This window comes from Rhea pennata, chromosome 3 (assembly GCF_028389875.1).
Source record: "Rhea pennata isolate bPtePen1 chromosome 3, bPtePen1.pri, whole genome shotgun sequence".
Lineage (NCBI taxonomy): Eukaryota > Metazoa > Chordata > Aves > Rheiformes > Rheidae > Rhea > Rhea pennata.
In genome coordinates this window covers 54,306,157-54,378,245 of record NC_084665.1, presented here as the reverse complement: position 1 = coordinate 54,378,245, position 72,089 = coordinate 54,306,157, and the positions used below count along the sequence as shown (strand labels likewise).

Sequence of the window (72,089 nt, the reverse complement as noted above, 5' to 3'; positions counted from 1 at the left end):
GGATAAAGTGCTATTTCACTGAAGCATGTGGAAAACCTGAAAAGTGACATTTAAAAGAAACCACTTAGAAGATAGTATCAAAATTTACCACTGGATCTTAACCAGGAAATCAGAGAGCAAAACGTCCTCGTGAGATGTGAGAGTAGGATCAAATATTTAAAGCAAATAATTTCCATGTGTATTAGTATAGCTACAAAACTGTATTGTTGATCAATCCACAAGTTTCTGGACAAAAATCAACCATCCCACGGTGCCAGGGAGGAATGTCAGTGTACACAAATGTTACAGAAATAACATTGTACAGTGTCTCCTAGAACAATGGGAAAAATATGTTACAGAGATTTTCTTTTTCTCTGACACAGGTTGCAGATCATTCAAGAGGCAGGATGCCAGACTATATAGAAGGAAAAGTCATCAGTGGTAGTGTTTAATTGTGATCTATATGATTAATCATAAACCAAAGATTACAGCTTACCAGAGTCGTATGAACTCTGGTGCTCATAATCCAAATGTAATATACCTCTTGTAAACCCCACAGATACGTTTCCTCCATGTGTTAGAGAATGCACAAGTGTGGCTATTCAGCAAGGAAGGAAACAGTACATAGAGTGGCCTCTTCAGGGGTCTCAGACTCGCAGCTCTGCAGGCATACTGAGGCAGCTGAACAGCAGCCCCAGCCTGATCTCACGCCCACGTTGCTCCGGAGCCCAGAGGCTGTCTGCTGGGGACAGTACAGGGAGGGTGCTGCCATACCCACCTCATTTCCATTCATGTTTTCTACTCTGCATTGCTCAGCACAGCTGCCTTGTACTGGGATGACATTTTTGAAGAAAGAGATTGCAGGGTCAGTTCTGAAATTCTCGTCTGCTTATAGTTTCTATTTACAACACTAGTGCCACCCTGGCCTTCTGATGAGTGATGGGAAAGGGGTGACATGTCCAGGGTGCACCTAAGCAGTGATGGTCTCAAGGCTCTGGCCTGAGATTCTTTGCAGAGGTTGCTATGGTTGTCTGCTTGATGCTGCTGGTATACATGCTATGCTGTGCCCTCTATAGGCCCCCCCAGTTCAATAAGGATGTGAAGAAACAGGGTATGGTCCAGTGGAGCGTCCAGAGGCAGTAGGTACCTAGAGCAGGTGGCCCACAAGGAGAGGCTGACAGAGCCAAGTTTGTCATGTGCAGCTGAGGAGGGGAAGGGGAGGTCCCACAGCAGCCTACAGCTGCTTGAAGAGGAGCTACAAAGACAACAAACTGTTCTCAGTAGTACAGGATGATATAACTAAGGGCAACAACCACAGGTTGCAATTTGGGAGACTACTCTTCAACGTTAGGAAAAGCCTTCTCTCCAGGAGCCACTGCAGCACTGGAGCAGCTCCCCAGGGATGTAGCGCACTTCCTCCCCTTCTAGACCTTTGAGATGTTGCCAGACAAAGCCACAACAGACAAGGTCTGGTGTTTGTGATAGCACTGCTTCAAGGAGGGCTGGGTTAAGTAACCTTCAGAGGTCCCCTCCTACCAATATTTAAAGTTTTTGTGATATTCTCACCCCAAATGGAATTGGATTTCCAGTGAGTGCTCTTGTCAAAAGTCCCCCAGAGATAACTCATGGCTAACTCATAGGATGCTGTTGTGAGCCAGCAGAGACCCCAGTTTTGAGAGACATAAATTGTGCCCAATTTACTAGAATGCAATTTAGAGGGATACATAATCTGTTGTTTTCTAATTCTCTCCTTCTCCCCCCCATCCCCAATTTTCTGAGAGCAGTTGAAATAAGTCCTGATGCTTTAAAAGTTCCCTTAAAAAATTATGGTGGCTTTTCAGTGTTCAAGAATCTTTTGAGTAAGCCCAATCTGTTCCCATAATTCCCCCTAGTCCAGCTATCTAGATCCTCTTAGTTGGATCTAGAATCCAACTATTTTCTGCCTATACATCCCTGATGATGGTGCTTACCCCTCCCCAAGCAGGGAAAACACCGTGACTAGGATCTGAACGTGGATCTTTGACTGAAGCTGTAATGTAACCTTAGACTGTTGTCATACAGATACAACTCACTGCTCAAGCTGTAGCCATGTTAAGCACAGTGCCATATGCTAGTGAGAGCTGAGAAAAACAAGGACCAGTGGCTGGGCTAAAATGAGTGCTTAGCATGGTAGAGACTCAAAAGCAATAAACGAAATGGCAACAAAAGTTGCATAGATAGGATTAGAATTGTTCATACTGCTGCCAGAAAAATATTTTATATCCCCAGAAGGCTTGTTAAAGATGGGGGAAGTTTGATGTTGGCTGCAAATACTGTATTAACAGAGGGAAATGCATGTTCTATAAAAGAAAATTACTGTGCTACATGGATTTAATAAAAAGCTATTTGAAACACAGCGTACTATAGGGTATCATGGGCAGGGCAGAAGTGACTTTGAAAGAAGTGATACTGAAAAAATCCTAGCATATGCCCTCACTTTTAAGATAGTGATTCAAAATGGAAAAACAACAAACAAACTGAAATATAACTTTTCATGTAAGAGGCACACATGGAAGTTCCTGAAATACATTACTGCAGAAGCAGGTTATGCCATGTGAGGAGGAGGAAGAAAGGAGTCATTTCACAGTTTGAAACTCAAAAGTCTACATTGGGAATGCTTTCCCAGAACTCCAAAAATCTGTCCCACAGCCCATGCTGATGGGCTATGTGACTAGGGAACACAGAGTTTATGCTTCAAATAAACCCCAGATGCTCAACACATTGCATTTAAAGAAACAGTATGGAACAAGAAAAAATTCACCAGAATGTAGGAGCAGGTGCCTACATACAGACCAAGAACAGGAAAGCACAGCAACCTTTCTTTTTTTGAGCTATAAAAGTAACCACACTGTTTTTGTGGTGAAATACTTGAAACACCACTGTTAAGCATCTGCTGTAGAAGGGAAGCAAGCCTAGAAATGATTTTAAAAAAAACTAGTAGGAAAATAATAATAATAATAATAAACTATTACTTGTGCTGTACCAATCAGATTTCCTCAAAGATAAGAGCTTTTTCTTTAGGACAAATGAAGTGTCTCATTTTGTCTTGCACATGGAAAATACCATGGCAACTGCGAAGACTCTGGCATAAAGGCCCACTTTCAGAGGCAGGATGGAGAAGTGGGCTTGAAACCCTGAAAGGGGAAAAGAGAAGCAAGCATAGCCTTCCAGCTTCCTGGCCAAAGGAACCAATTGCTCAAACAATAGTAAAAAGGCAGAGAGCATCACTCATCCCATGTCTGTATCCCAAGGGCTAAGAGGAACAAGTCCTGATAAGTTAAATATGCTCCAGCCATGCAGTCCCAAGTGAGTGGGGAACAGGCCCCAAAATCCCCGAGAGAGGTAAAAGTCCAGACACAGCCTTTACTCATGAACAGTTAGAGATAACTCCTCACTCAGCTTGTGAATTTTGTCCAAATCAGCCTTCAGACACGTCAGATTCTCTTTACATAGGCACCCTTCACACCTAACTTTGTGAATCAACCTGCTGGAGAGAAGAGAAAGATCCTCTGTCACTGCAATGCCTGCACCTTCTTGGGACATCCTGCTGCATGTGCCAGTGGGCTCTGCTCAGTGGGGACAAACATCCACAGGAAATTCCCAGCAGGGCCTGCTGAGCTAGTAGTATACCCTCTCAGAGAAGGACCAAGCACAGCTGAAATGGTAAAATATTCAAGGGTAAGACAGAAGAACCCATTTAATGGCTGGAGAACCAAAGGTAGTGTATCACTCGCTAATGCTCACTGGTATATATTCAGCTCAGGCAGCTACCATCCCACAGCCATGGAGTAAGCTGGTAACTAGACAGAGCATAGCAGAAAGTAGAAATTAATGAAGTTCGCTTTCTTCAGAGCCTGCTGAAATCTGCATCTGCACGGCCAGAAATTAAAATGAGAAAGACAATGTCAGCTGTCTGGAAGCAGATCCAGTTTCAGCCAGCACTTCTAATCCCAGCTTGGCTGAAAACTGATTTACCAGTGAAATAGTCATTGCCAGCAGCAGAATGTGGGTGCTGGCCCTGGGAGCACATGCTGTGCAGGATGCGGGAATGCTGCTGGGGAAGGTGCTGGAGCCGAAGGCAATATCTAAAGAAGCCAGCAGAGTCTCCGAAACATCCTTCTTTCCAAAGCCAGTGCAGGTCTCCTCAGGGCAGGCTCAGGTCACTCTCCTTGGTATTGAACAGGAAAATTAGGCCACGGGGCAGTGGCAGTAAAAAGCCAAATGCTGTTATAGGAAGGAACTAGGTTATTGCTGGCAACTGGGAGCAAAAGAGTTTTGTAAGGAAGTAAACCCAAAATACAGTTTCAAAATGGCATGAAGAATTCAGGGAAAAGGGAAACTAGGAGCAAGGAAGCTAGGAAGTGACTGACAACGTCCCAGGCACATATTTTCACTTCAGTTCCAGGAGAAAAGCAGAAATGTGCTCCTTAAGGGCCCATTCAGACCTAGAAGTTACATTATGGTCTACCTATATTGCAGCCAACTGTAAACAATCTCTATCCATCTAAATTATTTTTTAGTAGTCACTGTGTCCAGCACATACTTCTCTAGGGAATCAACAGACAGTTAAAGGCAGCACGTGCAAAAACATGTACAAGGTAAGAAGTAGCAAACAGCATTGCACTATTCAATCTTCTTTCATAGAACTTGAAATTGAGCTTGAAAGTGCCGCACTCCAGGACCCTGCTGAAAGACATCCTGACTTTGAAGGTCAACTGTGCTGCTACGCAAATGTGTTCTGGCACCCAGCTGCTGGACCTTAACTTAAGATAGCTGGTGCACACTGTTAGGCCATACCCCTCTGCATAACTAGGCTTTCCCCTATGGGAAAAGAATAGAAAACTAAATCATGGCAGGACTTTTACATTCTCAGGCTTGATCACTGCTTATATGCTTTATAACATCACTAATTAGGTAAGCTAATAAAGCAGAGAATGGCATGGGGCAAACACATTTCTGGGCAGTGGAAGGAAAGGTGGTGCTCAGGTGGGAAGGCATGGCAAGGACATTGGAAAATGAGTTAAACCTTTCATTCCAGCAGGCACAATACTCATATTTGCTCAGAAAAAATTGCCAAGGAGACTAAAAGCTCTTCTGGCATTCAGGAAGGGTCTGAGACTGAAAAACAGCAGTGGTATTCATCTTTGGCCACAAAAGGACAAGGCTGTCCTGGCTTTGGCATGGTTTATTTCCCTCTTCTTAAAGGGATGACCGTCACTATACCCACATGGGGCCTTTTGGTGAAGAACGAGGAGGAGCACAAGCTATTGCCGGACAAGGAGTAAAGCAAAGAATGCTTTGAAGGGTATCTTTTTAATGTTTTTTACATTATTCTGCTGGCTGGACTGCAACATGAAGCATCTGCTTCTAGCTACAAAACTGCTCATGGAAAATACTCTGATGACTGTAAAGGCTCCCCTTCCCCCTCCCAAGGCCTCCCCCCAAAACCACACAAGTGTTGGCTTGCAGGCAACCACTGCTCAAGGCATTTTGACTGTAATAATTGGCAACAGATTTATAAGTGGAGTCCAATTATGGCCTAAAATCTATTATTTATGATTATAACAGAGTGATTTACAATGTAAACAAAAGACCTACTGAGTCACAAGACTTGTATTCGTGTGTGTTTCAGCTTGTCTCTCCTTTGCTATTTTTTGTTCTTTCACATTGTTGGGGGGGGGTTGTTTTTTGTTGTTTTTTTGCCAGAGAAGCTGCTTCCTCATAGCTCCACAGCAAGAGGGAAAAAGCACGCCAATAGGAAGCAATGACTTGTTTTGACTTGCATACTTAATTGTGTTTAATTTATGAGCTGTGGGCAGACAGTGGCTGCAACACATTCAAGTTTCTTTAGGCAGTAACACAAACTTTTTTTTAACACAAATTTTCAGTGCCTGAAAATTCTGAAATCTGAGTAACAAACTGTCACAGAGTATAGCCCAGCATCTGTATTGGCATAGCACCTGCTGTATAACTGATGAACCTCAGCTGCTGTTTATACTCAGTGCTTTTACTACATAAAGACAACCGAAGTATGAGAATACCAATGAAATCAGAATGGATTTCTCACTTTGAAGGTGTGCACTCTATGTCAAACAGCATAAACGATCTCTGTATCCACTTATCTTCTCTGAACTAGCGAGAAGCCTTAAAAGAAAAAGTACAAAAAACTAGACCCTGAGAGAAAGGAAGAGCTCTTGCTGTGAATAAAGGATGCTAGATGGGAAAATCACTACACAGAAATGCAAGGTGAATTACTACAATAGGAATTATGGCTCTTTCTGTATACTCAGACATGTATACTCACTATATACTGTGTACTCAGAAGGCAGATATTGTTGCAGACACTGTATCAGAATCATGGCATATATTATATCTGCCATAAATAAATATTCAATCTCCGCTGATTTGGAACATCTGGATATAAAAAAAAAATCTCTGTGAAAAGATTGAGTAGCTCTCTGGATCTTACTACTAACAATGTTGAAAAGGTAGATAAACCTTAAATTTGGTTCATGCCATGAGGACTCCAGCATTAATATCTTTCCACTCCAAACACACTTGACACAGGATGCTGCAGTTGGAAAAGTCTACTTGGGTTTTAGGGACAACTTTACAAGTTCACGGATCAAAAACACATCAAGAGCTATTAAGAACAAAGGCATTTCCTCCAAATTGTTGGAGGATAGAGAAGCATCATTTCACATTTGCTTCAGTCTTATCCCATTCCCAGGCTTCCAATGTCAGCAGTTTTAGGGCAGAGTTTGCTGAGCTAGATGAACCTCTGTTCTGACTCACTTGGTTGCTCTTATGTTCCTGAGATGCATTTTAGAGCAAGTTCGGGTCAATGTGGTTATTTGCTGCTATGATTCTTACACTGGTCATTGCTTTTCTTATCTTTTCAATTGTACATCTTCCATAAGTAAAATAGTGTTAACTGAGTGGAAAACACACTGACCAAGCTAACATGGAATTCTTGCAGCAAGTCACGGGAATTATTGAAAAGAGAAAGAAAAAAAAAGAGAAGCGTGACAAATGCACTGGCTGCTATCTCACCTCAGAGGATTTCCTGCATTACCCTTTCTCCCTCATTCACCATCAGCAGCCATTGGCCATTAAACAGAGCCAGGATCCAAGGAACAAACATGATTTAGTACTGCGCAGAGGCTAACATCAGCAACAGATGTCAGGTAAATGCTGCCAGTCTCCTCAGCTGCTGTTGTACCATGTACAGAGGGATCCCCCCTCACTTTGCTCCCTGATTCTGGGACTGAACTGCTGTGCTTAACTCCCATTGACCATGCATGCCTGGGGCCTTCTAGTTGCTTGTGGGCCTCCCTTGTGTGGCTCCCAGCAGGCCATCCTACCTATCATCAGAGAATTTCTACTCATGTCTAGCCCAGAGCTCTCCATATTGTAATTTTAGTTCATGTTTTGTCCTATCTAAGAAGGCAGTTTTCCCTTCCACTTCTGTTTTTTGCTTATTGGTAAATTGTTCCCATGCTGCCTTTAAGATCTTCCTTCTATGAAAAAGCATATCAGGTCTTATCTACAGAGTAGTTTGCAGCAGGGTAGCTATCAAGTCTGTTTTAATAATTTTGATTGAGCCAATGAAAGTTCATGCACAGATAACCAAGTACCATAAAACTCTATTTTGGCTTTCTTTAAACCACTTTTTCGTCAACACATTAAAACAAATCAAAACAAGCTACTCAAATCCTATTAGCCTGCACCTACACTGGCCCATCTAGCTATACCAGCTAAGAAATGTTACACAATGCTAATTAGTGCATGGCATTTGCATGTTAAACAGGCCTTCCTTATAGGACATTGGGGACACTTTGCTCAGTACCATGAAATTGTTGCTGCTGTAGAAGTGAATTACTTTTTGAGAGGACAGATGGAAGTGATGTACTGCTAGGTCCTGTGAGCTGTCAGGAGTGGTAACAAGCCCCTCTCTTGTCTTTGGGGGGCAAAACCCAGCAGTGTTGACACAGGACCAGTAAGTTCACATTCAAGCGATAGAGGAGATGAAGAGCCATCTCTTCTCTGGAAATGCTGCCTGGTGTAATAGGAAGCCTTCAAGGCATCCAGCCCAGAGTGGGATGAGCATTTTGTTCCACTGCACTAAGAAGAGCAAACTTAAGCTGGGAGTTTGGACTGTTTTGGAATACAAGTATAAATTATAAATAGGAATTATACCCAACACATACTTTGTACCTTGCAGTGACAAAATGTGCTTGAAATTGTACTTTCCATTTGTCTGTCTCTGGTTCCAACATAATGATTCAACCTTGCACACGACTCAGAGCTTTTACCTTGCAGGGGTTATTTTATATCCACATGCTTGCAGAGATGAGAAAGTCTTTTGGCTACAAGTCCATACTCAGGGTTTAAATCAAAATCGTATGGATAATATATTACAAGAACCATATTGGGAATTTTGAGCCTTCAAATAAGACAGTATTTAAAGCAGCTGACTTCTGTTAAAGGAGAGGGCAGCAGAAGTTGGTAAAGGCTCATGGTATCCCAAAGAAAGCTCCAAACTGAAGACAACACCTTCCACAATCCCAGTTTGATGTTAACCAGTTTCCTAACACTACAAGTAATACCTACCCCAGGGTCAATGCAATCAGCTTTCCTGGGTCAATCTCATTCATTCTACCTTTGTGCTTGAGAAAGGAAAGCATTAAAAACCTTCTGGGCTGAGCCTGAAGAGCAAGACTGTGCCAGTCCACATCTTTAAAAAAGAGAAAGTGGAATAGCAGCACGGTTTATATTGGCACTGCTGTGTGTAACTCACTCCTTGATATTCAAGGCTCCAGAGCAATAGTACAGCAATTGCAGTCAGGCTGCTGTGGAAGCGTTTTGTGATCCCATGGCAAAAGCACCAACAAGGGCCTGTGGTTTTACCCACTGACTGTGCCTCTCCATCCATGCCCTTGTCACCTGCTGGTGGGACTGCCTTGCTCTTCCCAGGGCGCACAGTTTGGGGCAGTCAGCGACCAAAGCTGAAGGAGGTTGAGCTCAGCCGCTGGGCAAGCCATGTTGCTGCCTCAGGGCACAGGAGAGATTTGTTCATGGAGCCATGCTGGCTGCCCATTGGGGCTCCAGCACTGCCTGCGAGTTTGGGAGGTGCCATTTGGGGCCCTCAGTGTTTCTTTCCACTTCAGAAGACAAAGCAAAATGCATGGGAACAGCTCCTCAGTGTGAACGGCAAAGTTACAACAGGTTTGTCTGTGGCAGAAGAGTCCTTCCGAGGCTGTTAACTCAGCTTTCTGATGGGTACTATTTTCCTGTGCCAGGCAGGGGGTGCTTCCATTGTGCACGCGGCAGCCCTCAGGATGTCATCTCATTGCTCCAAGGGCTTTGGGGGCTGCCAGCCCCAGTTCCTGCAGCGAAGTTAGACTGGCAGGGCTGGGGCTGTGCAAAGGCCATGCAAGGCCCCCTCCTTTGCCAGGGAGTGGGGCCACAGGTGATGCCGGCCTTTCCCGGACACGAGACCAGAGCACATGGCAGAGCACATAGCAAGCTGTCAGCGGCGCTGCACAGGGCCCCTGCCTGCCATCGGAGTGGGATAAGCAGAGACGGGGTGCTCACTGAGCGGGCCAGGCCCCTCTCCTCGGGCAGGGTTTCCAGGAGGAGCAGGGGCCATGGCTTGCTGCTCCTGCCAAGGCTGCTGTTTCCTCTTCGGGCTGCTCTTGGCTGCCTCCTTTGCAGCGGTACTTTCCACATCTGAAGGAACTTTTTGGAGAAGAGTGAAATTAGTAAAAATTAATATAATTGAACACATTTTGTTTTACCAGAGAGACTGTTTGTGGTTTGCAAATAGACACGAAATGATATAAAATATTTTATAATAGTACCCTATAGAGATGACTTGTCTGTAAAACATGAAACAAAATTGGCAGGAAATCACCACTTTGATTTAATAAAGAATAACATTAACTAATACCAAAAAAACAACCTAGTTAAGAAATAGAAAACTTTACAACCTCAGTTATTTGAAAAATATAGGGGCAGTCTGACTATAAAATTGAAAGGGATCACTAGGGTAATTTGCATTATTTGTTTTACTGTTATTCAGTATGAAGCCATAAATTCACTGATTTTGAATTTCCTTGACTGTATTATTCTTATGACTAATCCTGCTCAGAAAAATTAAGAGATAAACTGGCATCTTAAAAACACAGAAGGATTTGCAATTCTCATTTAGAAATATTTTTAGCTGAGCTGACCAAGCTTCAGAGTTTATGAAGCATATATCATTTCACTGTATAATCACGCATACATTCTTGACATACTCTATGGATCAAATCAGGCAACTAGAGGTATTGCCTAGGTCTAACCTAGGCTTTGCAAGCATATGAACAATTGTATTGCTAATCCTGTCTGTCTTTTAACTGAGATTTTTCAAGAACATCTGTGCACAGAAAAGGGGAAGTAAGTACTAGGATGCTAACCTAGAAGATAGTAATTTATTCACAACTATATTTTTGTACTGGTGTAGTCCACAGGAACCCCAGTAATGAACTCTACTGAATGAACTCTTGCATGGCTGGCACTGTACGAATGTGAAACAAATGCAAGGCTTGGAAACAGTCTCCTCTGTATATTGCATTGAGTGTCTGAAACAGATGAATGAAAAGGAAAGCAAAACCAGCTAAAGATGGTTTTAACCATTTTTAAGCATTGTAGCCTTCTGGGCAATAGCTTTTAAGAGTGGTTATGAAGCACCTCTAACCTCAACCAGCAAAGTCATTGTCTAACCTGAGTCCTGGGACTAATGCAATGCGTAAGAGCAAATGATTCAGACTTTCCCCTTAAATTCTAAAATGGTGTGTCATTGTTCTAAAAAGAAGAGACTCCAAATGCCAGCATATAAAGATGTAACATATTTTTTCCCTTAGACTAAACTAAGGAAAAAATTGGCTGGACTTTCCTGGAGTTAACAGCAAACAGGTCACATTTATCATCCTGCCACTTATGTTCAAGAACTAGCAATTTAATTGTTCCTAAATGGGTATGTTCTGAAACCATAGAAGGACTGAGGTTTATATACAATCTTATCTGCTAGAAATGACTAATATTAGAATAACACAGCATTATAATCTTGGCATTCTGGAAAACTGATGAGACCCCCAGTTTCAAACTGTACTGCTTAAATGCTGCTGGTAATTTCAGCTGTGTTTCAGCTGTATTACTATGTTTTATGCATATAGGTCTCAGACAAGTTACCCATCAAAGAAAAATTACTCAACAAATTCTCTGCTAGTCTTCTGAGTTGTTTTTTCCCCTCCCTAGACCAGAATTTCTTTAGAAAAAAAATGATTATTTTCTCTCCACAGCTATAAATTCCTCAGCCAGCTCCTCTGTTACAGTGCAGTCTGCTGGGCAAATTCCAGAATTATTTCTGAAGTTTTCTCAGACTTCCATATAAGATCAAAAATTCCACAGTCCTGTTCTGTGGCAGCATGACAATTGACCCTTACTGCTCGGTATACATTTTTGAAACACTCAGCTCCGCTGATGCTGAGATGTCAATTACACCAATCTGTAAATTAAGGACATAAAATACACACAGGACTTTAGGCCAGTGCTGTCAAAATAACTACATCTCTCCAGCAACCGCAATATTTTATTGCAAACCAACTTTCCCCAGAAACAATGAGAACAGGAAGTACCAAGCCATCCCCACATGTTCTAGCACAAATAATCTCCAAAGAAAGGGGTGTTGTGGGGCAAGAAGGCAGAAAAAAAAGAAAAAACAGTATTTGAGCACAAATACATAAAAGATACCAAACAAAGCAACACTCCTCCATTGAAGGCAAAGAAATTATTCCTAGGCTCAAAGTTAAGCACGTCCTGAAGTGCTTTGCAAAAACAGATGCATCATCCTTAGCACCGTGGTGTTCCTGGTGCTAAGGGCTTCCTCCTGATACCTGGTGTCACAGATGTAGCGTAGTTCACACACATCCCACTGGGGGCAAAGGAAGCATTTGTTCATGGCCTGTACATCTGTGTTCTGCTAAGAGTAAAGACAAATTGGCCAAGAATAATAGTGATTCTTTTGTTGCCATCTCAGTAGATGTTCTAATAGAGCAAATAGGAAAAAGAGAGCTCACCAGAGAAGGGAAAGGTCAGAAGGCTAATAAAATAAATGCAGCTATTGTACGTTCACTTGGCAATTCATAAGGGAGTGTGATTTTCTTTTCTTTTTTAACAGTGAGAAAATGCACTGATGAATCTAAAATTAAATTTCAGCTTTTTACATAAGGCTTGTTATTGAAAACCATGTGATTACAGAGTCAGATTTATATAGGCTACAGATTTAGCCTTACACATGTTAGTTTTCCCCTTAATATCATTTCTGGTTTTTGAGTTTTCCTTCCAAACTGTTCTGGCTATCAAAAAGAATCAGTGCAGTCTATGACAAAACATTGGCCAGAAAGGTAATTTTGCACTGAGAGCACTATATAGTTCATATAGGCCATAGCTGGCCAGATGCTGCCCTTACTTAGTATCTCCAGCTAAGCAATTCACTATTTTTAATCTTTAGACTCGTAAATGTTCCTTTGCTTACAGTCAAACACTTGCTGAAATGTTTGGCTGGACTGAGGCTTTGAGCTCTGATTTAGCAGAACACTTGATACATGGTTTATTCCTGACCATACTCCTCTCCAGCACAATATCTACACCATGGCTTTGCTGGAATCAGGAACCCTGTTGCTATTTATTTAAGAGTATATATATATATACCTGTACACATATACAACTATCCTGTGTATCTAAGAGTCACTTGGTACAAGCAGGGCTGGAATTTGATTCCGTTATAGTAGAAAAAACCACCACAGTGCTGGAAAACATGCCCCCATGGATAAGGAATTTTAATGGTGCTGCCTTTACTAGGAAGGTTGCATCTGCTCTCCCCTACCATCCTGCAAGGGTCGAGACTCTCAAAAGGTAAAGGTAGCCTGAGGCTATGAAAATGTAGGCACCTCAGGAGGATCTAAGTACCTGAGGTACCTGCTCTGCAACCAAGCAGAGCAAGTAACTTGGGCAACGCGTTCGCCTGGGCTGTCAGACTTTGGCTCTCTTCACAGCAAGTGGAGAGAAACAGTCCTCGCTCTGAAGTGAGGCAGCTGCTGTAGGGTATCTGAATACAGGCCATGGTATGAGGAACGAGCAGTTACCACTGTGGCAGAAGCTGGGGGAGAAAGCAGTTTGAAAGGCTGCTAAGTAACTTGTATGGCCACACTTAACAGTGCTGGATTGTTCCCAAGAAATAGCAAGAGAAAGTCACCTGTTGCTAATGAAATTTTCCTAGTTTTGCAAGAAAATACACTCAGACTAGATCCCTGCATTTTTATAATAACCAGCACACTTCCTATTGATTTAATCCTATACAAATGTCAGCTGGAACAGTAGCATCTGTAACTGGCCTAAAGGCCCACAGAAAAAGTCTAGTTTAAAACGCATGAGAAGAGCTGCATCCAGGCTTCTTGCACAGCAGCTTGATGGAAGTAAACAACTCCTCCAATGCTCTGTGGTGGAAAGAGGGAAGTGTTTTGATGGGATAAACTTCCCTTCAGAGGCTTAAAAGGGAAACCAGTAGCTGAATTACTCTTCATATTTGAAAAGAAGCTTTTTCCCTTTTTTCTTTCTCCCCCCCCCCCCTTGTTTTTTTTGGAGGGGGGGGGAAGGGGTTGCATTCCCTAGACAGTATATGTTCCTTGTTTTAAAAACTCTACCTTGGGATCTTTCACTTCATCCTCTGCTGAAATATGCTAAAATCGAAAAAAAACTCTTTTTGTGCTCTATTTAGTATGTTACATATCTATTAGTATATGCTTTGCATGTAGTAATATATCCTGCTCCAATTCTCTTATTTCATTCCTCTAAAAAATACTGGCTTGATATTCTGCAAAGAGCTAATGGGATGTTGTGGTAAGTAAGCAGGGGAGTATTAAGTGACAGCAGAGGATGCTTTTATTCTCTGTGCACAGAACTTGTGAAGTCAGTACAAGCAGGGCCTTAAGTACCAGGCTGAGGAGCACATGTATAAAGGGATTTGGAAAACTAGAGCAGGTTCATGGCAGGTTTAGCTAAAAGAAAACTCTCGCCTTTGTTTGGTGTTCACATCCATGCAACCAGTAACAGATCATACAGGATGTGCTACCAGGTAGCTCAGTTAAATAAACCCAAGCATAAGAGGATGAATTGGCTTGTGAGCACCTTAATTCAGTTTTTACTCTAGAGAAAAATCCACTGCTAGAACTTGTCTTCTTGGCAATCTAGCACTACAGCTCTCTAGGTTTCCTGTAAGGGTTTCATGGGAGCGTATCAAGTGTTTGTCTGAAAACAAGGCTGACCTTCTCTTCCAAGCTTCTTATTCTACAGAAAAAAAGAGAAATTACGTTATATCAGTGCCGTTTGTTTTCTGGATTAGTCGTTGCTGTTTATAGAACAGAGATTTGCTCAGCTTTTTGATGATGTCTTGTATTATTTGGGGAAGAAAAATCATTTCTCCCATATGCTTCAATGCAGAAGCTCAGAATAGCCACATACATTCTAATAATTCATGTGGAAGACAGGATTACACAAACTGATAAGATGGACACAACGATTTGATCCAAGTCCTCAACTTCTGCAGGATCCCCATCCAGGAAGAAAGGAAAAAAGTTTAAAGTAAAATGTGGGAATTGAAAAAAGAAATTAATATATATATCCACTGGCACCACTCATTTCATGTGACTCCTATGTAACCCAGGCCATGATATCATTGATTTTGTCTAAATAGGTGGTTAGATTCTCTACAACTGTAATTACATGTATATTCAGAATAAGAGTATTAACTTGCATGCTGATACAGCAGTATTCTACCACCATCACTCAACAGCACATTTACCTTTTGGAATACAATCATATACCCCTTTGTAAACACTGAATGTGAATTACTGTCCATATGTGCAAAAATACTTCATACCTGGCCAATATATTAATTACGCAATCTCAGAAGAATATGGGATGTACCAGACCTCTTAATGAGAGAACACATACTGCTATTTGAACTTCCTTTAAATCAACAGCCTTCAGAGCAAGAACTGCCTCAGATTTTTCAATGAGGTCTCATTACTACAGTGATATTTATGGCTGTGCCTTAGGGAGAGCAAGCAGCCTGAATAGCCTGTCCTATGCAAACCAAATAGTCTTCAGGCCCTACTTGTAATGAATGTTCTTTTAATATAAATTTCCATTTCATCTTATGCCAGGGGTTCAGGCAATGGCCTTCTAGACACTACTACAGCCCCTGCAGTAACTGCTTGGGCAAAATTTTTTGTTTTCTGTTAAGGAGGAGCATACATCCTATTTGCTCATAGCTTTTCTAATCCAGTGCTATTAATAACAGACCACTGTCATTTTGGATGTGGCCTCAAAGATCTCTTTCAGTTCTCAATGAAACCAGTGGGAGTGCTTCAGTCAGATCTATCACTAAAGAAGACCTGACTTAACCAGTCACTCCACATATAAAACTTTCCACTCTATGAGTAGGGACTGTCTGCATTGTTACCTGTTTCACTCACTAGCTTTGACTGACCTGAAAGTGAAAAAACAAAAACATTTCTCAAGATATTCAGGCCTTTTCCAAATACATAAGATGTCTTCAAAACCCAATAGCAATAGCAGAGTTTTTCAGGTCTCCATTGCTTGAGTCCTTTCTGAAGTATATCAATATTCTGTCTCTTGAAGAAATTAAAATTGAAGTTGCCTGAAGGACCTGTGAAGAATGAAATTTTTATCTGATATTCTGAATCCTGGTCTTTCACCAGTATTTACATAATTTATTGCATCATTATTCCTCATCAATACTCATAGTGTTGTGAATACTGAAGAAGGAACTCATTGATGGCATCAAAAAGTTCAGTTCTCCATGACATTTATACTTCTATTTGTTTGTGAGTATTCTCCTAAATGGCTGCCTAAATTCTGCCCAGTGCTATCAACAGAACAGCAATTAGGAAGGCTTTGCTTTCCTCCCTGCAGTCACGTCCTTACTACCATACCAAAGCACCTAAGCAAATACCTAAGGCAAGAATGCATTACACTTCTCACTGTGACTCCTGTAGAAGCCTTGTTCTGCTGGGGACGAAGGACAAGACCAGCAGCAAGAAATGCTGAGATCATTATGGAGATATTATTGAAACAGTCAACTTCTTACTTTATGTCACTCTTGACTATACCATGGAAGACTGATTTATCATAGATTGGTGCTAAATGTATTTGTTGCTTTGTTGGTGGTGATCTGGGATATGAAACTGCTATGAATCAGGAAAGGTGGATATTTGAATTTGGACTGTTGATATGTCAGACAATAAACCCCCAAAACAGCTGGCACGCAGTAATACACACCTTCAAATCAAGAGGCCCAGATTTGTATATGGCTGTTTTGGCTCAATTTTCATTCCAAGAAAACATGTTACAACTTCTACTTTCATTCCAGTTAAAAAAACAAAACAAAACAAAACAAAACACTCAACTTTCCATCCTTGAAACCTGCTCTGGCATAGGGATGCTACGCTCTGGCATGCTGTTTCTGCAAAGCTTTGTCGAAAGAGAGGCAGTCACTCAGCAGTGAGGAAGGGAAGGCTGGGAGAGCTGGGTTCATCAACCTCTTGGAAGGGTAGAGAGAAGATGAAGCAAGGCTTTTTTCAGATATGCACCGTACTACAAAAGACAATAGACACAAGTTGCAACAGTAGAAATTCCTATTAAATATAAGGAATAAAAATTTCATCGTGAAGGTAGTCAAACCCTGGCACAGGTATCCAGTGAGGTGGGGGAAATTTCCATCCTTGACCCTGGGCAACTTGATCTAGGTAGGCCTGCTTCAAACACTGGCTGGATCTCTGGTACCTCACAACTTAACCTATTCTCTAATTCTGCAAAGGACAGATCACTAGAAGGGTTTATAATCAACACAATATACCAGGTCTCAACATTGCATATCACTGTCTTCTAGTTTCATATTCCCAGGTGAGCATGACCACCTGGGCAGCAGAGCAGGGAAGCCATGATTCAAACTACAGGCCCTTCTGGGAGCGAGCATTTTCTTTGGTGAGAAGGAAGAACTACCTCTGGAGGACAACAGAGGGTGCATAGGTACCCTGCTGCCACTCAGTTTAATGTTAGTTTTTTCTAAATTGAGAGTGAAAGTTATTGTAGCAATAGGAAACTGTTGAGTCTAGGGCTTTGGTGTTAACCTGTATTTACTATTTTTCTTAAAAAAATATTAATGTTAGCAAGACCGAGGGATTTTGGATAATCCTTGACTGAAAGTGCAGGATTTGACAGATTAGGTCAATGGAGGCAATGGGTAGTTTCAGCAGGTGTTGGTCTGGGGGAAGCAAGTAACTTATTTATTGAATACAGGGTGTTGACCAGTTCAAAAGTAACTTCCTAATTAACCCAATCCACCAAATGGTTGGAACAAGAAAGATGTGGGGTTAAATTAACAGAATGATAACATGGTGAGTGTAGATGGTTCCCCTCAAGCAGTCAGGATACTTGTATTGGAAAAGAACTCAGAAATCTAGAGTTCCTCTTTTAGGCAAATAGCTCAGGCACTGAGCTGGAGGTGGTCATGTTTGTCAGTCTGCCTCAGCTAATGAACATTCAGTAAGTTATACAGTTGCAGGAATTGAGAATTCCCTACCTCCCAGATGCTTTTGACACAGTAGGTAGGGCACTCTGGTGGAAGGGGTACATTCAGGTCCATTTAAGCAGAGGAAGAATTCAATGCTAGTCTCTCTATTCAATGCTAGTCATCCTAAATGCCCCTCCAGTGAGCAGAGGCAAAGCTGCAGCACTAGCCTACTCCCCTCTAGTATGAATGGTGCTTTTATCTCACCCTTTTACAGTCATCCAGAAAATAACCAAGGGGGGGAAAGCAGAAGGTCTCATTTCAGTAAGGGGGAGGGGGAGGAACTCAAAACTTTTTTTTGCCTAAACTGTAGTTCAGTGACTAAAAAATGAAAATCATTCATAACCAAGCTGCTCTGGAAATGCCTGAAGTGAAGGACAGACAGCTTTCCTTTGTCCTGCTCTGTAATATACCCCCCCGCCTTCAATTTTGATGATATTTGTGGTGAATGTCCAGTGTTCTCCTAAGATCCAGAAGAGGTTAATGGAACCACACATGCAGAGGTAAGGTCATGAGCATATTTGCATACTCAGGTGCATACAGATACTATCCCTTCAGATTTGTCATCCCTAAGGATCTGTAATTCAACAGCATGGCTAGGATTTTTGGAAATAAGGTCCTGATCAGATTCTGCAAGAAACTCCAAGTAAACAACAGCCAGATTAGGACTTCGTTGTATCTATCATTGCCTCAACGCTGGCACCGACTCAAGGATCCAGCCCACATGATCTCTCTGCAGCTGACTCCAGTAGTAAGCAAGCATGCTCCAGGTTGCAGCATATGGCATCAGATCCTCAGGTAGCTAAGAACAGCTTTGCTCTTTTCTACCATACAAAACTATCTTACAGAAAGCTGTTTGTGATTTGCAGTAACAAATATGGTAGGAAAATCACAGCAGTGCTATGACACACCATCTCCTGATGCAAGAGACTTGGTCAAAGGAAAAGGGCTTAGATGGGACAGTCCTAGATCCCATCACAATCTAGCTCCTGGGATGCTTCACTGAGGCTACAGACACACACCTTGTCAAATGAAGGTGACACTGGAGCTCATGGGCAGATCAGCCCAGAATCAGTAGATGCAGATGCTACTTTCAAGGACCAGTTTCAGAGCTGAACAGTCAGCATCAGTCCACACCTGGATATGGCCCATAGTTTGTATAACAGACAGCCACATCTGGAAGTAACAAAAACATTTAGTTCCATTTAATATTATGTACTTTCTCCCATACAAAACACATCTTCAGATGTCACATACAATGTGCATTGTACAGTCCTACCACAGCTGGAGAGAATGCAATTAGAACAGCAAAGAATACTGGCAGATGGATAGTAACAACTACTTAACTGCTACAACTTATGTTTAAGATAAAAACAAAATCCAGGAACAACTCCAATTCCCAGTTAGATAATACAGTAAAGCAGCAGTTCCGGCTCTGAACCACTTTCAACTGACCTAGATCCTGAGAAAGCAAGGGAAAAACTGCCATAGGAGCTTTTGACCCTCAGACAGGCAAGTTCCAGTCCATTGTTCCCATTTTATTCAGTTATGAAAACAAACACTGAACACTATACTTAGAAATAATATTCTTGTATCCCCCAAAAATCTAGGTGAGAGCTTTAGATTTGTGATCCATATTCTTTTGTAAGGCAAGTAAATAAGCAGAAATTCATGAGTATTTCTTCTCTGTAAACATCAGTATGACTACTGTAATTAAGCTCAAGGTATTCTGAGAGCCTGAAATCTTAAGCAGAAGTAGGTAACCCAGATGGAAGAAAAGGGTACCATCATTTTTGACATACTTTAAGTCTCGAATTACTTGGCAGCTTGGGAAATGCACTTGCAGACACACAAAGGACCCAAGAAACCAGCTATTCTCAGCCAGAGGGAGAAGTTGGTCATATTTGTGAGCACTTTTTATGGAAGGAAGAAGTCAAAAAACAGTTAGTCTATTGATGTATCCTCTGAAAGCTTGTATCTCCTCTCCTCCCTACAGTCTCTTACTCAATAGAATTCTTCTCAAGGGATAGGAGTGGCTGGAAGTCTCCCCATTAAACATTTAGTCAATAGACAGATATATAAATAGACAGACAGATACATAGATAGCTTTCTTAAATGCTACTTTGGTGAGCCCAAAATGCATTGTTTGAAAGAGCCCTATTTGATTGACTTTGGGAGAAGTCTAAGGCTTGAAGCCCACTACAGCTGCTGCAACGGACAGGAAGGTCAGACTCCTCCAGATGCAATAAGGCCTGGGGACTCTCTGGTTTCCTGGAAATCTTGTCAAGTTTTTGATTCAGGCCAGTTTTGACAAAAGCCAAATTACATTTCCTGCAAACTGGAAGCATTTGCTTTTAGCTACCTCAGGTCAAAATTTCTAGGGCTATAATAAGAGTACTGCCTGTTCCTAACAAGACCAAATACTGCAAGGGTACAAATGAGCCTGTCTCAGAACTGTGGGATTATCTTCAAGTCATGACACTTGAATTAACAGATGGTTTTTTTCATTGTCTTCTGGTTTCCAGACCTCTGATGCATGTGTCCCACAGCTCTAATGATTTTCTTTGAAAAAGCAGCATGAAAACTTGCAACCTTTTCTTAAAAATAAGGAAAAACAGAAATTCCTGCACAAAGTAGTCTTCCAGTTCTGTCAGTGTTGCAAAACTCACTGATAAAAATACCAGAATTCCAATGCTATATGCTTCTAGATGGGGCTATTTAGAACTCAGCTCTATTGCCAATTGTATAAAGGAAAAAACCTTGGTTAAAAAAAAAAAAAGAAAAAAAAAACCCACTAAGTGGCATAGATATGGTTAATGTCTGCAGGCACTATCAAGGCAACAGATGGAAATGAAAACACCTACAAGAAACAAAAGCATTTCTAAGATAACTACAAAGGGGGTAGCCATCCATAAGGGACCTAGATGAAGGACTCTGTGCATGTGGAGAGAAAGGAGGTAGGCTTGGTTATTCATCAGAAAAAAAGGTGAGGAAAAATCAAAAAAAAAAAAAAAAAAAAAAAAAAAAAAAAAAACCTAAGGAATTGGAGTCTAACTGAAGATAGGTCTCAAATTTTCAGTTTGCTACCTCCTCTAGCATGGCAAAACCTCCCAGAAGAGTCAGATTCTCTATGTCTCCAATTTGCCTGCAAACACCTAGAGTTTCTCCAGAGTTCTATGAACACCTTCAAAACAGAACTTGAGAAATTGTGATTTCTTCTGCAAATTTATGCGTAATAAGAGCCTGTAACTATGGGACTGCCAGCCATTTCATGTAGCCTTAATGCCAAGAGTTCCCAAGTGCTGTATATAGGAAGCTGTTTCCACAGATTTGTCCATTAGACCGAAGAGATGCTTAAAAACATTGCAGTGGAACAGGTGAGAGCACTGCTTCAGTGGTATCACAGAGGCAGCTGGGAATACCAGTGGCTCTGCCAGGACCAAGATGGGACTCAGGGCAGTATGTTGGCTGAGTTGCCTCTTGCCAGTTCATCTGTTCACCTCTTTGGGTGAGAAGATCCAGGGTTTCCACTTGCTTCACATACAATAGAGGATTACAAAGTTGGAGTACCTCAGGTGCAGCACCAGTGCTCTGAAGCATCACAGTAGTAACTGTACACTCCTTCAGGTGCCTCAGGTAACCTGCCAAGTACTCTGAGCAGTCTTGCAGGGGATATTCCCAACCAGCTTTTTTGTGACTTAATGTTAGCAGTGTAACAGACTACATCCTCTTTGGTTAAACCTCTACCTTCCAGGCTTGAAAGACCATCCAGTGTGTCTCTGATATGATCACAAAGAGCCTGAAGAAGCAGCCCAGTGGGAACCCTGAAAGCTTCTTTATTTAAATTAGGAGCACCCTCATATAACCTCTACCAGGCAGGTAGAGGCTATAGCAAACCTGGTTATATCAAATACTACACTTGACTGTATATATTAAAATAAGTTGAATTTTCAACAACAGCATTGCCTCCTCCCAACATACTGTTTACTTGCAGGTAACTTTAGTGACAGAGATTACTCTTTTTATTTAGGGTGTGGAGGCAATAGTGCAAACAGTTCCCCACATGTGCAGTCATAGTACAAACTCCTTAATCTGCCTCTCCAAAATTCAGTTCCGAAATCCTGCGGACAACAGCATAAAGCAGATACACACCTCCATCTAGTGGGAAACATACGGCTCTGGTTCTCTGGAACAGGAGTGGCTTCAGTTCTGTAGTCAAACCCACACATCTACCATGGGCCCCAAAAGGAGCTTTGCTTTTTATATCAAAGGAGTAATAATGACAGCTATGATGGAATCTGAATGCATTACTTTTAATCCTTAAGCAGATAGTAGCATAAGAAAAGACAGATTAAGCCTATTAAATTATAAGAATTAGTTATCTGCTCAATATTAGACATAACTACAAACAGCAGTCTTTTGCCTTACATTCATGTAACGATATACTTTGGCAAAGTCAATGCGATAGGAATGTAAAATGTTAGAGAAACAGAACATCAACACTTTATACTGCCTTTGCTGTTCTAGAGAGGACTAAATTCCTGAATGAAAAATATAAAGCCAAGTAAGTCTTCTGCAAATAAAGTTATTACATCTGTATAAGCCTACCAGCTTATTTAGAGGAAGCCTGCATGGAAAGAGAAGTACTCATTTGTTCAAATTAGCTGAATCTACAGCATGTTCATTTCTTCTTGAGTCACTGCTAGTGTTGCTTGCAAACAGTTTGTCAGTTTTTTTTTTTTAATATATACTCTAAATAAAGCTGAAATAAATAATTGTGACATGAAAAGCAGAAGCCGGGGGGAAAAAAGCACCTTTTATCTAGTCCCATTTCTGACTCTCAGTATAGGCATCTATAGATTCTTCATTTCAACAGCAGGATAAAGGCGCCACCCTCCGGGCTTTCTGGGACTGGTCAATACCATTAAGATGTACTAATCGACATAAACAGTGACAGCAAAAAATCTGCAATAGCTTGGTTTGGCTGACCTTAAATTATTTTAATCTTCTCTAATTCAGAATGAAAGACACATATTCTGCATCTGTCATTAGCCTTTAAGTGTCTTTTTAGAGGTCAGAAAAAATAAAAATGTTTACTCACATTTTACAGTAGAATGTTGCCTAAGATCTGAGTGGATATATTTCCAAAAAGTTCCAGCTGTTAGAAGTTTTTTGTAGACTGCACACCTATACCTGTAATTAGACATAGCAGTTTTGCCTCCCATTAAGTATTTTTATGGGACCACCCATATGCACTTGCTTCTGATTCACAATACATAAGCATTTCCAGGAGGATTTTGGTTGGATATTGCACTTATTGTCCCATTTAAAAGTGATACCAAGTTCTTATTTTAGCCTAAAGTAACCACACCTACACACAATTTAGCTGCATATACACATGCAGCATCTTTACAAGCAACACATTTAAACAGAGACTGACAAAAGCTGAGCTGAAGGGGACTGTTGGGATGCAACTCTTATGCATCAGCTATTTGGCCCAGAAGACTTCTAACTTCAGTGCTTACTGAATCAAACCCATTGTCCCTGTCCAGTAGTTCAAGTCCTCAAGGACTTTCACACTCAGTGATGTGACATACCTTACACAGTTCAGGTTGGAGACAACCTTCCCTTCCATTTTCCATACACAGCTACTATTTTCATTATTAGGGTCATGCATTTCTAGATGGAAAAAAATTGTTTTAGTAGTTTATTTTTTAAATAACATGTCTTAGACTTGTCTATTCAGACAGGTCATCTGACATTGGCTGTGATTATTTACCCCACCTCTGCTCACACAGACCTGCCCCTCTCTACAAAGCAATTTTTGTAATGCAAAGTGCTAGGTCTGAACAGCAACAAAAGGTTCAAAGTTCACTTTCTAACACAGATTATTAACAAGCTTATGTACTTTTCACTGCACAGACAGTTGATAGTTTTGCTAACAGACATGCTAAAATTACAGGCACATACTCCAAATCTAGTTTTAAAAGAACCACTGGGACTTCTTCCAAGTTTCACAGAAGTTTGAAGTTAGGATAGTTTAATCAAACTCTAGCTTCATACACAATCCTTAGTCTTTTATAATGGTCCATTAAAACACATATTAAGTCATTTTCATTGCTTTGCTATTCTTGTATTTACTTTCAACATTTATTAAGTTTTTCTCTTCATATCCACAAACATTCATGTTTATATACAGCCTTGGACTTTCTATATTCGGTCTTATAGACAGAATACAAGCCATCAAGACAAACTCACCAGCTGACTCTAAAATGATGGGTGAAGCTTCCTAACCTGGTGCATAGCAGAGACGGAGGTGTCCCAGCATAGGCTGAGTCTCACCCTACAGGCTTTAAAGCTTCAGTGAGCACTGGGTCTGCTTGAGGAGCTCTCCAAGGTTTGCCTTGTTATGCCCTAAGTTCAATGCAAGCTTCCCTCCGTAGCTGAAGCAGTTCCTTCCGCTGAGCACCAGCATATGAGCATGCTAAATTGCTTCTCAGCAATTTAAGAGTGTGTAGTAGCTGCCAAGCAGATGCCCAATATATGCACTACAGCGCTCACCAACAAAGCTCTGCTGCAGTGTTCACTCATCTTTGAGGAAGACATCCTGCTGGGGTTTTGGCTCCCTTTTGCTCATGCTATTTCATCATATCATGTAGTCTTGAGTAAGGGGAAAAAGAAGATGCTGCTGATTCCTCCAGCTCCAGGAAGATTCCATAGTAAACACAAACTGCTCTAGCTGTACTTTGAAGGTACTTTTGGAAAGTAAAAAACAAAGGATTCTTTCCTTATCTCAAGTCCCTGTTCCTTCTCTAGAAAAAGTACCAGTGTTTCTCTCTCCATCTCATTCAACCCACTCAGAATTTCTGTATTTGAAGCCTGAGAACTGAAATCCAAGTATCTGCCTTTATCCATGCAGATAGCAACTCAACAGAAAAAACAAAAAACCCTGAACACCACAAAAGCATAATCCACATAAACCAATGTTTCCTAGAAATGCACAGGATTTATGAGCAATGATGAATATTGTTCTTTTCTTCATCCTGTAATTATTAATGGTATTCAATTCTGTAGCTAATTAACTTTAATTGCTAAAAAGGATTTGCCTCAATGGTCTCATAGCAGGAGTATTATGGGCTACATGATGTATTTTGCATAAATTTAAGGATTAGACTGCTTAGAAAGAAATGTATGAAAAACGGAAGTTGGAAGCATTAAGTTAGGAAAAAGGATTTCAAAACACATTAACTGATCACCTCAGTAGACTACTGCAACAAAGATTTAGCTGTGCTTAATAGTAAGTACCATGCAGGATGTACAACTCTTTCTGCCAGAAGCATCTATCGGGGAAAGAACGTACGTAATGTTAGTGTTTTACTCATGGGAATACAGGCCTCCTCTCTAAGAGGAAAAGCTGAGCATATTTTGTAATACAGAGAACTCTACACCAACTCCCCAAACTTTCAGAAGGTTCTGTAGACAGCATAAATACTGACCTGTCTAAAGTCTAAGCTTTTTTTTTTTTTTTTTTTTTTTTTTTTTTTTTTTTTTTTTTTTTTTTGAAAAATACTTAAGTCAAAAGCTTCCAATTGATTACCAGCAGGCTTACTTTTCTTCATCACTGCATATCTCAGCAGCAGACCAAGGATCTGAGGGCCCTGAAGAATCTAAGATTTAAACACAATACTGCTTTGAAGCAGACTTAAGCAGAAGCTCAAACTGTGTGTTTGAGATAAGAACTAGGCCTACAGAAAGATCACATACTAGAAAAAAGATACATTAAATTTGAAATAAATCATCTTACACAACTCACTTATTTGCAACATAGTTATCTGACTAGTTAAAGCTTTGGATAGAGAGCAAGAGATTACTACTGTAGTAGAAGCAGTTTTCCTGTATCACCTGATGAAAGGCATTTTTTTAAACACTTCTCCACTTAATCTGACCTAACTAGACTGCAATGCTGAAGCATGAAGCAGGTCTTTTCCTTGTTCCTCTCAGAATCCATCCTGAACTTAAAGTAGCATACTGAGTAAGCTCAAGAAAACTTATGTACAAGACATTATATTAGTCCAGTAGCAGCCAGTCTGAAATATTTAAGACAGGGATAGCAGAGGAAACAAAACTCACTTTCTTTTACTTTTCAAGTCCTATTCAGGTATGTTCCTTTGCACCAGATAGTTTTCCATTCTTGCCTTAAGCATTAAGTTTAACTTCTTATAACTGCTTCAGGAACAAAGCTATGTGGGGACAATTTATACTTGATGGATGCATCTAACCAGTCCCTAAAGTTAAAGCATGTTTTAGGATATGCTTTAACAACTAGCATGGAATAAGCACTGCATGCTACCATTAAGTTCCTATGTGGACCATTTAATCTGATCCAGTACTGCAATCTCTTGCTTGAAGTAACAATTCAGAAGTTAGTACATCAATGCAATAAAAGAAGATCTCATGTAGCAGATCGGGGGCGGGGGGGAGGGAGTCAAAACACAGATTCTTCTGATTACTGAAGATAGTCAAGCCTGTTCAGAAAGGACAACAATGCCCACCTTCCCTTATACTCATCTTAAGGTCTAGGAAAATTCCATAGCCTGTAAACAATTACAAAAGGCACTCTGCCAATCATCTTCAAAGCAAGTAAATAACTGGACCAATTATTACCAAAAATGAGCAAGTTTTAAACAGTTAAATAAGATTCTTCTTTTGAGTTTTATTTGTTTATAGCAACATTAAGTACATGTTTCTACTTAGATATTTAAGTGTAACAAGGAAATCCATTACCTCATTAATCTTGAGAAAGGTTATGTTTCTATATGCAGTGGAAAAGATTATTTGAAGTGTCTTTCTTTGTCACACAAGTTTAAAGCTTCAAAAAAATCTAAGTAAATACCTCCCTCAGAAATAGACAAGCACACATCTTGCTTGATTATGAAATGCTTTTGCTGGATGACCTAAGTGTTTTCTGCAGTAGAGCAATTCATTTGTAAGCCACAGACACTACTACAAGAGTGGTATTAAAGTAGAAGTGGTGCCATTTTAGTAGTCTGTGCAAGAATCCCACTCTACTTTTTGCACGATGCATATCTTGAAGATACATTTTCCCAGTTGATCACATTCCAGATGGCTTTCAAATAATCAGGTCGAACATTTTTATACTGAAGATAATAAGCATGTTCCCATACATCAATTCCTAGCAAAGGAATAAGACCTGTAAAAGAGGAGGATAAACTCTGTAAGTTTATGAAAACATTCTTTACATATAAAATATTATTTTCCATCCCTTAGTTGTACCAGATTTCTAAGTCTTTATCTGTAGGAGACAAAGAACTCTCCAGCACACAAGTGATCATTGTTACATTTAACAGAACTGCTTACTGTACAGCAACACACATATTTATGAATCAAGTCAACTGATTAAGATAAACACCTGAGTACTTCAGAACTATCTTGAAGACATGACTGAAACTAGATAAAGTCTCTTTTGAAACATTTATATCTTTCACAATTATGCAAGCATTTTCCTTAAACAATGCACCACAGAAGAGTCTCATGTTCTAACAGTTTGCTTCCAGTTAAGTGACCAACTACTTTCCTTGTTTTTGTGATAAACCTTTTTCTTACTGATTTTTTTTAAACTGGACATTTTCAAGGGGGTTAGGGATGCTGCAGATGTTGACAGTAGATATGAACAATAGATGGTATTCCTGAATAGTCTCTGTGAATTCCATAGAGCATGTTTTAAAGATACCTGCATTAGGATTTGAACAAGCAGCCTCCACAGACATGATTCTCTCTAGACATGAGATCTTGCCTCTGTGGAAAGTGTCTGGCCTGTCATCATCACTCCTATGTATCTATACATAAGTAAAAATACCTTTAAGAGGATATAGCCAGCATTACTCTGCTTAGCCATAAGAATTATCTCCATCCAAGGCTGATCTAACTGACAAAGGAAGCATGTTATAACCCTACCATTTTAAATTTAGCCCATTTGAAAACAAGTGTTATTATATATACCTCCTTCTCTCCTGTTACTTGGCCTATTCAAACATTTCTGTGAATAGCTTCTCTGCCAGAGGAAAAAATCTAAAGGTAAGAAGCTTAATCTTCCAAATACTCTTCACAGGTGAGCTACTCCAGTTACTCAGGAACAATTTGATAGAGTCTCAGATAAAACTACTGCCTAAAAGGGACAGCTTCCATAATATGCCTCATCTATTTTCCTTTTGACTAGACAGACTGTAAACCCTACTGCTCTCCACAGAGCTTCTAAGTCCTTTACAAATGCTGTTTTAAAAACTGCCACTGTTTTTCATTTTTGCTAGAATGATATTCAGACAGCTTTCAGCTCTACTTATCCAGTGATTTCTTCTCATTGGTTGTCTTAAAAAAAAAAAAAAAAAAAAAAGCCTTTTCAGATCAGATACCCTAGTGTCTGAAATCTACAGAGAGAGAAGCGGAGGGGAAGGTGAGAGACCTGACCTGTTGTTCCTTGTAGGGGGTCTTGATTTGCACAGGCTGCAATTTGTAGATGTCCCTGCTCTTTGTTATATCCAAGCCATCCCCAGCCTGATCCTTGAACACCAACTGATACAGCTGTCAGCTTCTCCTTGAAATTTGCAAAGGAACCAAAGTCACGCTTGATGGCTTCCATCAATTCTCCTTAAAAAAGAAATAATAATAATAATAATCAGGTGCTTAACATTCTTCTATTTTCTCCTGTCTCCAGAAGATGTACGGAAAGCTAGAAGTGTTTGGGATCTGATGGAAGAATTCTTTAGACAAGGAAGATGCATCACTAATTAACAGGTCTGTTTCAACCTGCTTGAGAGAGCAAGAAAACAGGAAATAATTTAGTGCAGTAGTCAAAAATGACATTGTCAAAGACACTGTGGTGCTATTGACAGGGCACTCCAGAGGTTACATTCTTCACCAAAAGACAAGGGAAAAACAAAGGAAGTCTAGCAAAAACAGTAAGAAAGCTAGTTTGATCTGCGTATTTAAAAGGGCAACACAAAATGGCTGTGATTTCTTTGTCTTAGTACAAAGAAATATTTGGATGTCCTTCACATCTGCATAAATGAATGTATACAAAGTCTTTCAGACTATTTCCTCTCTCCAACATCCTAGTGCACTTTTGGTTTTCAGATGCATGCATGTTTATCCTAGCAGCACAGTCTCCCTCAAGTCTGCTTAGCTGTTTAAGATTACAACGCAGTAATACTTCATACAGTGCCATGCCGAAGAACTCCTCATTCTTTATCCCTCCAACCCTCAGATAGAAGATTTTGAAAGTCAGGTTTCTTGGTGATAGCTGTCAGTGCATCTCAGAGAGGATTTAGCAGGTTTCCTTACAAAAATCTTGAGTGATTCAGTTCAAACTAAAAGATGGTATTTTAGGCTCATTGAGTTTTTTATTGACATAAAGGTTACGGATCGCTCAAAATAGAGCATAAAATCTTTGTTATATTTCATGTATATTACCATCTGAAGCAGAGAATCTATGCCAAAGTCAGTTTTGCTCATCCACATACTACCTCAGATTTTTCTGTTGCTGCTGGATTAGGCTGTAATGCAGCAGCAGAATTATTCTTCACCAAATTATTAGTACAGCTACGCTAATCAGGTTAAGAATAAGAATGAAAAGAGTTGTTCTTCTTACAGTAACAATCATGACACTTTGGGATGATTAACTATACCAAGCTTCACGAAAAAAATTGTTCCTGGGAAGTTCGACAAGAACATACAGAATCATAGAATCAGTAAGGTTGGAAGGGACCTCTGGAGATCATCTAGTCCAACCTCCCTGCTCAAGCAGGGTCACCTAGAGCATGGTAGACAGGGTTGCATCCAGGCGGGCCTTGAAGATCTCCAGAGAAGGAGACTCCACAACCTCTCTGGGCAACCTGGTCCAGTGCTCCATTGCTCTCACAGGGAAGAAATTCCCCCTCACGCTCAGGCAGAACTGCCTGTGCTTCACTTTCTGCCCACTGCCTCTTGTCCTGTCACATGGGACAACTGGAAGAGTTTGTCCCCGTCCCCTTGACACCCTCCTTTCAGGTACTTACACACATTGATAAGATCCCCCTCAGCCTTCTCTTCCCCAGGCTGAAGAGGCCCAGCTCTTGCAGCTGTTCCTCGTAGGGCAGGTGCTCCAGCCCTCTGATCATCTTTGTAGCCCTATGCTGGACTCTCTCCAGTAGCTCCTTGTCCTGGGGAGCCCAAAACTGGACACAGTAGTCGAGAGGAGGCCTCCCCAGGGCTGAGGAGAGGGGCAGGATCACCTCCCTCGACCTGCTGGCAACACTCTTCCCAGTGCACCCCAGGAGACCGTTGGCTTTCTTGGCCACAAGGGCACATTGCTGACTCATGGTCAACCTGTCATCCACCAGCACTCCCAGGTCCTTCTCTGCAGAGCTGCTCTCCAGAAGGTCAGCCTCCAGCTTGTACTTGTGCCTAGGGCTACTTTTCCCTAGGTGCAGGACTCTGCACTTGCCCTTGATGAACCTCAGGAGGTTCCTCTCTGCCCAGCTCTCCAGCCTGTCTAGGTCTCTCTGAATGGCAGCATGGCCTTCTGATGCACATGTATCGCTTGACTGCCCGTATGGCTGAATCAGACATGGAAACAATTGAGATGTACCTTCAGCTGCAGATCTGTTGCTCAGTCAGTTCAGCCCTCAGGCTGTCAAATGCAGAAGGCTGAAATTTTATGCTCCAAACCAGAGTGTAGGCTACTACAGAAAGTAGTAAGTGGTCTGTTAGGGCAACTCAATCCAGCCACTACACTGGGGCGTACATGATTTCTGGATCTCCATGTGAACTGAATATATGCATGTCATATCTTTATTAGTACAGCATTGGGTAACTATTTTGTTTTATGAAGATGGAAGGGACAATTTATAGCAACAGCCAATTATTTTGCAGGATACAGATAATCATTATTAGAAATTAAAAATACTTAGCACACAACCAACTTTTCGTAATTTGCCTTTCATCTAAAAGATCCTGAATTCCTCAAAATGGTGATAATTGTCACAGAAAGGCAACTTGACTCCAAAAAATAAAGATCCTTTGTACTCTTCCAAAGAGAGAAAAGACTATTTCTAATGGTGAATTAAAATTGACTCATTAAACCACAGTAACACGCACTAACCTTTAGGTTCTCCTCCTCCATTAGGAGAAAGGTTTGTCCAGAAGATGGTGTGATTGATATGACCCCCACCATTGAACTTAAGTGCAGGTTGAAGAGACACTTGAGCTGTAACATCACCTAAAGATGCAGAAGATTGAAAAGTAATAATAATAATAATAAAAACAACAGCAGCACAGTAGTCACTATGTACCAGCTAGGCACCCAGTGCTCTCCAAAATCTATTAAGTCTTACAAGCCTATAATATGTCTATAGAAAAAAGAGGTTGTGATTATTAACAATATTTTAAATAATGACTGCCATAAACCACATTAAAGATTTCAAACTATCCTTTCTTATCCTGTAGTGATATGCAATGTGCCAATATTGCACCTACCAGACCACCCACACTTAAGAGAGTACCTAAGCATCTACTGCTACTCCACAATAGGATAAAGCAACTAGTGAAACTAGAACATTTTAAAGACCAGCATCTGTAAGCTTCCCAGCATTACCACTACAAAAGAAGAATACTACTCACCCATTAGCTTCACTAATTTGCAAGTTAAGAACTCTTAAACTTCTTAAAATACTTACAGGGCAAAGAGACTGTGCTCCAGAAAAAGTCAATGAGTACAGTGAGTACATACAGGATCAGAATGCTCCTCTCCCTTGAAAGCTTGTATCAGAAACCTCTCCTCAAAATATCACTCTTCAACATTGGTAAACTCCCCACCTCTTCTCACTCCAGGCAGGTTTTTAATTCCAAGATCAAACATCAGGACTCCATTTAGCAGCTTCCACAGACCATATGAGTAGTTTACATGTAATCCCAACCCTTGTTTTGGGCTCTGCATACAGCTAACTCTTATGTCACCCAAGATCAGACAGCCCTGTGCTTCCTCCCATCCACATGTCACATTCCTTAAAGAAGTCACTAGTGCCTCATGTCTCTAAAGGGAGTTCTACTCTTTAGCACAGTTGTTTTGTATGCTATTTTGACTTTAAAAGAATATGACTTTTTCTGAAGTTCTTTGAAGTTTTGTCCACTACTACAATACATTCTCTCTTAAGAAATCAATGCAGACAGCTGTTTCCTCGACTCACTTTCAGGAATCACCATTGAAAGTCTTCCTATAGGAATAAATGAGCCTTAGATAGACATGAGGGCAGGCCACATAGCAGTAGAACATTTTCTAGGATTTTAATATAGGATTACAGATTCTTAGTATTGCCTCATACCCCTAAGAAACTACAACAGCCTCATATGAATGCAACATCTTGTTGAAGATGCTAGGCTCCAGTAAGACTCACAAATCCCCAAAAAAACAGCATTCGTAGCTCTGTTAAAATAAATTACATTACTGCTCAGTCAAGTACCCATGGCTTTTCATTTCTCCTGGAAATCATCACTGTTACAGTAAACAGTTTCCCTAAGACACAGAAGGTAAACACAGTTTTCTATATACTTTCTTGAGAGTAACTTTATCTCTACAAAAATTCATCTTTAAGTGCAATATAGATTGAATTTCTTCCCATTCAGAAATATACCTATGAGTTAAAAAAAAAAATACTAACATGTGGTCTCTGTACCTTCAGTCACAGTCATACCTAGAGCAAAAAATCCAGGCAGAAACAGGACTGGAACAAAACATCTAAAGTAGTAGATACAAATAGTAGATGCTGAATTCAGGTAAGAGGTTAAGGATGGCAGATGTCACACAACACTGAGTAAAATAGCATCTTTGGGACATCTTTCATGAATTTTGCAAAGCTTAAGAAACCTTTAAATCCATCCAGTGCATACAATACATTATAAGCCAGGAGTCCAAAAATAACAGTGGTATTTTTAATGCCTTTGCCATTGTTTATCCTTCCATTTTTTAGAGGCATTCTTTCCCCAAGGACCACTATGAAACAGCGCATTTGATTGCTATCCTTCAAGCATAATACTTGCGGTGCTGCCAGGTGCTGTTGTACCTAACAATGAAAAAGGCAATGAAAAAGGTAACGTGCCCTTCAATTACAACAAAAATATCTAGGAATTTAACTGCATATAGGGCCTCTGGCCCTTGCTCCAGCTTACCACTCCTCAGTATAGCCACGACAATTCAGAAAACCAAGACAGACAGTTTAAAGGCACTCAGGAGACTTGTCATCTTGGTTTCAGAGTTTACCAAGAAGCATTTGTTTTCTTGTAAGAGCAGCTAGGGAAAGCACCACAGGTCAAATGACTGTCAGAAAAGGAAATGGAAAATTCTTGTAGGTACAAGTTTCACTAAAATTAAGCTGCAAGATTACATCCTTCAATCGACAAATCTTGGACATTTTGATGAGCCAGTAATGAGATCACAGCTTATGTTGAAAACTTTCTGGAACAAAGATATTACTTCCTGTGTTGATCCCAATCACAGAACTGCATACTGATTTTCAAAAGAGCGGACACCATAAGCTTGTGGGACTCAGCCTAGGACAGCTTTTGTCTGAGTTACCTAAGTACATGTAGATAGATTAAGAACACGTTAAAGATGATCAGAAAATAAATCATTTTCTACTGCTGAATAGAAGTCATTATCAAGGCTGTGTTATCTGGAGGAGATATTCGATGGCAATTAAATGTGCTGTGTAACGGAATTTTGAACTGCAGTGCAGAAAATTTTGGTCATGCTCAGTTTTTAAATATGGAAGAACAGTACTGACAGAATAAAGCAGCAGTTTGCTCTTTCCTAAAGCCTGGTTTTATAATGAGAGTAAAAATATTATATGTATAGTGCATTGGGATACTAACTAGGAAAAGAGCCAAATCAAAGCACAAAAAAACATATTGTAAGCAAATATGTACTATGTTCATGACAACAACTAATACACTATTTACTTGCAAAGTAATGCCCACAAAAATCCTTATGGAAAGTTTAAATTCTCCATCTAGGTACACTACGTCCAACAGCAAGCTACGAGTGCTCAAAGGGTATACTATCTGTTAAAAATATGTCAGAGGATTCACAATACTGCAGACATTTTTGCTACCCAGTAATTCTGCCACCACCAGTGGCTGAAGCCTTAGGCCAAGTAATTCTGCCCCCACGAGTGGATGAAGACTTAGGCATGAAACATAATTAATAACATCAGCAGTAGGTGTACTGATTTCTTTAAGTTTAGATTCTCTCCTCAGTTCTATCTGCACTAATTAATCTCCGGAATACAACTTTCTTAGATCCACCACCAGCAGGACAGAGCAACAAGCAATCTTGATGACACTAATTTTAATGGAATGAGTTCATTAATTTAGACTGTACAAAATATTTTTAGATTTACTTAGACACTTGAAAATCCCTTCCCTTTCATAAGTAATCAACATTCACTATCAAGCACACCCAATATTTATTAGGGGCTACAGGGTTTCAGTTTAATCAGATATTCATGATTCCTATTGTCATCCAAGCAATTAAATTACACTGTGGAACCACGTGGCAGCCAGTGAGAGATGAATTTATGAACTGATTGCCTGTCACATATATAGAGAGATTCTTTAGAAAGATCAGTACAGAAAAACAAAGGAAATAATTCCATGCTGTTGAAAATGAATGAAGAGTGCTATGTCTTTTTATCAGTCCCACAAACTAACACTGATAGAATTAAAAAGAAAAAAAAATAAAAAAAGCATTCAACTGTTTCAGTGTAGCTTGGCTAGAATGACTCTAACAGTTTTCAGAGAAGTCAGTGTTGCTCAATACTGAATGTGAGAAGCTAAGAAACAAACCCATGCTGGTCTGCAATGTATTTTAGCATCTCACACTCGCATGTGAGCTAGATAACCTCTTAATTTGACCCCGTGGCATTGCTGGCAGCAAGATTCAGATCTCGTGACTGGATGTCATACGTATTAACCACACTTCTCTTACCGCCATCTGTAGGGGACTAAGATTATTCTACAAGAATCATTAGAACACTTGATCTGAAAAACATCCAGTTACACAAGTTTTGCATCATATAGTTTTGTTACTACACTTTCGTTACAAAGCATTTGTTCAGTAAAATGACTGTAACTTCCTACTGACTTGCTTTTGGTTCCAGTTACTTCTGCAAATACAGACTAAATTCACAAGAATCACTGCAGTTTCTTCTAGATTTACAGTATTAAAGAGTGCAGAACTCATGCTTTTAGCTACAGCTAATTTCTAAGTATCAGCTGGTGCTTAAGTGCACAGTAACTTTTTTTCCTTAAAGCATTTCACTTCATAAAGAAAAAAAAAAGAAAGAGAGAAAAAGAGAGGAAAAAAAAACAAGTTTGAATTAGATATTTTCTTTTAAAATAAAGTTTTGAAATATTTCTCCTGGAAAGAAAAGTTAACCTATTTTGCCTACAGCATGTATTTTAACTAGTTTCCCTTTTATCTCTTGATTACGAATATACAAACCTTTAGCGAGTGCCTCTTTGTATTTCTCCTCTGCAATATTCAGGTTGTTTACGTAAGTGGCGTGATGTTTGCCATGGTGCAACTGCATGATTTCTGCATTAATATGAGGTTCAAGAGCCCCATAGTCATAAGGCAAGTCTGGAAGAGTATGCTTTTGCCTAGAGACCAAGCATCCCAATGGTGCTACCAACTTGGCACTGCTTCTGGAAGAAAAAAACAAAACAAAACAAAAATAGCAGGAAATAGTCTAATTCAGGATTCAGTACTTGTGCTTTAACACTGAAGTAGACAAACCATGACTGTTACGATCAGCTGCTGTAAGTACACGGGGCAGTATCTTAGATAAAGAAGTCCCATTTTCCTATTTCAAGAGCTGGAAGCTGCGCACTCCACAGCTTGCCTAAAGATGAATTCACCTAAAGGACACAGAGAGAGGGCTCTGCAGTGTAAAGCTGTAGTCCTCACCCTCTGTGGCGTTCCACAAAGCCACCACAAAAACTCACAGGCTGCCACATGCCAGCAGGCACGGGTTGAGGGGGCGGGGGGGAAGAACAGCAAGCCAGCAGCAGCATGCTAAAATTCAAAGCTTCACCCAGTTTTTATTGACTGAGTTAAGAGCTGGACAGAAAGTCCCTGGTAAATCTCACTCCCTCACCATCCATAACAGTTAAGTAGTGCCTGTATCAAAAAAAAAAAAAAAAAAAAAAAAAAGTGGTTGGAAAATTAAACACGCAGCGGGTTCCTGGGAAAGAACCTTTACAGCGTTAACCTTCCTTCTGCCTGCCTCACGTATTTCAGCAGACACACGTGCCCCGCTGCTCTGTATGCTGAAACTACATACACATGCGTATGTGACCAGAGGGTGGTAGCGGGGCAAGTCCATCAAAGAAAACAGCGTTTCAGGTGACCTCTGCCCGCTTCCCACCTTGTTTTTTAGTGAGACATGACAGCTGTGATGAAGGGCGCACTGCCGGGCTGGGAGAAAGCTCAGCTCCTAAAGCTCTCCTGTGTTTTCGCCGGTGACCTTGGCATAAAGCAAGACGAACCGGCCGCGACGAAACCGCGGGGCTGCCGGGCCGGAGGGCGCCCTGCAGCGCCGGGACCCGGCCCGGCAACGACGGGGGAGCGAGGCGGCTGCGGCCTCCCGCGGAGCGCGGCGGCTCCTCGGGGGCAGCAGGCCGGGCAGAGCCGCGGGCAGCTGAAGGAGAGCAGCCCACGGCGCCCGGCGAGGCCGCCGCAAAACCCCGGCGCCGGCGCCCGCACCAGCCGCCCGAAGTGGCGACAGGCCCCGCGGCAGGGGGGGCCAGCGCCCCCCACGGGAGGGGAGGGGAGGGGAGCAGGCTGCTACCCACCGCCACCACGCCCGGGCACGGAGGACGAGGGCTGCGGCGGCGCCGCTTCCCACACCGCGGCCTGACGCTGAGCTCCCGCTGCAGCCGCCGCCATCTCGCCCCCTCCCCCGCGGCGCGGCGCGGTCCTCACCTGCCCGCCGCGGCCAGGCGGCACAACATGGCGGCGGCTCGCAACCGGCACCCTCCGAGAGCGCAGCGCAGCGCAGCGCAGCGCGGCTCCCCGCTCCGCGCCTGCGCCCGTGGCCGCCGCGGCGCGGGGAGGAGCCGCCTCGGGGCAGCGGGGCGAGGCTCGTCCTGGCTCGGGGGAGGCGCCCGAGGGCCTTGGCGGCGCGGGGGGTTGGCGCGACGCCCGGCTGGCTGAGGAGGTGGCAGATGAAGCGGGGTGAGAAGCTGGCAGGAGTCACAGATAGGGCCCGCAGGTGGCCCAGGGGGCGGTGCGCGAGAAACGGCCAAGCTTCTCAGATAAGCAGACGGGAGAGCGGAGGGCCCTCGGGGGAGCGCGGCCTTGCAAGGCCACCGCGCGCCTGGGAGCCGTATCAGCGATGCCGGGTGGCTAGGCGGAGGCTGCCTCCAAGGCCAGGAGGGGCCAGGCGGGAGCGCCGCGGGGCGCCTCGGCCGGCCAGCCGGGGCACGCCTGCACCGCCCTGCGGAGGCACCTGAAGCCTCGTGCGGGTGGTGGCGTGGAAGTGCAAGAGGCCGGGAGCCAGAGGAAGAACCGGCACTGGCCCTTGGGGAGCCTCCCAGTTAGTCACGAGGTCATTGCTGCAGCAATTCCAGCCTGGGGCTACCTTGGGAAGTGGGGAAGAACTCACGAGGGAATCGGGAAGTTTACTCGAGAGCTTCCACCCCTGCAGCATTGCCAAGTTTGGCACTTGAATGGTCACATCGAGGCCCGCCATGCTCAGAGAGGGGTGGGCTCTTTCTCCTGAAGAATCCCTTCCCCTTCCTCTTGCCAACTAATGATTAAGATATGGAAAAGGAATACCTAATACATTGGAGGCAAGTGTAATACTCTTTTAGTACAAGGCAGAAAGTCTTTGGAACACAAAAAAAAAAATAAATGTGGGACCCTAACTTGAAAGTGGCCTTCACACAACCCCCCCGCCGCTCCTGTAAAGGGGATGATGGTGATTCAGTGTTACTGCAGTATGAAAATATACATCTAGGAGATCAAAAAATATGAATCAGTCTTCCCGCTGAATTGCTGGAATAATGTTGGCTACTATTATAAATGTGAATTTGAATTTGTAGGTATTAGCATTCAACTGATGAAGTTTGAGGACAGGTTATTTGCCCCTTTTTTCCTCAGAAGGAAGCTTATGCACAGTTCATTCTGCTGAAATAACTGCTGTAAAAACCTTGCTCTTGAGAAACAATAATCCTGGGAGTAAGGGAAAAAAAGCCTGCTTTTCCCAGCAGATGAGTGACTTACTTATCTTGAGATAAGAGAACCTCTGGTGTGCATGCCACAAGGCAGACTGCTGCTGGAGCTGAGTGTAAGCAAGAGTGCTGCACCAAGGAACAAACAGGTTAAATCTTCTACACTGAATTTTCTCAGTACAGATCTGGTATAGCATGTGCTCCTGACACAGGTGAATATTTCTGGCTCACAACATGTGGAAGGTTTGCCATTACTTCCTTAACTCTTAGGCTAATGTCACTCTCTTGCTTGTTCAGTTAAAAACAATAGAAAGTCATTAAAATATATATTAGGAATGAAATTACATATAGATGGCAAAATCATAAACAGAGTTATAGGAAAATCAGGAAGCATTTAACACAAAAGAGTTCTGTTTCTGGAAGGAAGTGGGAAGATGAATTTCTTTTACATGATACTGATAGTAGACGACTTGCAGCTGTAACAAAGGAGACTATATGGCTTCTTTCACTAAAATTAATTAATTAAAATTGTTCCAGAAAAGGTCTTTGAAACTTACTGGAAAGCAATGACTTAGTACTTTGTATTTAAAGGACTTGCCATGTGTGGCATTAGCAGGGCACATGATGGGTGGGATTAAAGATTAACTCACTGAAATACCAGGCTAGTAGTTCACTGATGTTTCCTAATAGGGTCAAGACTAACAGCATTCTGTCCCTTTAGGGTCAAACATTGGCCCAACATCCAAATTGTTAGCAGTATGTTTGGGAATATTTTTTCTAGTAGGCAGGTAACACAAAGACTAGTGGGAAAACAAAAAAGAATAGGCCACTTCTGAAATGCATTGATTATCAATCATAGCCCATTAAAACTGTTTGAAATGAAAGACAGTATATGAACAAACAGTGAAAGTTGTGTACAAAATAGATGTGTGGTTACAACTGATTGAGAGAAGAAAAATCATTTATGTGTCAACATGTACTTAGAGTGCAATGCCCGCAGTAAAACAAGTAGATCCGTCACTAGATGTTTCAAAGGTTAATATTGGGCAGGCCTAGGAAAAGCAAGATCATCTTTCCACACAAGCACTGCTAAGATCAGTAAGTCTAACATTCTAGTAGAAATTGGAAATTCTAAAAAGGGATGAAAGAAAGTTTCATAAAATAAGTTTAAAGAGCTTAGCTTTGCTCTTTGAAAAGGAGACTGCAAATTCACTAATGGGCGGGCTAAATACACATCTATTACATAGCTTTGCTCCTTTAGGTTTTAAAAGCAACTTGTAAGAGAAAGGAATTCATGTATTTCTTTTTCAGTTCGTAGTTTCATGAGTTTCAGTTTTTGATGGGTAATGCTGCAGTTACCATGTTTCTTTAAATTGGGAAAATACCATTTTTTCATTGCAACATACGTAATTCAACATTAGAACTATTAAATGAACATATTATTTGACCTTCATGTAGCACAGGCAGTAAAAGTTGTGGTTGAACTAGCCAAACTAGATCTGGGGAATCTTAGATTGATTTTAAATTCAGAGGCTGGCATTTTTTGGAATTCTCCCTTTTCCCAATCTTTTATTGTAATAAAGGTATCATACAAATATTTCTTGATTTTGAAGGCAACAGTTAATGGAGCAGGTATGTAAGATACTTTGCATTGCAATATTTTCAGCCCAAATTTGTGTGAAGTCAGTCAGTTTCTTAGATTGTTCTAAATCAAAAGCGAAGATAAATTTTTGACCTCATTTGTCACATCATCCAAGTTATGTCCAGACATAGAGTAGAGGAATTGACCATTAACAGCTTCCTAAAACTCAGAGTCTCATTACTGCAAGCAGATACAGAAAAGATAGCTTGTATTTCAGCAAACAAACAATCCTTCATATATGTAGAAAGTCAAGTGTCATAGGGCTTACTACCTCAATTGCTGGGAATGAGGAGTAACGCAACACAAGGCTTTGCTACCAGGAATTCTCTACTAGACAGAATTCTTGTCTTTTACAACTATTTTGCACTGAATAGGATACCACAACAGTACAAAGTAGCATATTAAGCTACGAAAACTTGCCTTGCAAAGCAAATGTTTCTTTCAGTTTGCTGATGGTATTAGTAAGTGCAACTGGTCCTTTTTTAGCTACGTTGTCTCCTATTTTATCTTTTCTTTGGTTCATTTCTGGTCCTTTCCTCATTTCACTGCATATGTTGTTTCCCAACAACTCTGTTTTCCTCCAGGTAGCAATTCAGCTGTCTTAACACTCAGAAAGCTTCATTCTTGTACCGTTACCTCATTAGATAAAATAATCAGTATTGAATAGTTAGGGAAAATGATTTAAAAGACCCATTGAAAATGAGCTCTCCAGAAAGATCAGAGGGGAGTTCTTACCTCAAAATTATGAAGCATTCTACAAACAAGACAAACACTAGATAAAATTCACATTGTACTGAGGGTCCTCTTGGCTACCACAATTCTTTTTTTTTTTTAAAAAAAAAAAAACCCTAAGTGTGTATTAAATTCCTATAGAACCCATGTTTATCAGCCTACAAAAACATAAATCACAAAAATAATACTAATTTGGTCTTAACTACCCTGTTGAAAATAAACCTCATCTTGGTATTTGCCAGGAAATCCACATGAAGAAATCCAGAGAATCAAAGGCAATTGTCATACATAGGTTGTAGGAAACCCACCTTCCAATTTCTTTAGTGATCCTAGAAAAAAACATGTATAGTTCTGTATCTCTTATCAGCCAACTGTACTCTGGAAATCTGAGTAGTAAAAATAAGAAATGATCTATCAATACATATGATAGAAGATTAATGCTCTGAAGTCAACAGGAATTTTGGAAACAGGATTTTACCCCAAATGCTTAAAATCTATACAGCAAGATTATGCAGTATCTAAAGAGATGTTGTATCTATTGGTAATCAAAAAAAATTGATCTTCTGTTAAAATGAACTAATTACCTTTAAGGTTATTAAACACGTCATAATATAAGCTGCAAGTTATCCCATGTGACAGGACAAGGGGCAATGGGCAGAAACTGAAGCACAGGCAGTTCCGCCTGACCGTGAGGGGGAATTTCTTCCCTGTGAGAGTGACGGAGCACTGGACCAGGTTGCCCAGAGAGGTTGTGGAGTCTCCTTCTCTGGAGATCTTCAAGGCCCGCGTGGATGCAACCCTGTCTACCATGCTCTAGGTGACCCTGCTTGAGCAGGGGGGTTGGACTAGATGATCTCCAGAGGTCCCTTCCAGCCTTACCCTTTCTATGATTCTAGGTATTCATTGACAGACAGCCAAGAACATTAACATTATAGTTAGCATTTCTATATGTATTGTTAGACTGCAATTCCCTAATGCTTTGCAGCAAATGTTCCAGGAAGTAAGCCAATTGTATGTTTTTGTTTTTTGGGGTTATCAACTGATACAATTGCCAGATTGCTTTCATTTTTGATAAACCAAGCAAGCAAAACACCTCAGCCAGCTTATTTAGAAGACACCATGTGAATTGAGAATGAAAAGGGGAATGCCTTATCATGTCTTACAATTATTTTCCTATACCAACTTAAGCCCAGCTTTTATTCTAACACTGTAACTAAAAATATATTTATGTTTTAAAATGGTTTACTGTCAAAAAATTTTGCCCCACTTACTAGTGAGAAAACAAACTACTCAGATTATCCTTATGTGAGGTTTTAAAACATCAACATCTCAATGTAATAACTGACAGATATAAGTGGCAAGTTGTCACTGCTTAAAAGCTATGCATTTTTAAAAAACTGTAAAACAAATTAATGGCAATTACTCTAACTCAAGTGATATTTTGTGATTCTCTATATTTATAGCAGGTGAAAGGGGGTCTACCCTTTCCTTGGCCTAAGTTTCAAACTGAGTTTTGAACCACCACCATAAATTTCACTACAAAGGTTATTACTATCTATATTATCAGATAAAGTCTGATAGTACCTTCCCTTTTGTGCATTCAACTAGTAACTGCCATTTTTCAGGCAGTGAGGGCTAAAGTAACATTCAAAAAACCCATGAGGTATTGCCTGGGGGACTTACACTTCTGTTAAGAAATGCAAACTAGTTTTAGCACACCTATAAGCCCTATGAAATTAAAGCAGCAGTGGTACATGAACTAGCATGTTTCTAACAAACATGAAAGCAATTAACAGTATATTACATGCCTTCATCTTGGACAATACTACTGCAGATGCTAATTTTCATTTACAAAAGACTTTCTATGGTACCATTTTTCATCTAGGAATTTATTACAACACTGTAGTTTAAAGTTAACACATACCCAAATATCCCCTAGAACTAAATACAGCTTTTAAACAGGAGTCTCAGTGTCACCAGAGTTAACTGCAAAGCTATAAGCAGTTACTTAAGATTTTTCTCTTCTATAAAACCATTAGAGTAATTTTGTTAGTCATCAGGTAATGGAGGTTTTCAAGTACAAGTACAGAAACTTGACTTAAGTTTACTAATAAGTATAATACTTTTATTACTCAAAAAAAGTACTTTTATTTTCCTTTTAACCAATATTTATTTAGAGCCAGAGCCTTTTTCATCTCCTTGTTTACATGTCACCATCACTAAAAAAGTAGACAGAAAATACTACCAAAAATTGAGGTTTAAGAAAATTGTAGCAACTCATATTGCTACTGAACAGTAAAAGTATAGTAGATAACACATGCAGAATGTGAAAAAGTTACTTTTAAAGTCAACACAAATTGTCCTTCAGCTAAATGTTAAGAAAATAAAGAAAAATAAAACAACCAACCCTCCCACCCCCCAAGGACTAGATACATTTTAAGAAAGAATCTGAGTTACTAACTCTTAACTCCTTGAAGTTTCATAGTTTAATTGGTATATTTAACTACAGGATGCTTTATCACACTAAGTTGTAACTTCGAGTTTTCTTTTATTAGCTTTCCTCATGTTTTTTTTCTTTCTCATCTGCTGATAAAGAAACAATCTGTAGAATAAGCACCATCAGTCTGGCCTGAAATTACTAAGACAGCACACACTGATAGCACAGCCAGTAAGACAGCATACCCCAGGCCTAAGTTATATGATGTAGGATTGAACACAGGGACAAACTCAATTAAAAATACATACTGTAAACACACTGCATACAAATAAGCCGTGTAAACCAATGCAGAACAATGAGGAAATTACATTATTAAAAGTTTTTATTTAGGTTTGGTCAGTACAGGTAAGATAATATTGAAGTCACAGAGCAATATGCATAAACAGGATACAACAGTTCTTAAAAACTGAGTAACTATGCACACAATTCATAAACATTCGGTCACCTAAGGAGAAAATGCACAGATGTATGGTGAGAAAAACTGTAATTAACACTGAAACTACTACAGGACTTCTTCAGTAAGTCCATCTTTTAGTGATAAAACTACTGTACTGGGCAAACTTGGCAGTCATAAACCCACAGCTATTATGACAATTCTTGAAGATGGTGTAAGTATAACAGTATGAGTAAGAATGCCCTTACACAGCACAGGTTCTAGATATACACAGATTTGTACAGACATCATTTATGTTATACTTTGTGGAAATAACTTCCATTTCAACTTCACATTAACTCATATAAAAATAACTTGAGCTACACAAACGTCCTTTTAGCAACATTCAACGTAATTAACTGTTAAAATTTCCAAAGTGGCAGAGGTATTGAAGCAAAAAGAAACCCACAAAAAGGCAAAATTGTGACAAGTATGCACTAATTTAAACGGCTTCTGGACAGTATCCTCTCCCAATTTAAATGACACTGTATAAAAATGCTGCAGAAAAAATGTTACAAAACTGAACCCTGCACATTTACACTGGAGTCCAAACCATTCTGGACATGACGAGAACCCACAGTTCTGTTACCTTTCATGCTCACTGTTTTCTCCTCTTGAGGATCATGATTGGAGTCTGTGTCATTTGAGTGGTGAGTGAGAGAGTTTTCACTGCCAGTGGGAGAGTCTACACTTTCATACCCAGTACTGAGTTGGTTTATGTAGCTACCACCTCCTCTACCAGTTCTATCTTCAGAGTGGTTGGACAGCTTATTACCATTCCCTGGAGAAGCTGGGAAGTCATCTTCCGTGCTGCTACCCTCCCTATAAAATCCAGGCCCAGACGTCCGCTGATGGGAGGAGCTACCATTACTTGGTCCGTTAGCCAGACGGCTGCAGTCTTTACCCACAGCCTCTCCCTGGTCTGTAGGCTCAGAAGATGGAGTCCTGCTGGTACCTGGGGTGGAAGCCTGGGACTGCTGCTGCTGGTACTGAGCCAACTGCTGGCGAGTCTCCTTCAACTGCTGCTGAAGAACAAGAATGGTACTCTGCATACCCTCTACCTCCTCATCAAGCTGGATGATGAAGTCATTCAATTCTATATAAAGAAAACACATTTGTTGCAAATACTTAATAGCACATATATAGCTTCAGTCTCAGACAAGACAAAATCCAGTAGCAACATTTTATGCTGAAATTTTTCAACAAACCTATTTTCCAGTCATCGTCCTTTTTGATATTCTGCCTCTAATGGAAGAAATTCTAAACTCTCATTTACATACTTTTTATAATGCTATTCAGAATACAAGAGAACAATATAGGAAAACACTGTATGAGAAGACATTCATTTATGGGCAAGAAAGAATAGTATTTGGAAAACAGGTCAATTCAAACAATGACTATTTTGCAAATAGATCCTACTTTCAAGTGCAAAGATCTCAGCAGAAACACTTTTAAAAGGAAAAATAAATAAAAAAAAAAAAGAGTAACCATGAACCACATGGCTGTGTGTATTAGGTTTGAATACAACAACCTATTCAGTGAGAAAAAAAACTATCAGTCACATTTCAAGAAAGCTTCAATTCTTACTGCTTTTAATCCTGTATAACAGGACGATAAAAGTGAATTTTTTGCTGACTTTCATATCAGCAAAATTGTTAATTAATTCCACAGAATTTTTAGTGCTGCTTATGTACAAAGAAAACACTTTTCAATGGGGACTACATTTTTGAGCAGAACAAATGTGACCTGGAAACAGTGGAAAAAATACTGAACCCAAAGTCTCAAACTTCAACCTGTAAAAGCAAGTAAGAATGCACACTACTTATTAAGAATTTATATTAACTTAAAAAGCATGCTTGCTGGTACAAAAAATATTCACTGGAAAGGTAAGAGTGGTACTGTGGTATTACTATAGTCTTAATCTGCTCACAACTTTGCTTACTGCACTACACTGCATTCTGGAGCAGGTATTCACGAAGCATGTCCACAACCTGCTTCAATTACGAACCTGATCAATTTAGATGAAATTCATGCCATTACAGAAAATCAGTTTCATTAAGAACTTGATTATATATCACTTTATACTGTACTTGCTCACAAGGAGATAATTCTACAGGAAAATATTATATCCTTTATAATACCGGATATATCAGACTTAAGCAGTGCCAAAACACACCTGTATTGTTCTACAGGTTTCAGTTGTAAAACAAGAACTGTATATTCAGGTTTAAGCAGTAATATTGAAGAGTTAATGTCCCAAGATTTATCAAACAACCTATTGTGTAACACTATCAAAAAGCCAAATTTTAATCCGAAATTAAGAACAACCATCTATCCTGAACTCTCAGTAGAAAATCTGGAAATTAAAAAAATTGCTGTTTTCTCCCTCCATTTAAATTATGCAAGAGGTGAGAGTTTACCGGTAATTTCAATTCAGGCTCATAATGCTGCACAATGTGGACTGTGAATAAAATAATGGAAGGTTTTATTTCAGCTGAGTCATTTAAGCAAAAAGCGCATTTTTGTTGTAGTAAGCATAGCTAAATCACCCTTCCCCCAAATAAACTCAAAACGAGTCACAGTTGACAAAGAAACATTTTGCTCTCAATGCTTGCTTAGGTTCATGCAATGTTAACAGTTTTGATCTTATCAATTCACCAATAATGTGTTCCATCTAAACATTCCCTATGCATGTACTAAAATAAAAAAGCCTGGCAATTTCAAATTCAACCCCCTCCCCACATTACGGAAGCAGCAAATCCCCCCAAGGTTAGATTTGTGTTTTGATTTCATAATTAAGGCAACCAGTGAAGAATTACAATTGTCGTATTTTACTTCATACTGTCCTTTCATTCTAGCATAGGAGAATTTACAGTATCTGCATCATCAGTAATTAAGCTAACAGAAGTGCAAGGCAACTTCCATTTTCTTAGAAAAATCCCTTACCATCCTGACTGCTTTTAAGTTCCTCACTATATTTCTTCTGTAAAGCCAACTCTGCCTCAAGCTGTGCAATACGTCCTTGGGACAGCTGCCTTCCAAGCTCTTGATTCTCCTGGATAAGCATTCGACACTTCGCCATTAACTTTTTGCCTGTTTGGCTGCAAAGGAAAGAGCCATCTATCACAAGAAGAACATAAAACCTTCAGTAATCTTCCTCAATCACAATTATAGACAAAAAGGAGATGCAATTTCTGCATGTCACAATTCAAGGAACATTATGCCTCAATATAATTGTCATAGCAGAAAGTCTCCCTATAGTTACCACACGCTGTTCCAATGTCAGTTGATCTTCTGTTGCTGTCCCGTAAAGTGGAAGGCAAGTTTATTACTGCAAATATGAATGAGCATATTGTTCTTTTTTTAATACCAACATCTGGATTATCAGTATGCACAATCTTGCATGTGCTGATTCTCCGTGGAGTTAAATATTTGATTAAAGATGTGCCTTGTAATTGAAAAGATAAAGGACAGCATAAGAATGTGTGAACCGAATCATACACAAACAAAAAGCTTCTTCCTTTATTGTACTTGTGTAATTTAGTAATTACACATGGGTAAAAAGAAGAAAGTTGGTTTGGGGATAACATTAAAATCCCATGATCATTTTTACAGTGACATCCATATTTCTTCTAGAGGCTTGGATATTCATTTTAATGTTATCTGGGTACTTCTGTTTAAAAAAACAGGTGTCTATTTTTCAATTTAATTTATATATTTTACAGTATTATACACAATCCATGTTACGATTCCTTCAGTCAGCTCTTTCTATGCACATCTTGCATGGTGAGGAGAAATTAAAGTACAATTAAAAATTGGCCAAAAAGTAAGAAGTATATTACCATTTGTTTAAATAGTCACATTTCAGATCAAGAACAATACTTTAGGATGTCCACTTTCCAAAATAAGTGGGAAATAATCAGACAGAAAAGCTGTTTTGAACTGACAAGACATATTGTCTTTGCTAAATAGGTTACATCACACATCTTTAATCTTCATGATAAAAACTATACTGTAGAGCATTATAGGAAGTAGTATGCAAATTAATATATAGGCAATACAGCTGACTCCATAAAAGAAAGAGCTAAAGTCTACGAAGACTCTTGGTCTGCTTAAGTAAGGATAGCAACTACCAACAGTTCTCTTTTTATGAGACTCAGCAATGTAACAAAGCTGTCCTCTTTTCTATGGAAGTATAAGCTTTGTTAAAAAAAGAAAAAGACTTGAGCAGGTTTATTGTGAATTCAATGGCAGGACTTGTGTTTCTTTACAAGACCAAGGAGGTCAGCTTAAAGTTGTTTTTAAACAATTGACAAAGATGAAAAGAGATTTTGCAGATTGTAAAACAGGAATTTCTGCTACTATGATTCACAGCCACAGTTCTCTCCTGCAAACAAAATACCCAGAAGTAAGAATAAAAAATAATCATTTCCGAATCAGCCACCTTTTAAGCATTCAAGCCTTAGACAGTTACTAAGTTCTGCCAGCTCTGCCCCATTTTAACATTTTCCGACTGACTCTCCCAAATCTTTCGGATGGGCTGCTCCAGAAGGAATCTGGCTGTGTAAAGTCCTGGAAGCATGCAACTCTGCTAAAGGCAGCAACCTGTTCTCTTTCTCGATGTGATGTCCAATGCCAGGTCCTTGATGTTTAAACTGTGCTGACCTAATACAATCCAAGTAATACACTTAAGATAAATGTTTCCTTAAGATGATCATTCTTTATAAAGCAGGACCACTTTGGAAATAAGCAACGTGGCATATCCCAAAAGCATTTAGGCTGACAAGCAATGATTTTGTCACTTGCAGATTCCTGTTACTGCATTCATCATCACTACAAGTGAAAGTTCACAGCACTTAAGTCATTTAACGTTCTCTTCACAAAACAACATAAAATTGTAGTATTAGCAAGTACCAGTTACCTTAAAATTGGGACAATTTTAGAATCCCATTTTCTTCATGTTAACGCCTGCCAAAATGTAAAATATTACCTGTATAGAAATTTGCATAGTTACCTATAATGCTATTTCTTCCAATCAAGATTTCCAGATGTTCTGAACTGGTGCAGCACAGCACCAAGCAATCTCCCCTTGCAATTTACGTAAAAGACAATACATGCACAAGTAACAAGAAGTAACAAATCCAGCAACTATTAAAATAACTCCTACTAGCCGTGAAATTGAATTTGGCAATGTTTTCACAAATCCACTTGAACATACATGCTACAAAACCTGCAAAAATGTAAGTGGTTATATTTCAAAAGATTACTTTTCGTAGTAAGCTTTTTGCAAATCAAGTTTCTAATTTTTTGTTTTTATTCAAGTGTATACTGTATGTTCAACGATGGTTAAAATGGCTTAGCAGAGCCATTTCTTTGATTACACATCCTTTTATCTTCTGCTCCAGACATCAGCAATGATTATGCTGTACACCCTTATCTATGGTTAAGGTCCAGAATTGACACTGCTTACTGTTGCAGTCAACATGTTACCTCATAACACTGGTTAGAGACTTGAATAGGAGCATCATCTCTTTCAAAAACTAGGTCAGGTGCCATGAAATAGGAGTAGTTGTGTATGAGGAAGGACAAATAGTGTAGGTGGGCTGATGAGGGCAGGAAAGGAGAGATGAAAAATCCTGCAGACCCTTTACATGTGGGTCAGCATTTCTTTACCTTTCCAGAAACATAAATCAATCAAATCATAACCCAGTTTTGAAGGCAACCTCTGTTTACAAGGAAATGAATCTAATTTTCTGTATTCCAGCTACTGCACATATGTATTATATACATTCACCACAGTTAGATTAAATTACATGACAAGTATCAAGGAAAGTTTTAACTGCAAAAGTGACAAAATTTTCTTTGATACTTCTGCTTGAAAGAAAGTAGTCATAGCTACTTGTCTCTCCTCAGTTTGTACATATAACTTTAGAGCCTGAGGACCTCTTAAAAAAATAAAAATAAACCCTGTGTCTAAATGCATTAAGTCATTTTTTGAATTCCAAGTTAAACAAGCAATCTGTGTGGCATGCCAGATCAACCATCCCAACAGCTGCCTCTGTCCACACATTATAGTAAATTTTACAAACAGCTTGGTAACACATTAACAATTTATTAATGCAAATCTTACCTCTGTTTTGATGCTAGATCATTAAAACCTTAGATACTGCTACAGCAAAATCATTCCAGATGTATCACTTTTTTAAAGGTAAAGTTTTTCTGAAGGTTTTTCTTTTGCTGTAAGCCATTACTCATGCAAAAAATAAGCTTGCACAAGAACACTACTCTTCCTTTCCATATTAAGCATCTAAAGCACAAACAGTTAAGATATTTCTGAGTTGAAAAATATGTAATGCCATCTTAAAAAGATCATAATTTTACCAACGAAACAGTTTGAATTCATCACCTTCTATGAAAGCTGAACCTCTTAAAATTTTAAGCCTGAATTTTCTAGAGTCATGAAATATCGCCCAACTGATTTAAGTCAAAACGTTAGTTTTCTAGATAGAACTCAAATTGCTAAAAAAAAAAAAAAAAGAAAGAAAATACATAAATGCTGTTATCAAGTCTGCATTTCACTTTACACACCTCAGACATGCACTCCCAGCTGTCCCATATTGCTACTATTACAAGTAACTTGGGACAACAGAACAGAGGCATCAACAGAGTAGCAAAGGTTCCTTTCACTGATTCCACCCAGGAAAATGCAAGCATTTAAGCTTTTTGTTTGTTTGTTTGTTTTTAATATTGTCTTCCCTTTTTTCAGAGAACGAGACAATTCAGAAATAACAATCTGTTCGATTCTCGTTCATCCCAGAAGTTTCACAATACAACAGTAAAACCAGTAGTGTTCCTTGATCTATATATTACAACTATTTCAAGGCACATTTAATACTGAAGTGCAATACAAAAAAAGAAAAAGAAAAAAAAACAGGTGTACAAAGGAATAAAAATATCCCACCAACACTGAAGACAGTTGCCATTGTAGTGCCTTCTGTAGTGAGCAACTGAGATCGTTCTCAGAATAGAAGATTGAAAAAATCTCATTGCTGCATGGAAAACATGCAGTGAAATACTTATCACAACTAGTTTCACTTATACATGCTAGTTGTGATCAAATACGTATTACTTCCAACAATTTTACACCTGCAATTAGATAGAACGTACATTTTTGTACAGTCCTAATTTTGAGGCATCCACAGTATTTCCAACCATCCAGAAAACAGTTCATTATTTAGCAACATTGACTTAAGGCTCCATCAAGTGTCATGGAGCCCAAATGCTAAACAGTCAAATGTGTACACTACCACTGATGTGATATGAAATAGCACTCTCATGGCTATTCAGAACTGGTTAGCAAATAAACTCTTTAATGCAAAATTCACCTCATTTGAGTTTTGACCCAGCAGTTCAGTGAACAAGCAGGAAGTCCACAGTCTTATTGGCAAAACTGACTTACAGTGTCTCTAAGTCACTAGGCTCAAGGTTAAGAGCGAAGCATAATCCACTTCTACATTTTACGGGAATTTTACATGTTCAATTCATGATTTATAATCTCTAGGTTCTCTCTCCTCCAAACTGTCTGTAGACACAGTGTGCCACAGACTTAAGACTTCTGTTTTTCCCTCTATTTTCTTCAAATAGAACAATTTTGCAAATGTCTACATGTTCTAGAAAGGATTTTTTTTCGGAGATGGCCATTTCTTCAGAATAGTCCGACGCCGTCAGGCCTCTGAAGCAAAGGGGGAGAAAAAAGCTGAAACACAAGGTTCATCTGGTAAGTTTTACATTAAGCATTACAAGCTGGACAGTATAAGAATGTGGCTTTTGGCTCAAAACGTCTGAGTCTTGGTGTGGAAACGAGTACTTGGTTGTCCCACCATAGCATTCTCGTAGTGGGACTGTCAGGGAAGTCTTGACTGGGGAGTATTTGTTTTGTTTACCTATCAGGCGTAAATTTCCAGGCACTCAGTTCATTTTGGGCTTGTTCCAGTTTGTCTTTAGTCTGTTCCAGTTCACCTTTCATTTTTAGGAAAAACAAGTTGATGGCTGGGTCCACCATTGTTGATCTCAGTTGGGCAACACTAGGCTGCTGGACTTGCTTGAGGTACTGGATCTGATTCTGCATTAAAAAAAAAAGTTATTTATACATCACAAAATAAAATTCCATAATTATTCAGATAAATTAAAAAATAGTTATTCCAAAGAGAATGTTAAGAAAGCTTGTTTCCCCTTCAATATTTTAACCTGAAGAGGGCAGAATAAAGAAACACTCACCCTCCCTGTTAATATGCATACTCCCCAAATCTCTCCCTACTCCAGCTGAAACTTTCAAGGCTGCTTTGCTTTCCTTCTGCTTCAAATTTAACCTTCTAGACATCAGTTTACATTTGCAAAAGAAATGACTGGTATATTACAATACTCCCTTTCTTTACACTGCCTACGTTATTTTGAAAAAAAATCTGTACATACTAAGACTTGTCTGCTTAAAGCAGATGGCTAATGTCTATGTAACTTCAGTTAAAGTTATCAACATTAATTGTTCAAGCCTTTTCTTAAAGCAACTACTAAGAAGGTTTTGCCAAACTTTTTTTTTTTTTTTTTTTTTGCAAAGGCTATAATTACTTATAAAATGAGTCTGCCTCCCTGCCCTCTTTTAAAACCAAAATCATTTAGAAAATTTAGAAATATCAACATCAATTAAATCACAGATCAAATGTGACATTTTGTTTGGATTTAGATTTTCTTCCAATAAGCACAATCCAAAAGAGTTGCAATTAGTCATCAGTATTTCAGAAAGAATAACCAAGACTGTTTCTTTTAAATGTAACATTTGTTAGTCAAAACTAGGATAAATTTTAAACAAGATTTTCCTCCTGAACCTTCTCTCCCAATTCAGTCACAACAGCCAATCATAAAATGGACTAAAAAACCAGCACATGATTAGAATCCAGTTAATCACTAAGATCACATTGGCCTACATAAAACTGAACTTTAGAATGAACACTTTCTATTATACTCCCTGTACATACACCACATTTCTCAGTTGTATAGGTAAACATAAAATTACATTAAAAAGAAACAATTAGAATTCAGAGGGTTTGCCTGCTACTATATACATCTTGCAACTAGATGGATACTAACAGACCCTTGCACATACAGTTTCACTGATAAACAGTACAAGATATCGCCAACAGAACTATGAGACAGAGCAAGGGTCTCCCCCCACATACACTTAAGCTTATTTAGGACAAGCTGACCTTCACAGTAAAAGGTACAGTCCAGTTTAACCATTTTCCTGTATGGTCAATTTACTCTGTGGAATCTTTCACACAGCAAGTGTGAAGAGAACATACAAGTACAAATATCTTAAAGATAAGCATTCATGATTCTGAAGTCACTTCTCAATTTAGGAAGACATAATTTATCAATTAAGTAGCACTTTATATATATATAACATATATATATATAACATATATAACTTCATGTTAATTTGATATAAAAATAAAGATATTTAACTATTTAAAGTTTTTTGAAACAATCTTCATACTTTGTCTATTTATTTAAAACTATTAAAAATATTTACATGTATCCAGAAAGAAGTGTAAAAGGAATAAACAGCAAGTACAGTGTAAAAAACTTTCAAGAAATAAAGCACTCGCAAGCTAAGAACCTGCCTATGCCAACTTTACTTAGAAATAGTACACCTCAATTAAGACTATCACGACATGCTTAGGATAATGTTTCCCCCCCGCAGGACCTTTGCTTTCCTGAATGCACAAACAATCCTCATTTAATAAAAAGTTATTTATCTTTACCAAAAGATCATCTTCCCTATCCACTCAACTTTCTGATGCTTGGACTAACAGGAATATTTCAACCACCTGTCCTTTCCTGTTCTTTATGAGAACCAGCACTATACAGGGTGAAACAGCTCATTTAACAGATGTCTGCAGACATGTAGACAATCCAGTTGGTAACTTATTCCAGGAACAGAACTATGCTACTGCAATATGGTTCTCTAACTATTTTTAGAGAGGCACCACTGAGAAAAACAGACAATGTTTCTTTCCTTACCTAGTCCAGCTGGACTGTACCTACCCTCTTCTACTGCCAGGCCAAGAACAGTAACAGATTCCTTGGATCACTAGCACAAAGACTGCTGCCACCTGCTCCTCACTCATGTCAGAAACATGCTAAAATGTTCAGCAGCTGATGCTGTCCAACATCAGTTATATAACTGTTTCACACAAGTATCTCTAGTGCATGCTTCTAGGCCAAGCAGAAACACGTGGGCTCCATGTTGCACCTTATTTGTCATTCACAGAACAGGAGAGTATGAGGAATTTACTTGAGCAGACCAACACTCCTGTATCCCTCCCCAAACTTAAAACACCATTCATTCATTCCTCCAGTTTTTTCAACACGAATTTTCCTCCATCTCTCTAACAATACCTTCTCCATTCATAACTCCAGAGTTTTCACTTGTCAGGCTTTTCACCTACCCAGGTCTAACAACCTTCTCTACATCTGACCTAGTCCCAAGTCAAGCCTGTACCTCTTAATCCCTCTGCCAACTTCCTTATTCCATTCATCTTACTGCTTAGCCAGTCCCAGTCACTCACTGTCCTGCTACTTCTAACCACTCTTCTGCTGTCTCCCTCCTCCCCTCTGTATTCCAGGGAGTAAGGGGCAGGGAGCAAAAGAATTCACCTGCCTTCGGGTCCAACAGCTGGACCTCAAGCTAGAATTGAAAATACAGGAAAAATCATGTCCAACACCCGATTTCACCATGCACTTAGCGCCTAAAATAACTATTGTTCATATTCTCAAACATGAAAGCACATACTAGCTAGTATTTTTCAAAAGCTTGTAGGTTGGACAAATAGGGATGAATTTCATAAGCAGAATAGATGACCTTGTTATCAACTCTCTATCTGCTGTAGCTTAAGGCAACAGGATGCTGAAGTATTCTAAATAGGAGGCTGTGTAGGTTTTTGTTTGTCTGGATGGTGTTTCTTCGTTAAAACAGAAAATTTTCAACTCCTCCATGTCTCACATTTTCTTGAAAACAGCCAAATTCTTTTAGCTGAAGGTGTCTAAAGACATCCCCACAGAACAGGCACTCTGACATGAAAAATGATTAAGCAGAAATCAGAATCTTAATAGGAAATGTCAGCAATCTAAGTAAGTACAACTATACATGCTCTCTTTAAGGAAGGGGTAGAAAGGAATTAAAAGGATAACGATGAGGGGAAAAACAACAACAATAAAAAAAAAAAGAATAGGAACCCTAACCACAAGCAGGTTAAGTGCAATGACTATCTAGTCACTATGGTCCAACTGATCATTATCTTTTCCATGGAGGAGATGAGGAGAAGCTACTTGAGGGGCAAATATTTCCAAATGACTGTCTGCTTACAGCCCAACAGCAGATGTGCAGCAGCTTAGGAAGAGTGTTAAGGCCTTTCCCTGAAGCAGCCATCACTCCTTCAGCACCTTCTCTATCAGAAATACAGCTCTACATAGGAATAGCAGTCACTACCTTGCCTTCACCTTCCTAATAAAAGGAGTCTCTTTTTGGGGAGGCAGGAGCATTCTTGCTGTGGAGAAGGCACTATAAAGGCTTCTGCTGACACTGGGGTAGATGAAATATTAAAACTCTAAACACCTGTCTGGCCCTTTAGCTAGCCACTCTAAACCATGCAAAGTAAGTCTGCAATACCAGCCAGATGACCAATAAGCTTCTGTTGCCCCCCCCCATCCATTCTGCTGCTACAATCAGCCTAGAGCCCGAGTATGTACTAAACCACTGCCTCATTTTTACAAAAGAGTATCAGAACAATGACTGCTACGTTGACAAATGTAACTATAAATTTTCAAGAGCAACTGAACTGACAACTTTTATAGGGCAAGAAAGGTTTTGATTTTTGTTTTTTTTCAAGAAGGGGTACAAATGAGAACGGCAACTAAGACAAGGCGTATCACATCCCACTTTAAAATGCGACAAGTACTTTTTAATTAGCAAAGTATTTCACATATTGGTGATCAGAAAACTCACCTGTGTCTGTCAACTATTACATTTCAATTTGGTGAGTTATTTTTGTTTTTTTTAATCCAGTTAAATTTGTAAGAGTTCAATACGGTAAGTTTTTAAGTATTAAATATGTCCTGACAATATATTAAGAATAATATGAACAATCAGTATCAAAAGGTAAATAATTATCTGTAGTTTTAAGAAACCTGACATTTGAGATGTTCTGTCTTTCAAATTAAGTTGGGACAGTCAACACTAAATGCTTATGTATAAATGACAGAGTGTCACTGGTATATTTTACTGCATTTAAATATGAATTAAAAAACATGGTTATCTTTAAAGAGTTTAAGAAAAGTTATTTTGTGGACTCAAAATTAGGTATCTCAAATGCATTACGATACAGTGAATACTTTTGGTTCACTTACCAAGTGACTGAGCAACCTATAGTTTAGCTTTGCATATTGCCCAGCACGATTTACTTTGTTATTGTTACTTCACTGAAAAATATGATCTAATAATACAAAATAAACTCCGCCAACTTCTTCAAACTATTCACATGTTCAGTCTGAAAACAGTAAGGTGCCAATAGCATCTTCATAATTGTTTTTTCTCTTCTTTCAAGATGCATCTTTCTACTTTTATGAAACAGATAACATCTTTGATGTAATTTGTATGTGTCAACAACTTGGAAAAACTGAGCTAGTTTCTTTTTGGTTGTTTAAAAAAAAAGATACACTGTGAAACTAAAACAAGCTCATAAAATTTTTTTCAAATAGGATGTTCTGGAAATCCCAGACAACACAGCTGTAAACAAAGTGCAGACAAAAACCCTATATAGTCTTCAAACTTAAGGAGGAAGAAAGGTGAAAAATGTATACAAATATATACTTGGTGAAAAAGCCTTACGTCTCATTTAATTTTTTAGTATCTATCATTTCAGGTCCATGTCAGAAGTTCCAAGAGAAAAAAAAACTTATTATTTCTGTTCCTCACAGTAGAGTTTATCGGTAAAAGAAACAATAGAAATGAAAGCAATACTAGCATGAACACTACAGGAGTGTTTTAGTATAGTACCAACTTCATGGACTTCATGAGCCCAGGATGTTTCCTGGGCTGCATTAGAAAGAATGTTCCCAGTAGGTGAAGGGAGGTGATCCTTCCCCTCTCTTCAGCCTTGGTGAAGCCATAGCTGGACCGCTAGATCTACCGCTGGTCTCCTCAGTACAAGAGATATGGAAGTACTGGGGAGAATCCAGTGCTGGGTCACAATGATGATTAAGGTCTTAGAGCATCTGTCATACAAGGAGAGACTGGAAAAGCTGCAGCTGTTCAGCCTGGCAAAGAGAAGGCTGAGGCAGATCTGATCACTGTGTATAAATATTTGATTTTTGAGGGGGGTAGCAGAGGAAGAGAATGCAGCCGCTCTTCTCAGTGGTACCCAGTGAAAGGACAAGAGACAATGGGCATAAATTCAAATCGGAAAAATTCTATTTAAACATGAGAAAACACTTTTCTAATGTGAGGGCAATCTAAGACTGGGAAAGGTTGCCAAGAAAGACTGTGGAGTCTTCATCCATGGAAATATTCAAAATTTGACTGGACGTGGTCCCAAGCAACTTGCTCTAGCTGACCCCGTTTTGAGCCAGACGGTTGGGACTGAATGATCTCCAGAAGTATCTTCTAACCTCAGCAACTCTGTGAATCATTCTTTACCAATGCACAGGTAAGTATTACCCCCTCATTTTTTCTTTTCTTAACAGTATTTGCTAAAGGCTAATGTCACATTATTTTTTTCCTAACTCTTAACCCACGATTTTAAGAGTAAAGTCCTACATCACTGTATCTAACTGCTCTGGAAACACACAGGGCAAGAAAAGGAGGCTAAAGAACAAAGTAACAGAAGGAATGTTACAATGCTAGTGATCCGTTTTGCACAGAATCTCTAATGTTCATAAGCACAGCTCTTAGGAATAGGTTACACCAATTAGCATCAGCAGCATTTTACAGTATTCTCTCAGGAACTCCCAGTTAAAGAAGCATGTCAAATGATATCAGAAGAGTGCAATCCAAAAGAAGATTCTGAAACCCAAATTGGTAAAAGGTAGTTTCAAGAAACCAAAACTGAATACAGAAAAATGAAGACATAAAACCCACAGAAATGAAGGAAGAAAACAGGAACAAGAAAGCATCTAAAAAATATCAGAAACCCTGAGAAACAGACCTGTCAAAATTCAAAAGGACTAGCTCTGAAAAGTCAGTAATGTTTTCCACCTACAATTACACTGTGCTACCTACCCAAATGAATGTAGATACTTGCAAAATTTGGTTACCCAAATTCAGCATAAACATCTGCCTAAAAGCTCCTAAATAAAACAAAAGCTCAATCTTATCCTTAGGTTTCAATTCAATTTGCTCCTGTCTCCACTGACAGCTAGAAGTAACATTTTTAGTAAATATGTACAGCTGATAAATGTCACAAAAAAGTAAGCGTGGCTCATGCAAGAGTTAGCTACTCCTGCAAATCCATGCAATGGCTATGGAGCAAAAGCCCTTCTAAGCACAGTTGCTGATGAAAAATAAACTGAAACGAGCAATATTAAAAAAGCAAAATTAGAAAAATGATTTTTACCAACTCAGTGAAATATTTAAACTTCAGTGTCCTGTCATTTCTTTAGGCACAGAAAACAGGATGCTATAAACAGTTTATGAAATGCATAGGATATGAGTACATGCTCAGGTAAAAGCAGGTATTTTTCTGTAAAAGCACTTATACTCTATGAATACTTACAGTACACTCTTGCATCTCCTGTTCTTTAGTTGCCAGCCTCATCACTAGAATATTTTCTCTTCGGGCAGACTCTTGCTGTTGCTGTTTCAGCTTCTCTTCAGACTCTCTCAACCCCGTCACATCATTAGCTAATGCAAGTAATAAAACACAGAAAGCACATATTATAGCATCTTTTCATAAAGAGTTTTTGAAAAACAACTAGAAAATCTGGATATCTGCAAAATAAGTTATGAACAGCAAACAAGCTAAATAAGCATAAATGTAGTAAGCATAAATAAGCAAAATCAGAAGATCAAAATATCACAGAGTTCTAGAACAGCTTGACAATATTTGGTTTTAAACACATCTCTGGCCCCTCCCTAGATCTTTCTACTAATCTTCAAAAATGTTTCCAAGTTTATACAGGAATTAACTGTTGAAGTGCTAAATTAACCAGCTACTCTATCCTTCACCACTTCCACTTGCATTCTGAGACTGGTGAAGATGGAATTGTCCCAGTATTTTAGAGAAAATTCTGAGGATGAGGGAAGTCAACATTCTGGCAAATTATGTTCCTCAATCTCTAAAACAGTGTCATTTGTGATCAATCCTCCAACTGGTCTTGACACCCCATGAGCAAACAGTAATGCATTAGAAAATTTCAGAAATAGCAGTTCAGTCACAACCAGAAGAATTCTTCTGAGCTATAAACATTTATAAAGGTTTATATATGAAATATGAATATGAGGAAGTAACACACAACATTTCCCAATTATTCCAGTGGGAACACATGCAAGCAATATGATAAAAACAGTATATATTTATTCTGCTACTTTTCAACATACAATATGATAGAAATGATGGATGAAACTATGAACCAATCAGAACACAAAAAAATCACTTCAGGACAAATATTTATAAATTATTTTTTGCAGATAATTCAATAATATTGATTACTAAAGTCTGCGTTAGAGTTGCTGAACTTGAGAATTTGTGGTAACATTTCCAATTTATCTATATTAGGATGGTCTGACCTTAGAATGAAATTAATTGCTTACACTTGCTATATTTTATTTTCTCCAAAACTCAAACATTACAGTGAGACAGGGAATGAGGGATGCAAGAGGGAAAGATGGAGGACAGCCACTCAAATTGACAGAGGAAAACAAACAAATGAACAAAACCTTTCAAAACCAGTGCTACCAAGACTTCTGTTTCTTAGACTGAAAATGTGAATGTTATTCTCTAGTTATTCTCTAGCTGCCAGAGCAATTATTAAAAGTGAGTTAGGATTAGCAACGCAGTCACTTCCAGAAAGTATTCTGCTTTTCTCACTGGAGAATAAGGTGAATTTTTTCTACATCCTCTCTTTAGAAAGACTAAAGTACACAAACGGATTTTTCAAAAACTAAAGTGCACAAACAGATAGATAAAATTTTGAGTTAAATTACTTAATCAGATCAAGAGTTAGTTGGGGCTCAAGGTAGACCTTTACAAACTATTCCCCATCCCATTTGGTTTCCAATTCTGTAAAAATACTGATGGAACAAACATTCATAGGGTATTTTGAAAGAGGATAATTTTCCCTTATTGTTGGTAAAGTCTTAAAACCAAACATATTTTTGGGGTTGTGTTTTGGGTTTTTTTCTCGCTAGCAGTCTGGGTACAGTTGATCCTACAGGTGCAAAAATGGACCTCTTTGAAGCCATGTAAGATTTGCCAAGGAAAACAAATGTCTGAAGAAAACAGAAAAGGCTGAAAACTTACACTAGAAAAAACACGGATCTTTTAACAAATAACATATGCTATCTAGATTGTTATCTATTATCTCCAATAATTTCAGAAAGCTAAGACATTATCTGAGTGCTCTATTTATATTAACATTTAAGGAATTTGTACCAGTTTGAAACTTGGTTAACTTACAATTCAAGTCTGTGTACTTGCCCTCCAGAGCTTGCACGTATGCTTCATACTGTTTCCACCTATTGCAAACAGGAAGAGAAAAATCGACATCTTAAAACTTACTGTGTTATTTTGGACAAGCATTGGGATCAAACATTTATTATCTTGTACCTATGAAATACCTAAGATGTATCTCCTCCTCAAAGCAGAACAATAAGAACTAAATTATGTAGCAGAAACCGTAACACAAAGACAACAGAAGTCTGTGTTAGGGTTATACCACTCATCAAATGAATAGCAAAGCAAGCTTAAGTATGCCGTAATAGGACACTAGCATTTGCCAAGAGTAGGCTAACTAGTCATTCCAACTTGCTCAAATCAACATCATAGTCTGATTATATTTATTGACCAGAAGCCAGTTTAATAACTCTTTGCAAGCATGCTAATAAATTGATCCATACATTGCACAGTTAGGAAACCACACACTTAAAATAATGCTACATATAATGCACACCATCAAGTCATTAAATAAAACCTGCAGTAAAGCTTAGGACAACACGCCTTCCTAACAAAGTTAACAAGATGGTTGACTAAAAATCAGTCATAATAAAATGGCATGTTTCTTTTAAAGTGCATTTTGCTCCTAGCTACACACTTTCCTCCCAACAATACAACTCCACAAGAGGCCAACTGATCTCACAATGTACCACTACAAGAAGGGGAAGGTTTCTGCTCCCTCTTTCTGAGCTACCATTTCTTCCTCCATCTATTCCGTGCCAATATTGCTCTATTCACCAAACTAGAACAAAACTATCTTAATGAAAAACAATAAAACTAAACTCTAGATCATATGGTTTAGTGAATTCAAGCTGCTCATTAAATAGCCTGAAAAGCATCAGATCTAGGAATGAGTGAGACCACGTGGCTATGAGGAAAGCAATAACAAGATCTCTTCCTTCTGGCAGCAGCAAGATTTCATAGATCTGTTTAGCAGTACATAAAATTACTGTATTAACTTGCTCTTTGAAGCTCTACAAAAGAGAAAAAAATGTGTTTCCACTTATCCCCTAAACTTTTTATCATCTCTTTGGTTTGAAGAGAAGCACTGATATAGAAACAAAAAAGGAATATTGATACATAAACAGAAGTTCAACACATATTCAGAAGACGTCAATTCCCCAAAAGTAAAACTGCAGTAATCCACCCTATAGCAAACCTAGAAAGAAACAACCTAGTTTTTACATGAAAGATTTACATAAAGAATTAAAAGAACTGGTCTTCAAATACAAGTCAATTACTTGACTACTAAGTTATGTCGCACAGCACTGAAAACAACAGTTCAGCTTTAATTGTGACCTCCTGATTGGTAATATTGATTTAAAGCCGTATAAGTATTTCAGGGCTTCAATTCACTCACAAGTTAAACATACATAACAGACCATCACTAGAAATAAAACAAGTTGCAAACAGTAACGAGGAAAGTTAGAGGCAATACCTTTATGTAACGTCTCAACAAATGCTAATAGCTCAGCAAGAACTCACTCAACTTCTGGAAGAAAAGGTGGGGGTAGGCGTATTAGATCTAATCATGGACCTAATACATATGCCTACCAACTGCTGCAGAACGATCACTCTTCAGACATTAGAAAAAGTTATTTATGGTGCAATGTTTAGCCAAGATGGACAAAAACTGGTCAAGACTGTAGTGATTAATCTACAAACAAGCTTAAGAAATTGTGTAAACTTGTGATCACCACAGATGACAAACTTAGAATTCTTCCATCAATCAATTTTAAAGATTTCAAGTTTCTCTACCATAGCAACTTCACTTTCATACACCTCCACATCAAAAATTTTGGTAGAACTACAGAAAAACTCAAAAACTATTTGCTCTGCTAGCAGTTTATCTGATTTTCATCTCACTTCAAGCAAATCAGAAAAACAGCAAGTGCAAACATAACCCCCTGCCCCCAAAAAAATTCTTTCATGCAATAGCTTTTAATCATTGAAATAGAAACTCTGAAATAGGCTAGAAGTATTGAGTGAAGTAATTAAATTTGAAGTTTAAAAACATCCACAGGATGAAGACTATTCTTTCAAATAACTAGTTCAGGAAAATAAATATGCAAGTACGCCCTTATTACAGGCACTTCATTCCTTTTCAATCAAACTTGTGGTTGTGATGTTCTATCTATTGTGAATATATATATTTAAGCTCAGTAATCCTAAAGATCAGCACGTTAAAATATTCATCCTGAATGCATGAACAATAGTTAAGGGAAGAGAAGAGCTTCCATATACTGGTAAGACTAAAAAAGTGTGGTGATGGCCCTGATAACTTAGTTTTAAATTAAAACTGTATTAACTGACTTTAGACTTTACACACTTGTTCCACATGTGTTGCAACCTTTGATAACTTCTTGTGGTAACTTCCTCTGTTAATGCCTTTAATGATCCATTTTGCTAAACACTTTGAGCTTATTATTTCACTCTGTAATTGTTTCCCTTTATTGACAATAGTAGCAGTTCATTAACAGAGTGAACTGAAGTAATATTCTGATCTTTGCAATGCTGATGTTAAAAAGCTGAAACTTCTAAAAACTATACTAAGAGTAAAATAAAAAAGAAAATATGGAACTATCACAGAAGCAAGCATTTTTTAAAAATGCAGCTGCTAAAATGTTTTTTTTCTTTAATGCTCTAATTCTGCATATTGGTAACACCCATCTTTGAATTTCCTTTTTTATTATGTTTAGGATGGTAGAGGAGTCCAGTCATGATTCTACGATGAAACAGGACAGATGTACAACTGCGTATCTCTAGGTCTCAAGCCACTGAATGAATGGTGTTAAGAGCTTGAAACAATTCTAAGTTCATTTAAAAAAAAATCATATTTAACCTGGAAATTGTCCTTTATTTAGATGTGCAACTCTGATCTTAAGCTGTATAACTGAATCCTCATGTATAACAGTTTTGCTTTCGTACTTCTTCCAGCAGCACAGACTCTCAGCAGCACAGACTCCCAGCTGCTGAGAAGCAAGGATGAGGTAAGCTTGTATTCCCTTTACATGAAATCCCTACACTGTTCAGTGTGCAGATTGAATTTGAAAAATGTAGCAAGGATAGCAAGTCTATAGAAGCGTAATATGATGCATTTGGTCAGCCATGGCCCATTGAAACTAAATAGCAGAAGCAGAGGCTAGTTTAGCAGCAGGTGCAGCATCACCTAGAAATCCCAGGTATCAAGCATAACTCCAGAGTCTTCCAAGAATTCTTAAAAGTTAGACCATGTGCATATGCAAAACACACATGGAAGATCTGCAGGCTCCATTAAGCCTTACTGCAAACAGTAACTGGTTAGAAAAAAAGTGTCAACTCACTTATATCACATGCCACATTTGGAGTACATCTTTATTTCATTTCAATTAAATTTTTAATTCAAACTGTATTTGTAAACAATATAATTCTCTGCATATAAATACATAGCTTTCCCATAAGACACCGTAACACATTAAAAACATTTGTTAAGTTATGAAAAAAATCTCCATATTAATCTTTGAGAATAGAGCTTGTAATTTTAAACATTTTTTCAACTGGCTAACATTCCAAGCTTCAGGGAAGAGATTTCTGCCCCTGATCACATTCTAAATCTCAGTAAATATGTCCTCAAAAAAAATCCTGAAGTAATATACAGAAAGGTTTTCCAGAAACAATGTCAGAATTAAAATGTAAAGTAAAAGCTTGCTACCAGTCCATCTTCTACTACAATGGGAAAGAACTCCCATTCAGGAAACATTTTCACCTTACTTGAAAGCAATACTCCTGCCACCAGGATTCAAGTAAAATTACACCTGCATTAGTTTGAAATGCTTTTAAAATATACCTAAGTAAACTTTGACACTGACACAAAAATAGTTAACCTATTTAAGAATCTGCACATACTTTTCTTTTAATTAATCAGTGATTTACTGGAACTTGCTGGGCAGATTTACATTTGAAGGCTTTCTTCCCAACAGCAAAGATAAACTGTTCTCTTCACCTATCACAGACTCTAACTTTGCATACAATCTCAAGCTTGCTTAAAACAATGCATCTATTAAGAGTTGTCTTGCCCCTCCTTGCCCCACATAACCCTTTCTAGTACACTGGCAGGGGGCTCAGCACAGCTCAACAGTGAATTAGAACAGGGAATTAATGAAGCTTAAAGCCAGCCACCCTCTTCTATCAAATTTGTTTTAATCAATACCAGTTTTGTCATCTGTTTTGCTAGGGCAGTTCATGTCACTATCTGGCCAGCAGATCACTGACAATCTGAACAGTTTCACTAAACTGCTACTTGTGAAGTTGCTACAGAGCAGAGAGACTGGTACACAAAATTGGGGAGATGTTGTGAAACTGATTTACATCTGGGGGTCACTTGCAGTCTCACAAGGACTAGAAGATAACTTAGAAGTACTATCAGTTAGCTCCATTTATTCCCTAAAAATACTAGTGTTATACAAAGAGATTTGAAGACAGAATGGCTTCAAAGTATCTCTAAATTCCACTTTCAAAGGTAGCTAGTTTTCCTGGACTGTTTGCTTTTGATGCCCAGCTTTGCAGGCCACTTTCTCCCAAGTGACAAGGGCTCTGGGGGTGGGAGGATAAATTGCCCTTAAGCAATTCTAAAAGTAAATGGTTATATGTACACATTGGTTAGAAATCTTTGCTAAGAGTACTTCTCTTCAACAAACACTAGAAATACTTTATCACCAGAACTGCTTCTGGGTGCTTCAAGATTTTACAGACTAACCACTTCACTGAACAATTGCAGCAATACCAAGAGTTAAACAATGAACCAGAGTGCTTGCTCATTGTGTTTCTGGCTCTTCTTCCTTCACAGTAGCTCTACATGTTCAAGGTAAGTGGCTACTGCATTTAAAAAAGGGAGAGTGATGGTTAGAATGAAGGAAATGAGTCCACAGCTGCAAGTAATGAGACAAGCAGGAATCACCAGAAGGCCAGACCAAGACTTCTCAAGTTGTAGATCCAGCTCACTTTGTCAACAGAAGTTAAAAAAAAAAAAAGCAGACAGACCTAAATTATGTACTTTATAGAAAAGAACAATGAAGTTTGGGTTTACTGCACAGGACCTGATAAAATATATGTAGGAAAAATGTAGTTATCAGTGCAATTTATACAGAGTTTATGTATTATCTAAAAGACCAAAACCCATAGATTAATATCTTGAGAACATCTGCCCCACCAAAGCACTGGCCAAAAAACCCATTCAAGTTTTATTTTGAGATGATCCAGTAGTAAACACATGCTTTTCTATGTCTGAAAACAGTAGACATGCCTTTGAATAAAATACAATATATGTGTACGGCTTAATATTTTATATTCCACTTTACAATCAGGCTTACAATCCTAAAAAGTAAGTTAGCAGACAGCGTGGTAATACTAGTTTTACATGAAGTCATAGATAAGGACAAGTTTTACTAAAAATTCATTAAAAACGCTGCCAATTCAAGGAAAAGCAACAGCATTATAGGACTGTTTAATGCAAAACAAACAGTACAGACAGGGCCAAAATGGCATTTAAGTTTCTATCTCTGGGTATGAGAGACAGCTATCCTTTAATCAGTCAAGTGGCTTTTTTGAGAGCACAGTAAGTTTGTCTGCACCAAAAGGAAGATTCAATAACAATACTGCTGTCACAAATTGCCCCATCTTTTCATTAAGATAGCTTAGCTACTGATTTACTTTACCTCCTTGTGCAGGTTCCATCACATTCTCACTCTAACGCATGCTGGAAATTGATCTCTCCTCCAGAGCAGCAACAAATCAAGACACTGATTACAGTCAGAAGATTTTTGTTTGTTTTTAGATATAGGTCAGGAAACAAGGTGCTTAGGATTTAGGCTTTGATACTTTGATAAGAGTTTCACAGTGGGAGGGAACAGCCTGGCTTAGCAACTTGTGAGCTTACTGCTCTCCAGGGGTAAGCCCGGGGTGTGTGCATGTACGTTTGTGCATGTTGTAAAAACAAAGACTTACAATGCCTGAACCACCTAATCTCAAGGCAGCACTTTTTCTGCTGAAGACATTATTTCTTACTACTCAAAAATGAGATACTTGGGCATGGGAAGCCAGAAGCCAGTTTTAAACATATGAAGTATGACTACATTTACTCCACTGGAAAGAACTGTCCTCCCACTACTGACAGGACAATTTGGCCACAAGAGGGAGTAGCTGATCCTGTAAGTATTGTATTTGCATCCTCATTTTCCTAAGCAGTTCAGTCTTTGTTAACTCAAACATGAAACAGTAATTTTTATGCTACTTGAGATACTGCAATAATGCTAGTAACTTATGGTGTTAAAGCAGCCAAGAGCTGAAGTTTACTAGAATGCACAGACAGACTATTCTAGCAGATAAAACAGATGACCCCTGAATGCCTAGTTTCCTTAGTTCCTTCATTACAATCAGGAAACTCAAGTATATGGAAACAAGTGTCTTGGGTCTATTTCTTCAAACAGATGGCCTGTACAACCACAAGACCTCTTTTTTTAGAAGACCTAGATGTGCTCAGAACTGTCTCACAGATCTAGCTATGATTACAGTTGAAAAGAATCCAATTACGACCATCTTCACTCTTAAAGCTTAGCTAAAATATGGAGCTAAGAGAAAAAAAATGCCCTTCTAAGTTTGTTGAGGTAAGTTTTTAAATACAATCCACTTAACTATTCTCACTAAACTTACTCTTGTGCTATACTTGCATAAATTCATACTAGAGATGCTAACTTAAAATTGAGGGGAGGAAAAAATACCAGTTCTGTTAACTTTTCCATGGTGACAACCAGCTTCCTAAAAGGTGAAAAATATGTTCAGGCTCCCCTTTGTTCAAGTTTTAAGCAAGAATTTCACTTTGACGCATTTTACCTTTACAAAATGAATGTATTAAAAGAACTGAGGGGATCAAGAAAAACTAAAACTGATTACAGAGTAAGGAGTTGACAGTTTTCCAACATTTACAAGCAACTTGCTATCTAGCAAAGAATGTAAGCAATCCAGTCTTCTGAAGCCACAAGCATGGAAAATAAGTTTCTACTCATGAATTAGAAAACAACATTCTTTTTTTTTTCCCTTCAGAACAGCACTTGTCCCCAACTCTTAAAGTATTCAAGACAAGGAGAATTTTACAGAAGAGTTGTATGATGAAAAGGATGAAATGGGTTATCAGAACAAGGATGCTATAAGCAATGGAGGGGTAGAGAGAAGAGGTTACACATTTTCCATTAAGAATTCACTAAAATGATGCAACAGAAAGACTGCTTGTTACTTTACCTTAGGATCAGCTCATCTCTAGGCAAAACCTTAAAGTCTGCTTCACTAAGGCGAACCTATGAAGCAAAAGGAAAAGCGCAATTTAACAGGTTGTCATGACTACTTGGAAAAAAGAACAGTAATATTTTTAAACATACCTTCTTTGGGAGAGGTTCTTCATTCGTCATTGTGAACTCTAAAAGGGGAGAAAAGAGGGAGATTTATTTAATGACATTACTAGAGGACACAAAGCATGCAGCAAGTCAGACACTTGTAGTTCTTCCTTAAATTTGTATTTATTAGTGATAATAGATGACTGAAATATTGGAACCATACAATGCAGATTACAAAAGAACACTATGACAAGTCTCCTACTGTATTCCAGATAAAGTCAAAAGACATCTTTACAAAAAAACTACTGAAGGCATTCTTGTTCTTTCGATATCTGAAAGAGTAGCAATAATCAACTCCTCCCTATTTAACTAAGCAAAACCATTTAAGCTTGTCCGCATCTGTTTTCAGATCAAACTGACATTTGAGATTGTATGTGTGTGTGTGTGTGTGTGTATATATATATATACACACACACACACACACACTATATGAAAATTAAAGGTACATGATAATTAGGACCCAAAGAAAGTAAATTTATCCCACTATTTCAGTATCTCTTTGGAAAAGAAAGCAGCAATTTGGAAATATCTCTGCTTATATTTGGGAAATGTTAAGATGGGAGTTTTTCCAACTTAACTCTCTTGTATTTTGATAAATAAAGTATGGAGCAGTTATTTTTAAACCCTTCAGTTTTTTGAAGAAGGGATAAACAGCTTGGGTACTCCATCAAATATGCTTCTTCTTGTCCATTTATAACATAATACAATCCTATTACATCTATGTTAATTAGCCACAATTCCTTGTACTACAGAACATGCTTCCTTATCTCAAAGGGATAAAAAATACTTTCTATTACTATGATTATTAAAAATACACATACTTATGATCTTCACAGCTTTTTAAGAAGCAACGGAGGCAAGCTTTGCTGGAGACACACATCTTTGTGATATGCCTTCCAACAGAAAAGCTGCACATAACATTGAGAATTTAACCTTAGATTTTTGCCATACACATATACCAGAAAATGGATGTAGCAAATTCCTCACTTGTAAACAGCTAGTTTCACAAATATGATGCATTTAAGTTAAAATGACTGTAGGAGGAAGAGAAGGGAAAGGGAAACACACAACTTATACCAAATACTCCCTGACATTTTCACAAAAGCACTCAAACTACTTAAGTTTTTGAAATTCTAAAGGCCTCACTATTGTCAAAAAGACAAATGCATACTAAGTGAAAGACAACTCCTTCAATCTACATTAACATTCAATATATAGCACTATGCCAAACAAAGCTATGACAACATCTACACACCTACGGCGCACAGGTAAAACAGCTTCCAAGCCCCTCAAAGTAAAAAGCAACATCAGAACCAATGGAAAGGTTTTAGTAACATTCAGGACAGGTATATCTCTAACCAACCTTAGTTTCCTGTTCCTGATCTTCCTAGCACAGGCACTTAAGTGCCTTCTCAGGGGAGAAAAAGAAAACAAAACAAAAAAAACCCACCCAAACAAAACACCACACATCCCTCCCAAACACTACCTTTCTCTTCCTCATGAGAAGTTGCTCAAGCATTTTGCTTTAACTTCTGTACACAGCTTCCCACTTCAGATTATTACTAAATCCAATTTGAAATCTATTAAAGTGCAAGAGACTATTGACACAAACTGATGATTCTCAACTTAGTTATCCAAAATAACACAAGATAACTTGAGGTCACATAGGGAATGTTCACAGCCCCCTATATGTAGGTTGCCTACAGCTACAGTTTTCTTAAAGATTTTTTAGTAGTCTGAATTCCTTCAGTATTTGAAAAGAGTCTTGAAGATTTCAGAGGATTTAAGTCCTCAAGGGAGAAAGATCTACCTATCAAACATCCCATGGAACCACACTTAGATGCCATCGTGTGTCAGAAAAATATCAGTAGCATACAAATACCAAGAAGAGTTTTCTGAAGACCTGGCTTATGAACCTTGCAGTAACATACAGCAAGCTATCAACACCTGAGTGCTACCACAATAGCAAACTGAAAGGTAATTAGGATTGAGCATCAGCTTTTGATTTCTATCTCCGGACCTAGCACAAATTTCCCACATACAGTTTTCTCATGGCAGCACCAAATCAGACTGCTCTTCTCCAGAACACCACCATTTACAATGCCATCTCTTGCTATCTGATAAGATCCTTTAATGCAAGTGCTGAAGAAAGAAGTTAGTCCAATTTTACTGCCACCTGTTTTCACTTCCAAGGCTAGAACTGTACACTAAAAAACACTGAATATTTTCTGTAAGGTATTATTTGGGAAATCCTAGGTTGATCACACGTGAGCTTACTACTACTACAGTTAAGTGATAGTGCAGATTTTACCTCACTACTCCTATGCAACTTTTTTTTTTTTTTTTAATGCCTACAGTAATTTACAAACAGCTTAGGAGTTCATTATTGCTATACGTTGTATTTCTACCACTGTGCTCAGTGTTTTGGAAGGATTAGAGCATCAGGCTTACTGTATCACTTAGTTATCACCATGATTTGCCTTAGTTATTTCTGTGCTTAACAGATAAATCTAGATGCAATAGACATTAACAATATTACTATAACTGAAACATTTTTTGAATTTAACAGAGTAACTTGAAGTGCTGTGCACTAAGAGATGCATCTGACTACATCTCTCCTCTGAAAGATAACAGAATCTTTCTACTAACCAGTTTTGCAAGAGCAGGATGAACTACTATTTGCTGAGTGGAATTATCATTATTTCACTTATCAATATGAACAGTTTAACCTGTACTATCCTAAGTAGTCACTTTCATTATTTCAGAGCAGTTATACCTGTTAAACTCCAAAACTTCTACACTTGCTCCTAGTAAGTGCAATGTAAGTGCACTTGCAAGTGAGCAATAAAAATCTGTACTTCAGCCTTAAAATAAAAAAAAAAGGTCATCACAGACACTAAAAAAAAATCCTCATGTGAGCTCATTAAGTCTTAGGCTTTTACAGTTAATTGAAATATGAAAGGGCTGAAACAGGGAAAGTGCATTTTAGTTTCAGGAATTATGGTTTTCTGTGCACCTTTTACCACGGTGTTTCTTTAAAAAAAAGAAAAAACCAAAACCACAAGGTTTAAGGATTAAAAAAAGAAAGAAGCTAAGGGACAAGGCTATTAATAGCAGACATAACTGAAGGTCTGCTTTACTAGTGACAGCTGAAGTAACTCCCAGTTATTTCAACGATATGAAAAAGCATTCCCTGTGAAAAGCCCAGCATGCATTCGAAACAAAAAAAGTTTCGAAATAAGACGCCCAGTTACAAAAGTTTCCGCGTTAGCCCCAATGACCGCGGCCAGGAGCCTGGCCTGGCCGGGCTCCGCGTGCCTTCCCGTCCCGTCCCCCTGCAACGGCGGGCCGACGCATAGTCCCGCCTCCTGCGCAGAGACCCCGCCGGCCGCGGGCCAGGCGCAGCTCCAGGCAGGCGTTTGACAGACCCACCGCCCCCTGCCTTCAGGCAGGGCAGGCACTGCCCGCCTCGCCCCGTCGGGCGGGCCTATCTCGGCTTCAGCGGGAGGAGAAGCGGGGGAAACCCGAAGACAAGCGAACGAAAAAAAAAAGCCAAAGCGTCCCCTCGCCCAGAGGCAGCGGGGGCTGCGCCCGGGCGTGGCGGAGCCGAAGGCTGGGGGAGGAGGCTCTCAGTGGAGGACCCAGGCCGGGCTCGCGGCCTCGCACAAAATGGCTCTAAAGTGCTTCCGCTCCTCCCCCCACTAGGGGTGATGGATGGAGCCGCCGGAGTCGGGCGCCCCGAGGCCGCGAGGTGCCCGGTCCCCGCAGAGGGCCCCACTACCTCCCACAGGGAGGAAGGCGACGGTATCAGGGAAAGCGGGAGTCTGGCCGAGGGGAGGAGCGCTCGCGCGGTCACTCACCTCCCGCCCGCCGTGCGGAGGCCTCACTCTCCCAGCACACTGGTTGCCTGGGCCGCACCCGTCACATCGAGAGCGAAGCACCACCACCACCACCGCTGCCGCCGCCACTGCTCCCACCTGCCGCCGCCTACCGCGCCCGTAACCGACTCTAGCAGGGCTGCTGCTCCGGAGCCGGGGCCGCCACCGCGTCGCCCCCGCCCCGCGCTTCCTCACGCGCCGCTCCCGCCCGCTCTTTATTTGCGGATTCTCTGCGCTACAAAATGGCGCCCAAGGAGGAAATGAGCGCCCAGCCGCCACGCCCCCCGCTTTCGGGCGGGGGAGCTGCGCGCGCAGCGCCGCGCGGCGCGAGCCGCCGCACTGGCCCAAGGCCCCGAGGTGCAGGGCGGCGGCGCCACCCTCACCAGGGCGGCTGGGTGCCCACGTTTGCCGTGGTGCTTCCCCCGGGGAGCTCGCCCCCCGCTCTTCTGCCCCCGGCAGCACTGCACTGCGGTGCTCCTGCCTTCCCCGTGCGGCGGTTTCCCTCGTTATTTGAATGATTTAAAGCCTCAGTTAAACGGGCAGAGGGAAAAGGCGAGCGCGCGCGGACAGCGAGCCGCAGGGCATCATGGGGGCGGGCGGAAGGATACGGCGCCTCACGACGGCAGAGGCCGGTGGGGGCGGAGGGCAGCGGCGCCCCGTCCGCCCCGGCCCGGCCCGGCCCGGCCCGGCGCGGCTATTGCCCGCTGCCTCCTGGGGCTGC

General features: G+C 39.6%; 2 protein-coding genes across 3 annotated transcripts; both read right to left on the bottom strand.

Annotated features, from left to right (window-relative positions):
- Positions 1-26,409: 26,409 nt before the first annotated feature.
- Positions 26,410-36,868, bottom strand: SOD2 (superoxide dismutase 2). The gene is made up of 5 exons (XM_062572329.1): positions 36,750-36,868; positions 35,268-35,470; positions 30,873-30,989; positions 28,202-28,381; positions 26,410-26,927 (listed from the first exon to the last, which is right to left on the bottom strand). Exons 1-5 carry the CDS (start codon positions 36,776-36,778, stop codon positions 26,782-26,784), a joined length of 675 nt encoding a protein of 224 aa, XP_062428313.1. The 5' UTR covers positions 36,779-36,868; the 3' UTR covers positions 26,410-26,781.
- Positions 36,869-43,174: 6,306 nt separating this feature from the next.
- Positions 43,175-71,609, bottom strand: WTAP (WT1 associated protein). 2 transcript variants are annotated; one of them, XM_062572327.1, is made up of 8 exons: positions 71,351-71,609; positions 67,476-67,513; positions 67,339-67,394; positions 60,031-60,089; positions 58,129-58,256; positions 51,247-51,425; positions 46,250-46,404; positions 43,175-44,399 (listed from the first exon to the last, which is right to left on the bottom strand). In XM_062572327.1, the coding sequence occupies exons 2-8, from the start codon at positions 67,503-67,505 to the stop codon at positions 43,816-43,818; spliced, it is 1,191 nt and encodes a 396-aa protein (XP_062428311.1). In that variant the 5' UTR covers positions 67,506-67,513; positions 71,351-71,609; the 3' UTR covers positions 43,175-43,815. The 2 variants fall into 2 exon arrangements, with proteins under 2 accessions (XP_062428311.1, XP_062428312.1); XM_062572328.1 differs by lacking the exons at positions 43,175-44,399; positions 46,250-46,404 and adding an exon at positions 50,017-51,059.
- Positions 71,610-72,089: the final 480 nt, after the last annotated feature.

What these genes read in the sequence shown, in the direction of transcription:
- WTAP (XM_062572327.1), bottom strand. Translation starts at nt 67,505, where the DNA reads ATGACGAATGAAGAACCTCTCCCAAAGAAG. An exon ending in AGAGATGAGCTGATCCTAAG is followed by an intron (nt 60,090 to 67,338) that starts GTAAAGTAACAA and finishes TGTTTGCAATAG; the next exon opens with GTGGAAACAGTATGAAGCAT. An exon ending in ACTTAAAAGCAGTCAGGATG is followed by an intron (nt 44,400 to 46,249) that starts GTAAGGGATTTT and finishes TTCTTTATATAG; the next exon opens with AATTGAATGACTTCATCATC.
- SOD2 (XM_062572329.1), bottom strand. Translation starts at nt 36,778, where the DNA reads ATGTTGTGCCGCCTGGCCGCGGCGGGCAG. An exon ending in CAAAGAGGCACTCGCTAAAG is followed by an intron (nt 30,990 to 35,267) that starts GTTTGTATATTC and finishes CTGCATCTTTAG; the next exon opens with GTGATGTTACAGCTCAAGTG. An exon ending in CCCCCTACAAGGAACAACAG is followed by an intron (nt 26,928 to 28,201) that starts GTCAGGTCTCTC and finishes CCTCTTTTACAG; the next exon opens with GTCTTATTCCTTTGCTAGGA.